Source organism: Oncorhynchus gorbuscha, linkage group LG19 (assembly GCF_021184085.1).
Source record: "Oncorhynchus gorbuscha isolate QuinsamMale2020 ecotype Even-year linkage group LG19, OgorEven_v1.0, whole genome shotgun sequence".
Taxonomy (NCBI): Eukaryota; Metazoa; Chordata; class Actinopteri; order Salmoniformes; family Salmonidae; genus Oncorhynchus; species Oncorhynchus gorbuscha.
This window is the reverse complement of record NC_060191.1, coordinates 47,018,097-47,090,185: the sequence shown is the minus strand read 5'-3', so window position 1 is coordinate 47,090,185 and position 72,089 is coordinate 47,018,097. Positions and strand designations below refer to the sequence as shown.

At 43.2% G+C, this 72,089-nt stretch overlaps 3 protein-coding genes across 8 annotated transcripts in view; all 3 read left to right on the top strand.

Annotated features, from left to right (window-relative positions):
* Window positions 1-34,044: 34,044 nt before the first annotated feature.
* On the top strand, window positions 34,045-42,900 carry LOC124006100 (arfaptin-2-like). 6 transcript variants are annotated; one of them, XM_046315875.1, is made up of 11 exons: window positions 34,045-34,273; window positions 34,738-34,836; window positions 35,018-35,050; window positions 35,655-35,763; window positions 36,229-36,324; window positions 37,480-37,581; window positions 38,114-38,229; window positions 38,508-38,729; window positions 38,986-39,143; window positions 41,174-41,348; window positions 41,428-42,900. In XM_046315875.1, the coding sequence occupies exons 2-11, from the start codon at window positions 34,744-34,746 to the stop codon at window positions 41,581-41,583; spliced, it is 1,260 nt and encodes a 419-aa protein (XP_046171831.1). In that variant the 5' UTR covers window positions 34,045-34,273; window positions 34,738-34,743; the 3' UTR covers window positions 41,584-42,900. The 6 variants fall into 6 exon arrangements, with proteins under 6 accessions (XP_046171831.1, XP_046171832.1, XP_046171833.1 ...); XM_046315876.1 differs by lacking the exon at window positions 35,018-35,050; XM_046315877.1 differs by lacking the exon at window positions 36,229-36,324.
* A 4,329-nt stretch (window positions 42,901-47,229) lies between these two features.
* Window positions 47,230-60,510, top strand: LOC124005833 (inverted formin-2-like). The gene is made up of 13 exons (XM_046315436.1): window positions 47,230-47,559; window positions 47,868-48,423; window positions 50,086-50,147; window positions 53,849-53,951; window positions 54,220-54,305; window positions 54,470-54,570; window positions 54,715-54,785; window positions 54,935-55,042; window positions 55,133-55,203; window positions 55,350-55,467; window positions 57,443-57,607; window positions 57,850-58,001; window positions 58,136-60,510. The coding sequence occupies exons 2-13, from the start codon at window positions 48,046-48,048 to the stop codon at window positions 59,541-59,543; spliced, it is 2,823 nt and encodes a 940-aa protein (XP_046171392.1). The 5' UTR covers window positions 47,230-47,559; window positions 47,868-48,045; the 3' UTR covers window positions 59,544-60,510.
* Window positions 60,511-65,153: 4,643 nt separating this feature from the next.
* LOC124006157 (tripartite motif-containing protein 3-like) overlaps window positions 65,154-72,089 on the top strand; it is a 40,797-nt gene continuing 33,861 nt past the window's right edge. Inside the window, exon 1 of the mRNA XM_046315971.1 lies at window positions 65,154-65,314. The gene's annotated coding sequence lies outside the window, so the exon portion shown is untranslated. The remainder of the gene's footprint in view (window positions 65,315-72,089) is intronic.

Below are 72,089 nucleotides of genomic sequence, written 5' to 3'. Positions count from 1 at the left end.
CCCAAACATGTTATATTGCTCTCCTAAACCACCTTTGGAAACATGTAAGTTATCCGAGGAGCAGAACACCAGACACAGAAGGAACAGAGCATCTTTGTTCGAGACATTTCTATCAAAGGATTTTGAGGAGTCTATCACCCCAGGTGGGACCTCATAGCTCAGATCTGTCTAAGGGCGGTTCTGTCTAGTTTTCAATAAATATTCCTCTGACAGTATTTCATAATGACTTTCAATCTTACAGGGAGAAGATTAAAATACAATAATAGTCAAATTAGTATTTTACCCGAAATAGGACAGCATAAAATCTACCGTTCTTATTGGGCTAAATGTATATGATTTACAGGGTGAAAATGAAACATTCATGGTTCTGTAAGACTAAGATTGTAGCACTGTGAAATAGAAATATATGGGGGATCAGAGAGGGAAAAAGCATCAGCAATAAACGTAAAGTAAGCAAACACATAAAACAACTAAAAGATCTACGTGCGTGCAAGACCCCTGTTCACAACCCTCTGTGTGCCAACCACAGGTAGCTAGCTAGAGCTAAAAAAAAACAACATTAAAAAGGGTTTTAACGCTTCAGTGAAAATGCCAACAGGCCCTTTGTGGGATTTACAACTTCTAAATTGCTCAGTGTGTTTACTGGGAACTGTGTCTGACTAGTCATAGGTCTGATGGTCTGTTGTTGCAGGTGAATTGGTGGGGTGTGGTGTATGTGTATGTGCGTGTGTGTGTGTGTGTGTGAGGGGGGGGGCAACTACTCTCCTCCTGGTTAGTGAATTCCCTGGTTGGGTTTTATAGGCATCAGGCTCTCATGGCATCCACAGGGTCAGACTGGCAGACTGACACATCAAGCAGCCTGTGAACCACAACAACACTCCTGTTAATGAGGAGGAATGGAGAGAAATAAGAAAATCATTTTTGGAGAAGGACCCTTGTGCCAGTTACTCTAGTTAGTACTCTTGAACAGAGCTCTATGTGCCATGGTCAAAACCACGGAACTATTTTTTTGTCCTACAAAGAGGATGGGTTAATAATAAAAATAAATAAAAAAGTCTTTATACCCATTCTCTGTGTTCCCACTCTCCAGTTCAGGCATTCTCTGTGTTCCCACTCTCCAGTTCAGGCATTCTCTGTGTTCCCACTCTCCAGTTCAGGCATTCTCTGTGTTCCCACTCTCCAGTTCAGGCATTCTCTGTGTTCCCACTAGTTCAGATTCTCTGGCCTGCAAAAGGCATTCTCTGTGTTCCCAAGTTCAGGCATTCTCTGTGTTCCCACTCTCCAGTTCAGGCATTCTCTGGAAGGGCAAAAGGCATTCTCTGAGTTCAGGTTCTCTGTGAAATGGAAGAGGCACTGAAGGTATCACAATACTTTGGAGAGTAAGATGTCTGCCTTTCATCCATTTGATCTGTTTTCTGATTTTCTCTCTTGTCAGGGAACTGTTCTAAAAGTGAAAACTCCCACTTCCTCTTGACAGTTTTTTTTTACAGTTCTGAGCCTACACTGAACAAAAAAGAGAGAGAGGGGGGGGGGGTAAACAGGATAAACACACTGAGTAAGCGGAGGGTCCTCAGAAAAGGAAGGGGAGGACCATCCTCCTCAGTGAAAATCCATACAAAGTATAAAAGACAGGTGTCTTTTATACTGATAACAAGTTCAAACAGGTGCCATTAATACAGGTAGCGAGTGGAGGACAGATGAGCCTCTTAAAGAAGGTCTGTGGGAGCCAGAAATCTTGCTTGTTTGTAGGTGACCAAATACTTATTTTCCACCATAATTTGCAAATGAATTAGTTAAAAATCCTACAATGTGATTTTCTGGATTTTTCTCCCTCATTTTGTCTGTCATAGTTGAAGTGTACCTCTGATGAAAATTACAGGCCTCTTTAATCTTTTTAAGTGGGAGAACTTGCACAATTGGTGGCTGACTAAATACTTTTTTACCCCACTGTAAATGCCCACATCAGAGTCAAGAGTCTGGGAAAAAAACGCATCGATCATGACGAAGGTCTGCGTATTCAAACTGTGCAACACAACGAGAAAGTAAGAAGAAACAGGGATGTTCTCTAGCGGCTTATCAACACCACTGCGTTTTGGGGCCTGAACAAATAGGCTTTTAGAGGACCCAACGAGAGGGAGAGTTCTGCTAACAAGTTCAACTACAAGGATCTTTCATCAGTAATTGCAAGTTACGATGCTTTACTTGCTGAACATATGGAACTTTCTACTGTCTTTTCTGGGATGTCGAAATCAATTCAGAATGATTTGATATCTTCCATCTCATCATTCATTCAAAGTTACATTAATGAGAGAGGTTTTCGCTGCCTCAAGTAGGCTTTCCACTTTCCTCTGGTATTTATTTAGAAAAGATGACAACACATAATCACTCCGGACAGACAAGCAAAAACTCATTACATAAATGTTGCAGCAGCCTGGGCGACACCTAAACATTAGAGATCTGACTAATTGGTAACGTTATGTATTTATAGTTAACTTGTGTGTCAGGAGAAAATGTGAATGTGATCAAATTTGGTTAATATTCAAAATTGGGCTGGCTCGACTGCCTATACGCTTTAATCCAAAATGATCAACTGGAATTAATGAATCAACATAATAGTGATGACAGATGTGAGTAAATGTTTTATAAGGCCAGCTTTATAAAGCAAGCTCAGCCATGTGAGTTCTATTGTCTATCAGTTGTTGTCTACGTGTCTGGGTAGAGGAAATCCCCCTCCATTTCTAGTCTAAATACTATTCATATGAACAAGTATAAGGTAGCTGCAGTTTGACAGAGTTTTCATTCCCCCCAGGGCCAGAAGTTTTTTCCATTTAAAAAAAAACCATGTGACCTGATTAGGAAAAACTGGTTCCATCATAGCCCTTATAAAAACTGATTAAACACTGTCATACCTTATAGGGTCCAGAGTTTTCCTGGTTAGGTTATTAACAGATAAGGAAAAACTCAAGGCCCCAAGGGGGTAAAAATTGCCCCCCAACTCTGGGACCCATGGTGGCACCAGTCTGACTACTCTGGGACCTATGGTGGCACCAGTCTGACTACTCTGGGACCTATGGTGGCACTAGTCTGACTACTCTGGGACCTATGGTGGCACCAGTCTGACTACTCTGGGACCTATGGTGGAACCAGTCTGACTACTCTGGGACCTATGGTGGCACCAGTCTGACTACTCTGGGACCTATGGTGGCACCAGTCTGACTACTCTGGGACCTATGGTGGCACCAGTCTGACTACTCTGGGACCTATGGTGGCACCAGTCTGACTACTCTGGGACCTATGGTGGAACCAGTCTGACTACTCTGGGACCTATGGTGGCACCAGTCTGACTACTCTGGGACCTATGGTGGCACCAGTCTGACTACTCTGGGACCTATGGTGGAACCAGTCTGACTACTCTGGGACCTATGGTGTTACCAGTCTGACTACTCTGGGACCTATGGTGGCACCAGTCTGACTACTCTGGGACCTATGGTGGCACCAGTCTGACTACTCTGGGACCTATGGTGGCACCAGTCTGACTACTCTGGGACCTATGGTGGCACCAGTCTGACTACTCTGGGACCTATGGTGGAACCAGTCTGCTTGCAGTTGTCAGTTATCGTCAGGTATGTGGATGATCAGGGCTTTATTCAGGAACGTTTCTTGGGATACTTTGATGTGTCAAGTGGGCGAGATGCGCAGTCTGAGTTTAACTTCATGGAAAAACTTGTTCAAACCTACGATGAAGCAGCTGCAATCAAATCAAATCAGATTTTATTGGTCACATACACATGGTTAGCAGATGTTAATGCGAGTGTAGGGAAATGCTTGTGCTTCTAGTTCTGACAGTGCAATAATATCTAACAAATAATCTACCTTATACACACAAATGTATTGGGATGAATAAGAATATGTAGATATAAATATATGGATCAGTGATGGCCATGCTGCAAAGGCAAGATTCAATAGATGGTATAGAATACAGGATATACATATGAGATGAGTAATGTAGGATATGTAGACATTATTAAAGTGGCGTTATTTAAAGTGGCTAGTGATACCTTTATTACATCGATTTATTCAATTTATTAAAGTGGTCAGAGATTTGAGTCTGTGTGTTGGCAACAGCCACTCTATGTTAGTGATGGATGTTTAACAGTCTGATGGCCTTGAGATAGAAGCTGTTTTTCAGTCTCTCGGTCCCAGCTTTGATGCACCTGTACTGACCTCGCCTTCTGGATGATAGCGGGGTGAACAGGCAATGGCTCAGGTGGTTGTTGTCCTTGATGATGTTTATGGCCTTCCTGTGACATCAAGTGCTGAAGGTGTCCTGGAGGGCAGGTAGTTTGACCCCAGTGATACGTTGTGCAGACCGCACTGCCCTCTGCAGAGCCTTGCGGTTGTGGGCGGAGCAGTTGCCGTACCAGGCGGTGATACAGCCCGACAGGATGCTCTCGATTGTTTATCTGTAAAAGTTTTTGAGTGTTTTAGGTGACAAGCCAAATTTCTTCAGCCTCCTGATGTTGAAGAGGCTCTGTTGCGCCTTCTTCACCACGCTGTCTGTGTGGGTGGACCATTTCAGTTTATCCGTGATATGTACGCTGAGGAACTTAAAACCTTCCACCTTCTCCACTACTGTCCTGTCGATGTGGATGGGGGGATGCTCTCTCTGCTGTTTCCTGAAGTCCACAATCATCTCCTTAGTTTTGTTGACGTTGAGTGTGAGGTTATTTTCCTGACACCACACTCTGAGGGCCCTCACCTCCTCCCTGTAGACCGTCTTGTTGTTGTTAGTAATCAGGCCTACCACTGTAGTGTCGGATGAAAACTTGATGATTGACTTGGAGGCGTGCATGGCCATGCAGTCATGGGTGAACAGGGAGTACAGGAGAGGGCTGAGAATGCACCCTTGGGGTCTCCAGTGTTGATGTGGGGCCCCAATGGAATGCATCTGCTATTTGTATTTACAGCTAAGTCCCCTCCTGTTCTCTGATTAAGAGGTGAGGACAGCTCCACTCCATTACCATTGTCAACTCTCTCCTGACATGAACTGAAGCCACGGCTCATGTGTCCGCTCATCCACTGGCACATTGAATGTTTCCTCTCCGAGTACCCCTATCAATTTTCTCTTATTACTGTACGTAGAGTTAATCATATACACAAACATAATCACATTATTATGCATTCCGCGTTTATACCGTGGATCTCCCATCCTCCTCAATTTTTCAAGTCACCAGCCTCCACTGGAGTAAATACGGTTTCATATCTTCTACTCTGCCAAAACACCTTTTATTGCAATCTTAAGAAACCAAATCACTAACACCAGATATTCCTTGAGGATGAGGTCTAGATTAATAAGTGCCCCACGTCTATATGCAAAGTACTAATAAGTTGGGTAAAATATGTTAAAATCTGTTCCCCTATCCAGGTTCTACTGGGGAGGATAAACGATTATGACAGATCAGAAGTATCTCCCTTCTGTTTCTGTCTTTTGTCCATATAGCTAAACTACTACCAATAGATATAGCTGATGTATTTCATTCCTAAAATGAATACTTGAGTAGTGCTGAGTACATCTGCAATCTACAACCAACATTTTACCATCTGTTAACAGCCTATTAATATCTCAACACTTTGGGATAAACATATATATTAAGCTTGATACCTTGCTCTATAATCTATATATCAACTCTACTCACTACTACTCAATCTATGCAGTGTGGTCCCATTGCTCCATTCTCAACCAGGTCAAGCTACAGGACTGTTTCGCTAGCACAGATTGGAATTTGTTCCTGGATTTATCCGATAAAATTGAGGAGTTTATCACATTGGCTTATATAATATAATAATAATATATGCCATTTAGCAGACGCTTTTATCCAAAGCGACTTACAGTCATGTGTGCATACATTCTACGTATGGGTGGTCCCGGGGATCGAACCCACTACCCTGGCGTTACAAGCGCCATGCTCTATAAATAAGTGCATTGACGATGTCATCCCAACAGTGACCGTTCTTACATAACCCGAACCGGATTACAGGCAACATCCGCTCTGAGCTAAAGGCTAGAGCTGCCGCCTTCAAGGAGTGGGACACTATTTTGGATGCTTATAAGAAATCCTTCTAAGACCTCAGACGAGCCATCAAACAGGCAAAGCATCAATACAGGACAAAGATCAAATCCCTCTATGCAGGCTCTGAAACTGGACGGATGTGTCAGGGCGTGCAAAGTATCACAGATTTCAAAGGGATATCCAGCCACGAGCAGCACAGCAACACGACCCTACCAGACGTGCTAAATGCCTTCTATGCTCGCTTCGAGGCAAACAACACTGAACCAGCAACACGACCCTACCAGACGTGCTAAATGCCTTCTATGCTCGCTTCGAGGCAAACAACACTGAACCAGCAACACGACCCTACCAGACGTGCTAAATGCCTTCTATGCTCGCTTCGAGGCAAGCACCACTGTTCCTGACAACTGTGTGGTCTCACTCATTTTAACATATTGACATTTTCATTCTGACCCGGGCTGTATTGCCAATTTTCAAGCAAACCACCATAGTCACGTGCCAAAATACCTGCCTAAATGACTATCGCTCTGTAGCACTCACATCTATAGCCATGAAATGCTTTGAAAAGCTAGTCATGGCCCACATCAACACCATCATCCCAAACACCCTGGACCCACTCCAATTTGCATACCACCTCAACAGATCCACAGATGACGCAATCTCTATTACACTCCACACTTCCCTCACCCTCCTGAACAAAATGAATACCTATGTAAGAATGCTGTTCATTGACTACAGCTCAGCATTCAAAGGCATAGTCCCCTTCAAGCTCATCACCAAGCTTGGGACTCTGGGAATAAACACCTCCTTCTGTGACTGGATCTGGGACTTCCTGAAGGGCACCCTATACGGAGGAGGTCAGAGATCTGGCAGTGTGGTGTTGGGGACAACAATCTCTCCCTTAACGTCAGCAAGACAAAGGAACTGATTGTGGACTACAGGAAACGGAGGGGTGAGCACACCCCATCCACATCAATTGGACTGTAGTGGAGTGGGGTCGAGAGCTTCAAGTTCTTCAGTGTTCACATCACTAAGGACTTAACATGGTCCACACACACCCACATAGTTGTGAAGAGGGTCCGACAGTGCCTCTTCCCCCCCAGGAGGCTGAAACAAGTTCTACAGCTGCACAATTGTAGTTTATTAGGATCCCCATTAGCTGTTGTAAAAGCAGCAGCTACTCTTCCTCGGGTCCACACATTTACATTTACATTTAAGTCATTTAGCAGACGCTCTTATCCAGAGCGACTTACAAATTGGTGCATTCACCTTATGACATCCAGTGGGACAGTCACTTAACAATAGTGCATCTAAAACTTAAGGGGGGTGAGAGGGATTACTTATCCTATCCTAGGTATTCCTTAAAGAGGTGGGGTTTCAGGTGTCTCCGGAAGGTGGTGATTGACTCCGCTGTCCTCGCGTCGTGAGGGAGTTTGTTCCACCATTGGGGGGCCAGGGCAGCGAACAGTTTTGACTGGGCTGAGCGGGAGCTGTACTTCCTCAGTGGTAGGGAGGCGAGCAGGCCAGAGGTGGATGAACGCAGTGCCCTTGTTTGGGTGTAGGGCCTGATCAGAGCCTGGAGGTACTGAGGTGCCGTTCCCCTCACAGCTCCGTAGGCAAGCACCATGGTCTTGTAGCGGATGCGAGCTTCAACTGGAAGCCAGTGGAGAGAACGGAGGAGCGGGGTGACGTGAGAGAACTTGGGAAGGTTGAACACCAGACGGGCTGCGGCGTTCTGGATGAGTTGAAGGGGTTTAATTGCACAGGCAGGGAGCCCAGCCAACAGCGAGTTGCAGTAATCCAGACGGGAGATGACAAGTGCCTGGATTAGGACCTGCGCCGCTTCCTGTGTGAGGCAGGGTCGTACTCTGCGGATGTTGTAGAGCATGAACCTACAGGAACGGGCCACCGCCTTGATGTTGGTTGAGAACGACAGGGTGTTGTCCAGGATCACGCCAAGGTTCTTGGCGCTCTGGGAGGAGGACACAATGGAGTTGTCAACCGTGATGGCGAGATCATGGAACGGGCAGTCCTTCCCCAGGAGGAAGAGCAGCTCCGTCTTGCCGAGGTTCAGCTTGAGGTGGTGATCCGTCATCCACACTGATATGTCTGCCAGACATGCAGAGATGCGATTCGCCACCTGGTCATCAGAAGGGGGAAAGGAGAAGATTAATTGTGTGTCGTCTGCATAGCAATGATAAGAGAGACCATGTGAGGTTATGACAGAGCCAAGTGACTTGGTGTATAGCGAGAATAGGAGAGGGCCAAGAACAGAGCCCTGGGGACACCAGTGGTGAGAGCGCGTGGTGAGGAGACAGATTCTCGCCACGCCACCTGGTAGGAGCGACCTGTCAGGTAGGACGCAATCCAAGCGTGGGCCGCGCCGGAGATGCCCAACTCGGAGAGGGTGGAGAGGAGGATCTGATGGTTCACAGTATCGAAGGCAGCCGATAGATCTAGAAGGATGAGAGCAGAGGAGAGAGAGTTAGCTTTAGCAGTGCGGAGCGCCTCCGTGATACAGAGGAGAGCAGTCTCAGTTGAATGACTAGTCTTGAAACCTGACTGATTTGGATCAACAAGGTCATTCAGAGAGAGATAGCGGGAGAGCTGGCCAAGGACGGCACGTTCAAGAGTTTTGGAGAGAAAAGAAAGAAGGGATACTGGTCTGTAATTGTTGACATCGGAGGGATCGAGTGTAGGTTTTTTCAGAAGGGGTGCAACTCTCGCTCTCTTGAAGACAGAAGGGACGTAGCCAGCGGTCAGGGATGAGTTGAGGTAAGGGAGAAGGTGAGGTAAGGGAGAAGGTCTCCGGAAATGGTCTGGAGAAGAGAGGAGGGGATAGGGTCAAGCGGGCAGGTTGTTGGGCGGCCGGCCGTCACAAGACGCGAGATTTCATCTGGAGAGAGAGGGGAGAAAGAGGTCAGAGCACAGGGTAGGGCAGTGTGAGCAGAACCAGCGGTGTCGTTTGACTTAGCAAACGAGGATCGGATGTCGTCGACATTCTTTTCAAAATGGTTGACGAAGTCATCTGCAGAGAGGGAGGAGGGGGGGAGGGGGAGGAGGATTCAGGAGGGAGGAGAAGGTGGCAAAGAGCTTCCTAGGGTTAGAGGCAGATGCTTGGAATTTAGCGTGGTAACAATAATCAATAGACAAGAACAGCCCAAGGACAGAACTACATACATTTTTTTTAAAGGCACACATATCAATGCATACACACAAACTATCTAGGGAAAATAAGGTTTTAAAACAGGTTTGCTGTTTATTTCAGCAATATGAAATGGAAGGAAGTTCCATGTAATTAGGGCTCTTTATACAGTTGAAGTCAGAAGTTTACATTCACTGAGCCAAATAAATTTAAACTCCGTTTTTCCCAATTCCTGACATTTAGTCCCTGTTTTAGGTCAGTTAGGATCACCACTTTATTTTAAGAATGTCACATTCTTATAGTAGAGAGAATGATTTATTTCAGGTTTTATTTCAGGTTTTATTTCTTTCATCACATTCCCAGTGGGTCAGAAGTTCACATACACTCAATTAGTATTTGGCAGCATTGCCTTTAAATTGTTTAACTTGGGTCAAACGTTTCAGGTAGTCTTCCACAGGCTTCCCACAATAAGTTGGGTGAATGTTGGCCCATTCCTCCTGACAAAGCTGGTGTAACTGAGTCAGGTTTGTAGGCCTCCTTGCTCGCACACGCTTTTTCAGTTCTGCCCACAAATTGTCGATAGGATTGAGGTCAGGGCTTTGTGATGGCCACTCCAATACCTTGACTTTGTTGTCCTCAAGCCATTTTGGCACAACTTTGGAAGTATGCTTGGGGTCATTGTTCATTTGGAAGACCCAATTGCAACCAAGCTTTAACTTCCTGACTGATGTCGTGAGATGTTGCTTCAATATATCCACTTAATTTTCCTTTCTCATGATGCCATCTATTTTGTGAAGTGCACCAGTCCCTCCTGCAGCAAAGCACCCCACAACATGATGCTGCCAAGCCCATGCTTCACAATTGGGATGGTGTTCTTCTTTCTTGCAAGTCTCCCCTCTTTTTCCTGAAGAACCACTTACAGTTCTCCAGGGTCAGCTCGATGAGTGCTGTATCTGCATGCCAGCCAGCAGAGGAGCGGACTATAGCCACAGAGGCAGATAGTGTGAGAATAGCAGCAGGCAGCAATATGGACCAAATGAAAGCAGCCCTGCCTCACTCCCACGACACCCCTCTTCCTGTGATTGTTGCCATGACTGGAACTTGAGGAATCCTGGGTAATTACCACGGAACGGAATAATAATAATAATAATATATGCCATTTAGCAGACGCTTTTATCCAAAGCGACTTACAGTCATGTGTGCATACATTCTACGTATGGGTGGTCCCGGAATGCTCTGCATCTTGTTACCACGGCAACACTCACATCTTCTGTCCAGGAGCCTGGACCTCACCTCTCACACGATTGGTCCATTAGTTCAGCCACTACCATGACCCTGAACCAGGTCAAGAATGGGTTGTGTTGCGGAACATGAGTAGGGCTCCGTTTGGTCTAACAATCAACACATAGTTTTTTTCTCGTGGGAGACCTGGATTCAGGTCCCGCCTGTGACAGTTGTGTCCTCAATGGTGCCCTATTCCCTTTATAGTGCAGTACTATAGGGAATAGGGTGCCATTTAAGATGCACACATTGTCAATGCCACTGTGGGCAATAGGTAACAAAGCATACAGGATCAAAGAAACCAAAATGTACAGACTACAGTAAGGATTTCCAGGCTAAAGTTTAAGTTTTGAAGGAGTGTTATCATTCTGTTCACGTAGCAGGTAGTGGATTCTTGAAAAGCTATGGTATTGATTCTGCATGTCACGTCTGCCTTGCTCCATCCTCCAAACTCAAACGAGCCCGTCAGCCTTCAGCAACAATTATGCTGCTATTCTTGTCTTTCCGACATCTGCTGTTTTCAAACCCTTGAGAAGAACACATTCAAGGGAAAGGCTTTGATGGATATAAATGAAAATAAAAGAGTATAAATAATTGTTATCCGTCTGGTCATTCATTCTATTCCTATCGTTGTCTTTTCAGGGGTTTTAAAGCTGGATGTCTACTACAGTCACGCAGAATACAGATCCATAATGATGATGTACTGCTCCCTCCCAGATACAACACCGCTGGGTGGAAAAACCCTTGACAGCTTGTTTGAAATGGCACATTACAGATACTATAAAAGGATAATCTCCATATGCTACATACTATAAACACTGTGCAGTGTTTGTAATTGTTTTCCAGGCAAATAATGACATAGCAGGCAAGACATCCACAGTGTGGTGTATTAACATCTCTCTCGTGCTCTGATTGCTGCAGTAGGAACACAGAGGGCTGTGTCAGGACGGGTCGCCTGCCAACATCTGGAAGCAAGCTTAATGATCATTAAAACAAGATGAACCCTTCACTAAAATGGCAGGCGGTAGGAGGACAGGGAGGGGAGGGTGGTGGTCGAGGAGGTCTCATGCTCCTCTCACACGCATGCAGGCAGCGGCTCCCTCGGCTCCGTGACTTTGGCCCTCGCCAGGGCTCCATATATGAAGTATTTAACTTTAACAAGACCTTGTTCTCTGTTAATGGCTGCCAGTAAACTCACTTTTCTCCTGTGTGTGGCTTTTTGTGTACTGGGTTAGCCTCAGAGCCACAGAGCTTGATAAAGTATTTACAATACAATCATCTAGGGAGAACATTGAGGTGTTCTGATAGTTGACTTTTACATGGAGATTGTGTTCCCACCCTGGCAATATAAGCATTAGATAAATGAAATTAATAAATCATGCTTGACATCATGGGAAAATCAAAAGAAATCAGCCAAGACCTCCACAATTCTGGTTCATACTTGGAAGCAATTTCCAAATACCTGAGGGTACATATAGCATAGTACGCATAGTATGCATGGGACCATGCAGCCGTCGTACTGCTCCTGGAAGGAGACGCGTTCTGTCTCCTAGAGATTAATGAACTTTGGTGCGAAAAGTGCAAATCAATCCCCGAACAGCAGCAAAGGACCTTGTGAAGATGCTGGAGGAAACGGGTACAAAGTATCTATATCCAAAGTAAAATGAGTCCTATATCGACATAACTTGAAAGGCCGCTCAGTAAGGAAGAAGCCACTGCTACAAAACCGCCATAAAAAGCCAGACTACGGTTTGCAACTGCACATGGGGACAAAGATCATACTTTTTGAAGAAATGTCCTCTGGTCTGATGAAACAAAAATATAACTGTTTAACCATAATGATCATCTTTATGTTTGGAGGAAAAATGCGGAGGCTTGCAAGCCGAAGAACACCTTCCGAACCGTGAAGCATGAGGGTGGCAGTATCGTGTTGTGGGGGTGCTTTGCTGCAGGAGGGACTGGTGCACTTCCAAAATAGATGGCATCATGAGAGAGGAAAATTATGTGGATATATTGAAGCAGGACACAGAGTTTGCGTCTCTCACATGGGTAGGCAGACCATTCCATAAAAATGGAGCTCCTCCAGCTGTTTGCTTAGAAATTCTAGGGACAATTAGGTGGCCTGCGTCTTGTGATCGTAGCGTACGGCAGGACCCAATCAGAGAGATAGGTAGGAGCAAGCCCATGTAATGCTTTGTAGGTTAGCAGTAAAACCTTGAAATCAGCCCTTGCCTTGACAGGAAGGGAGGCTAGCACTGGAGTAATATGATACATTTTTGGGGTTCTAGTCAGGATTCTAGCAGCGGTATTTAGCACTAACTAAAGTATTTAGTGCTTTATCTGGTTAGCTGGAAAGTAGAGCATTGCAGTAGTCTAACCTAGAAGTGACAAAAGCATGGATTCATTTTTGAACAGAAAGTTTAGGATTTTTGCAAAGTTACGTAGATGGAAAAAAACTGTCATTGAAACAGTCTTGATATGTTCATCAAAAGAGAGATCAGTGTCCAGAGTAACGCTGAGGTCCTTCACAGTTTTATTTGAGACGACTGTACAACCATTAAGATGAATTGTCAGTTTTGACAGAAGATCTCTTTGTTTCTTGGGACCTAGAACAAACATCTCTGTTTTGAGTTTAAAAGTAGAAAGTTTGCAGCCATCCACTTCCTTATGCCTGAAACACAGGCTTCTAGCGAGGGCAATTTTGGGGATTCACCAGGTTTCTTTGAAATGTACAGCTGTGTGTTATCCGAATAGCAGTGAAAGTTAACATTATGTTTTCGAATGACATCCCCAAGAGGTAAAATATATAGTGAAAACAATAATGGTCCTAAAACGGAACCTTGAGGAACACCGAAATGTACAGTTGATTTTTCAGAGGACAAGCCATTCACAGAGACAAACTGATATCTTTCCGACAGATAAGATCTAAACCAGGCCAGAACTTGTCCGTGTAGACCAATTTTTGGTTTCCAATCTCTCCAAAAGAATGTGGTGATCGATGGTATCAAAAGAAGGAGTAAGGTCTAGGAGCAGGAGGGCAGATGCAGAGCCTCGGTCTGATGCCAATAAAAAGTAAATTACCACCTTCACAAGTGCAGTCTCAGTGCTATGATGGGGTCTAAAACCAGACTGAAGCATTTCGTATACAGTGTTTGTCTTCAGGAAGGCAGTGCGCAACAGCCTTTTCTAAAAATATTGGATATAGGGCGATAGTTTTTTATATTTTCTGGGTCAAGGTTTGGCTTTTTCAAGAGAGGCTTTATTACTGCCACTTTTAGTGAGTTTGGTACACATCCGGTGGATAGAGAGCCGTTTATTATGTTCAACATAGGAGGGCCAAGCACAGGAAGCAGCTCTTTCAGTAGTTTAGTTGGAATAGTGTCCAGTATGCAGCTTGAAGGTTTAGAGGCCATAATTATTTTCATCATTGTGTCAAGAGATATAGCGCTAAAACACTTGAGTGTCTCTCTTGATCCTAGGTCCTGGCAGAGTTGTGCAGACTCAGGACAACTGAGCTTTGAAGGAATACGCAGATTTAAAGAGGAGTCCGTAATTTGCTTTATAATAATCATGATCTTTTTCTCAAAGAAGTTCATGGATTTATTACTGCTGAAGTGAAAGCCATCCTCTCTTGGGGAATGCTGCCTTTTAGTTAGCTTTGCGACAGTATCAAAAATACATTTTGGATTGTTCTTATTTTCCTCAATTAAGTTGGAAAAATAGGATGATCGAGCAGCAGTAAGGGCTCTTCGATACTGCACGGTACTGTCTTTCCAAGCTAGTCGGAAGACTTCCAGTTGGGTGTGGCGCCATTTCCGTTCCAATTTTCTGGAAGCTTGCTTCAGAGCTCGGGTATTTTCTGTATACCAGGGAGCTAGTTTCTTATGAGAATTTTTTTTTCGTTTTTAGGGGTGCAACTGCATCTAGGGTATTGCGCAAGGTTAAATTGAGTTCCTTCGTTAGGTGGTTAACTGATTTTTGTCCTCTGATGCCCTTGGGTAGGCAGAGGGAGTCTGGAAGGGCATCAAGGAATCTTTGGGTTTTCTGAGAATTTATAGCACGACTTTTGATGCTCCTTGGTGGGGGTCTGAGCAGATTATTTGTTGCAATTGCAAACGTAATCAAATGGTGGTCCGATAGTCCAGGATTATGAGGAAAAACATTAAGATCCACAACACTTATTCCATCGGACAAAACTAGGCCCAGAGTATGATTGTGCTAGTAAGTAGGTTCAGAGTCGATGATGGCTCCGAAAGCCTTTTGGAGTGGGTCTGTGGACTTTTCCATGTGAATATTAAAGTCACCAAAAATATCAATATTATCTGCTATGACTACAAGGTCCAATAGGAATTCAGGGAACTCAATATGGCCCAGGAGGCCTGTAAACAGTAGCTATAAAAAAAGTGATTGAGTAGGTTGCATAGATTTCATGATTAGAAGCTCAAAAGACGAAAACGTCATGTTTTGGGGGGTAAACACCTCCTCCTTTGTGGGATGCACGGGGGATAGGGTCACTAGTGTAATCAGGAGGTAGTAATATCTAACAAATTACACAACATATACCCAATATATATATATATATATATGGATGAGCGATGTCAGAATGGAATGGTCTAAAAACAGTATATACATATGAGATGGTAATGCAAGATATGTAAGTATTATTCAGTGAATGAGATACTGTAGAATTGTACAGAAAACTGTATATACACATGAGGTGAGTAATGCCAGATATGTAAACATTAAGTGGCTAAGATACTGTAGAATGGTATAGAATACTGTATATACATATGAGATGAGTAATGCCAGATATGTAAACATTAAGTGGCTAAGATACCGTAGAATAGTATAGAATACAGTATATACATATGAGATGAGTAATGCCAGATATGTAAACATTATTAAAGTGATTATTAGTGTTCCATTCCTTAAAGTGGCCAGTGATTCCTAGTCTATGCCTATAGGCATCAGCCTCTAATGTGCTAGTGATGGCTGTTTAACGGTCTGATGGCCTTGAGATAGAAGCTATTTTTCAGTCTCTCGGTCCCAGCTTTGATGCACCTGTACTGACTTCGCCTTCTGGATGATAGCGGGGTGAACAGGCAGAACAGGCAGGCCTTCCTGTGACATCGGGTGCTGTAGGTGTCCTGGAGGGCCAGTAGTTTGCCCCCGGTAATGTGTTGGGCAGACCGCAACACCCTCTGGAGAGCCTTGCAGGCGATGCAGTTGCTGTACCAAGCGGTGATGATTTTTGTGGGTAGTTATTTTCTGTTTAGTGTTTGCACCTTACAGGACTGTTTCGGTTACATTTATTCTCTTGTTATTTTGTATTAGTGTTCAGTTCAATAAAAAAACATGAACACTTACCACGCTGCGCTTTGGTCCGACTACTCTTCCTCATCAAAAACAGTTACAGCCTTGCCATTGTTAAATGCGGTGGTTCGGGCTTTCAGTTTTACGCGAATGGTATCATCTATCCATGGTTTCTGGTTAGGGTAGGTTTTAATAGTCACAGTGGGTACTACATCTCCTATACACTTCCTTATAAACTCAGCCACTGTATTAACATTGTTATAACAAAACACATGATCATAACAGAAAGGTACTGCATTTTGCTCTGAAGTTCTGGGTTTTACAGTGGCATACCAGTACAGCTGAGCATTTCAAGTGTCCTCTGGTCTTGTGCAACTCAAACCATGCAGGTAGCTCTTGTCCTGATTTTCATCTCTTCCGCTTGGAGAAAGTAAAACAACTGGTATATAAATTCAGAGCAGCGAGTCCATGAGCAGACGACCAGTGAGCCCCGCAAGCGCACTTCTTTGTGGCCCATGAATAATGCTTGAGGTCAAGGGTTATGGGTTAGAGGATGTTGAGTCTGTCACTCATTTCAAATGCTAAGTAAAAACATACTACATACATTTTTCACTGGCTAACATCGGCGGAACTACTGGCTCGCACGCAGCCGGACCCTCCAAACTCTTGCAAACACGCAACATGTGAAATGATTTTAACATCCAGGTTCAAAACAGCTTGAGGAATGACATTCTTTCACAGGCCTTTATTTCAGACACTCCCCTTAGTCTCCTGGGTATCTGTTTGTAGTAGCGTTGTATATACTGTAAAGGGGGTGACAAACATACGGCCCACGGGATGGATCTGGCCAGTGGCGGTTTGAGTAAAATATATATAGATATATATACTGAACAAAAATATGAATAAACGCAACATGCAACAATTTAAACAATTTTACTGAGTTACAGTTCATATAAAGATATCTGTCAATTGAAATAAATAAATTAGTCCGTAATCTATGGGCAGGGTAGCAACCATGGGTGGGCTTGGGAGAGCATAGACCCACCCACTGGGAAGCCAGGTCAGGCCAATCAGTATTCATATTGCACCACAAAATTGCTTTATTACAGACAGAAATACTCCGCAGTTTCAAATCAAATTATTCATCAGCTGTCTGGGTGGCTGGTCTCAGACGATCCCGCAGGTGAAGAAGCCAGATGTGGAGGTCCTGGGCTGGCGTGGTTACATGTGGTCTATGGTTGTGAGGCCAGATGGATGCATTTCCAAATTCTCTAAAACAATGTTGGAGGCTGCTTATGATAGAGAAATTAATTTTACATTCTCTGGCAACAGCTCTGGTGGACATTCCTGCAGTCTGTATGCCAATTTTACACTCCCTCAAAACTTGAGACATCTGTGGCATTGTGTTGTGTGACAAAACTGCACATTTTAGAGTGGCCTTTTATTGTTCCCAGCACAAGGTGCACCTGTGTAATGATCATGCTGTTTAATCAACTTCTTGATATGGATGGATTATCTTGGCAATTGAGAAATGCTCATTAACAGGGATGTAAACAAATTTGTGTAGAACATTTGAGAGAAATAAGCTTTTTGTGCATATAGAACATTTGTGGGAAATGTTATTTCAGCTCTTGAAACATGGGAACAACACTTTACATGTTGTGTTTATATTTTTGTTCAGTATTATCAGTGGCGATTTTAGAATGTAAATCTTGGTGGGGCAAACTTTTTTTTAATGCGTGCCAAGAAAGTCATTACACAACACAACACTAAACAATACATGAATTGCACTATAACAGTGACAAATGGTGTCCACAAACTGTTAGGGCCTACATAAAGCTGTTCTAACAGCAGAGCTTTCTTTTCAGCACCATGGAGTGAATCCTTACCACTGCTACATCTGGCTAACAGGGGAACCTTTTCTGGCAGCGAAACAGTTCATTCAGCCTCATTTACTGCCTTTTTAAAAAACATAGCTGATATGCCTGACTTGCTTAAACAAATGTAGTTTCTACTGACAATTGAGATGTACAAACTACGGCATAAGGGAACGAGGAGCAGATAAGAGGCAATCCGTAATTTCAATTAAGAGATTAATGAGCGAGCTAAGATGGACGTAGTCAATAGAACTATTTGTTCAGCACAGAAATGTACAGCAACAGAATTCAGAACATGGGCTGTTCTTACAGAATTCTCCCTGTACACCAAGTCAGAACCGTAGGATAAATAAAGGGGGCATATAAACAGACAATGAAAGCTCTTACAATATTTGATGATGACATTTCTCTAAAACAGGCTATAGGCACCACCAAGTCAGAACAGTAGTCTGTTATGAGGGGGAAAGGGACCAAATTATTAGGGTGAGGCACATGGGCTACTAACAGCTTACTACACAACATACACTTAGTATTACGTTATTAGCTACAGTATACATAACTCCCTGGTATGTTACATAATTTATGCAGCAGTATACAGTACAATACATTTTTGGACTCACCATTGTGCTGTGCTCACTTGAACAGGAAGGTGGCCTGCCCCTTAGATACTAATAAATATCAGAGACTCGAACAATTTGCATCCTGTGTCTGCATCTGAGTCTCGCCCTGTGCCCTCATACAGGCAGGGGAAGCAAAATAGTGATTGCTTTGCAACACTTGCAGTTAGCCACTGATTCCTTCCAAACCACTCATTGTTGAATTTGTGATTTGCAACTTGTTCTGTAATGTTTATGTCCAATGGCCGATGAGCACCAATACTTTTATCTATAATTTCTCTTCAAATGACAAGGATTGAAAAGGATTTTATGATTCATGATGATGACTGCTTATGACAGGAGATGATTGTGGACTACACGAAAAAGAGGACTGAGCACGCCCCCATTCTCATCGACAGGGCTGTAGTGGAGCAGGTTGATAGCTTCCAGTTCCTTGGCGCCCACATCACCAACAAACTAACATGGTTCAAGCACACCAAGACAGTCATGAAGAGAGCACGACAAAACCTATTCCCTCTCAGGAAACTGAAAAGATTTGGCATGGGTCCTCTGATCCTTAAAAGATTTAACAGCTGCACCATCGAGAGCATCCTGACGGGTTGCATCACTGCCTGGTATGGCAACAGCAACTGCTACAGAGGGTAGTGCATACGGCCCAGTACATCACCAGGGCCAAGCTTCCTGCCATCCAGGATCTCTTTACAAGGCGATGTCAGAGGAAGGCCCTAAAAATGGTAAAAGACTCCAGCCACCCTAATCATAGATTGTTCTCTCTGCTAGCACATGGCAAGCGTTATTATCTATGCTTAGCCACTTTAATAACTCTACCTACATGTACATAATTACCTCGACACCCCCCGCACATTGACACATTGACTCTGTACCGGTACCACCTGTATATAGCCCCACTATTGTTATTTACTGCTGCTCTTTAATGATTTGTTATTCTTATCTCCTACTTTTAGGGATTTTCTTAAAACGGCATTGTTGGTTAAGGGCTTGTGAGTAAGTATTTCACTGTAACAACTCTACACCTGTTGTATTCGGCGCATGTGACAAATAAAATTGGATTTGACATGATCAGTCCAATCAAAGCTACGGTACATATAACGTGATTTGATGTAATTTTATCTGTGGCCAATGACCTTGAGCCTTCTTGGATGGGCACTTCTAATGTAAATTTATAGCAGCACTCAAGGAGGCTTGAGCTTTCTAGCGCTCCCTGTAGAATTTGCGATGACGTAGTGTCCCCACGAGTGACAGAACACTGAGCCAATCACGGCGCAACTAGAGAAGATTACCAACCCCTACGCTTTGTATTTTCCTCTGGCTGCCCATCCACCGCAGAAGCTAAACTGCTAGACTAGACTGAAACATCTGCATTTTGGAGCTGCCTTACTCAAGAAAGCAAAAAAGAGACCATGTTTGTATATGTATTTATTAACTTAATATATATATTTTTTACATTGTTTGATTTTATCTGAGGATGAATTGTCGGAGTAGAGGACCTTGTGCATTTCAGGTAAAATAACAACCCAATGTTTATATCCCAGTACAGATTAGCTAGCAACAGCAAGCTAGCTAGCTAAATTGCCATCAAGGTTTGCTTATCAACCTGTCCCCAAATTAATATAATTGGTTCAGAGTTCGTTTTGATATTTCAAACTGCATGTCCTAATCGTGTCTGGTGTGGGGGGACAAAATCACCATGCGTGAGGTGGCACACGCAGATGCATCAGTGCGTGCGGTCTGGTCAGCATACTACCCATCCTGGAGGAGTGTTTTGGGTTGAAATAGTCCCACTAAGGGTGTCTGTAGTGACAACTCTAGCACTGAGATGCAGTGCCTTAGAGATGCTCGGGAGTCTACAGGGCTGTTATTTGAGCTGTTCTTGCCATAATATGTACTTGGTCTTTTACCAAATAGGGCTATCTTCTGTATACCACCCCTATCTTGTCACAACACAACTGATTAGCGCAAACGCATTAAGGAAAGAAATTCCACAAATGAACTTTTAACAAGGCACACCATGAAGCTGGCTGAGAGAATGAGTGTGAGTGTTCAAAGCTGTCATCAAGGCAAAGGGTGGCTGCTTTGAAGAATCTCAAACGTAAAATATATTTTGATTTGTTTCACACTTTTCTGGTTATTACCTGATTCCATATGTTATTTCATAGTTTTGATGTCTTCCCTATGTCCAAACTTTTGATTGGTACTGTATATTTATTTATATATACTTTAAAATTACTAAAACCAAATCAAAACTGTGTAGAAATTATAATGGACCTGCATTCATAGTTTATTGACTGTCCAGCTCACTAATTGTCACTAGACAGTCAGAGAGCATTGAAAATTCCAAAAACGATGGATAGATAGATGACTCTTTTTGCTTATTTTGACGGCAAGGAAATATAACACATTTTCATTGCGGCCCTCCGGACCGTCGTTGAAGACCGAATGCAGCCCCTGGGGCAAAATGAGTTTGACACCCTGCTGTAAATGCTCTACATATCTAAACACTTGATTGTTGATGAGTAGTGTATTTATTCAATGTGAAGTCTATGGCGTCTCTAGGTCCTTAGCTTATCTACTTCATGTTTTCTCCAATGATAAACATCCTGGACCTAGTATGTAGGTTTGCAATGTCTCTTGATCAGGGTCTCTGCTGGGTGTTTTCCTTGAAAGATGAGCTACACAAAGAGAGAGTATTAACAAAGGAGATATATCACATGAACAAAGGAGACCTATGCATCACAAATGGCACCCTATTCCCTTTATGGGATATTCCCCTATGGGCTCTGGTAAAAAGTAGTGCACTATATAGATCATTCAACCTCAACTCTGGACCTCAAAGCCAGTTTCACTGCATTTTTTCATTGTTTCCTCTATTCAGGGACTGATTTAGCCCTGGGACAGGTGTGTGCAATTAATTATCAGGTAGAACAGAAAACCAGCAGGCTCCGGACTACGTTGGGTAAAGAGTTGAGTACCCCTTATATAGGGAATAGGATGCTATTTGGGCTGCATCCTAAGCTTCTCTTCTCAATTAATATTAATGCATTTCAGTCCTGTGGCCTGTTGCTTTATGATGTTATAGAGATGATAGGAGGTCATGTTCCGGAGGAGGCAGGCTCCAGCACCAGCCAACTACATTCATGAACAGACTGACTCACAGTGGGAAGCATATATCCCAAATGCCACCCTATTCCCTATGTAGTGCACTTCTTTTGACCAGGGCCCATTGGGCTCTGGTAGTGCACTATGTAGGGAATAGGGTGCCATTTGAGACTGACACCCTGATAACGCTTACCGGCGTAGTAGACCTCTAGACTGGGACTGGGGTTTATTCTAGGGTCGTTGAGGTGCTCTTTCTTTGTGTACTTTTTTAGAGTCGCTCAGATTTCTCATCTGATGGATTCGTTCTCACTCATTTGCTTAAACAGAATATTATATATACAGTTGAAGTTGGAAGTTTACATACACCTTAGCCAAATACATTTAAACTCAGTTTTTCACAATTCCTGACATTTAATCCTAGTAAGAAAATTCCCTGTCTTATGTCAGTTAAGATCAACACTTTATTTTAAGAATGTGAAATGTCAGAATAATAGTAGAGAGAACTATTTATTTCAGCTTTTATTTCTTTCATCACATTCCCAGTGGGTCAAAAGTTTACATACACTCAATTAGTATTTTGTAGCATTGCCTTTAAATGGTTTAATTTGGGTCAAATGTTTTGGGTAACCTTCCACAAGCTTCCCACAATAAGTTGGGTGAATGTTGGCCCATTCCTCCTGACGGAGCTGGTGTAACTGTCAGGTTGGTAGACCTCCTTGCTCACACACGTTTTTTTGCCCACAAATTGTCTATGGGATTGAAGTCAGGGTTTTGTGATGGCCACTCCAATACCTTGACTTTGTTGTCCTTAATCCATTTTGCCACAACTTTGAAAGTATGCTTGGGGTCATTATCCATTTGGAAGAACCATTTGCGACCAAGCTTTAACCTCCTTTAACATACCTGAGCAGTATGACGGCTGTGTGGTCCCATGGTGTTTATACTTGCGTACTATCTGTACTACTTTGTACAGATGAACGTGGTACCTTCAGGCGTTTGTAAATTGCTTCCAAGGATGAACAAGACTTGTGGAGGTCTACAATTGTTTTCTGAGGGCTTGGCTTTCTTTTGATTTTCCCATGATGTCAAGCAAAGTGGCACTGAGTTTATAATCTGTCTGTAAACAATTGTTGGAAAAATGACTTGTGTCATGCACAAAGTAGATGTCCTAACTGACTTTCCAAAACTATATCTTGTTAACAAGACATTTTTGGAGTGGTTGAAAAACTTGATTTAATGACTCCAACCTTAGTGTATGTAAACTTCCTACTTCAACTGTATTATGTAAACTTCCGACCTCAACTGTCTATACATATATATAAGTTTACATACAGGATGGAGGCAACAAAAATAGTTTTTCAACCACTCCACAAATGTCTTCTTAACAAACTATAGTTTTGGTAAGTCGGTTAGGACATCTACTTTGTGCATGACACAAGTAATTTTACATACACCAGCTCTGTCAGGAGAAATGGGACAAAATTCACCCAACTTATTGTGGGAAGCTTGTGGAAGGCTACCCGACACGTTTGACATGTTAAACAATTTAAAGGAAATGCTACCATATACTAATTGAGTGTATGTAAACTTCTGACCCACTGAGAATGTGATGAAAGAATTAAAAGCTGAAATATATCATTCTCTCATCTATTATTATGACATTTCACATTCTTAAAATAAAGTGCTGATCCTAACTGACCTAAGACAAGGAATTTATACTTGGATTAAATGTCAGGAATTGTTTTTTTAAAAATGATTTGAATGTATTTGGCTAAGGTGTATGTAAACTTCTGACTTCAACTGTATCTGAAATAGATCAGCGTGTTATTCTGTATCCTCAGGCCATCACACTGTTGAGGGGGTGTATCAAAGATCTATCAAAGACAAGCGGATCTGTCCCTTGTCAGCAACTAGGCCCTTTCTCTACTATCTTTCTCTGACTACACAGCCAGTTTTTGATTTCCAGCATTAACTTCCTTCTACTCTGGTTATGTCCCAAATGGCACCCTGTTCCCTTTTGACAAGAGTGCTATGAGCCCTGGTCAAAATAAGTGCACTATATATGGAAAAGGTTGCCATTTGGGATGCGACCTTGCTCTCTGATGAAGGTACTGTTTCCCGGTTTTGACATGTTTTGAACAGCTTATCTCCTGACTCAAAGGTAGTTTTAGAGACTACAAGACGACAGATTATTCAGTCTTTTAACACCAGCAGCCATACACCCTTTTCCTGTTAGGGAAAGTTATTGGCTTTCTACTGGACTATCATTAGGTTTGCTAACCCTCAGTCTTGCATGTACAGTGCCTTGCAAAAGTATTCGGCCCTCTTGAACTTTGCGACATTTTGCCACATTTCAGGCTTCAAACGTAAAGATATAAAACTGTATTTTTTTGTGAATCAACAACAAGTGGGACACAATCATGAAGTGGAACGATATTTATTGGATATTTCAAACTTTTTTAACAAATCAAAAACTGAAAAATTGGGCGTGCAAAATTATTTCTTAGTGTAGGGCCTGCAGTGTTACAAAGCTACTGACCTGTCCAGTGTGACTTAGCTGGTAGAGCATGGCACTTACAGTGCCAATTCCCGGACTGTGAGATCAATTCTAGCTGGGGACACACTTAAGAAAATATATGCTAGTTAAACTGTAATTTGCTTTGCATAAAAAAATATTCAGATTCTTATACAGTTGCAAACTTGGTTATTCATTTTAATGTCACCTCCATGTACCTTTCCAGGTTGAGCTACAAGTAGCCAGAGGCTTCTTCAAACCTTTATGCTTCTTCTGTTCACATCTGTAAATTTCATGACCTAGAACCTCCAACAGTAGGCTATTCCAAAGATGGTTCTGTGGCTATGCTCCAATCATGTAAACCTCACATCTGTGACTGTATCAGATTTACAAATACACATGTCCACTGTATTCCCCGTGCATACAGTGACACCCTCTGGCAAAGATTGGTATCACATCACTACATTATTTATTTTTATTTTATTTAACTAGGCATGTCAGTCAAGAACAAATTGTTATTTACAATGACACCTGCCAATTGTGCGCCGCCCTACGGAACTCCCAATCACAGCCTCTAACACTGAGATGCAGTGCCTTAGACCCTGCACCACTATATATATATATATATATATATATATACATATACATATCTCTTTCAGAATGAGACATCATTGAGTTCAAGTATTGACAAGAACATAAAAGACAAACAAAACAAACACAGACACATTAGTTATGACAGCATAAGATAAGGTGACAATGACACTTATTCCAAAAATAATTTGTTATAATATTGGACTGTAGACAAGCTTGTCTTATTATTTAGTCAGACTCAATGAAAAACATAGTCTATCAAAAACACTAACGCAGAGGGTTGATTTAAAAAAAGTTTGTTTTGTGGATCTAAGATTACCAACCAACCAAAATCATGACATTAGTTATACATTTCTACGCAGACGACACCATTCTGTATACTTCCGGCCCTTCTTTGGACACTGTGTTAACAACCCTCCAGGCAAGCTTCAATGCCATACAACTCTCCTTCCGTGGCCTCCAATTGCTCTTAAATACAAGTAAAACTAAATCCATGCTCTTCAACCGATCGCTACCTGCACCTACCCGCCTGTCCAACATCACTACTCTGGACGGCTCTGACTTAGAATACGTGGACAACTACAAATACTTAGGTGTCTGGTTAGACTGTAATCTCTCCTTCCAGACCCATATCAAACATCTCCAATCCAAAGTTAAATCTAGAATTGGCTTCCTATTTCGCAACAAAGCATCCTTCACTCATGCTGCCAAACATACCCTTGTAAAACTGACCATCCTACCAATCCTCGACTTTGGCGATGTCATTTACAAAATAGCCTCCAATACCCTACTCAACAAATTGGATGCAGTCTATCACAGTGCAATCCGTTTTGTCACCAAAGCCCCATATACTACCCACCATTGCGACCTGTACGCTCTCGTTGGCTGGCCCTCGCTTCATACTCGTCGCCAAACCCACTGGCTCCATGTCATCTTCAAGACCCTGCTAGGTAAAGTCCCCCCTTATCTCAGCTCGCTGGTCACCATAGCATCTCCCACCTGTAGCACACGCTCCAGCAGGTATATCTCTCTGGTCACCCCCAAAACCAATTCTTTCTTTGGCCGCCTCTCCTTCCAGTTCTCTGCTGCCAATGACTGGAACGAACTGCAAAAATCTCTGAAACTGGAAACACTTATCTCCCTCACTAGCTTTAAGCACCAACTGTCAGAGCATCTTACAGATTACTGCACCTGTACATAGCCCACCTATAATTTAGCCCAAACAACTACCTCTTTCCCAACTGTATTTAATTAATTTATTTATTTTGCTCCTTTGCACCCCATTATTTTTATGTCTACTTTGCACATTCTTCCATTGCAAAACTACCATTCCAGTATTTTACTTGCTATATTGTATTTACTTTGCCACCATGGCCTTTTTTGCCTTTACCTCCCTTCTCACCTCATTTGCTCACATTGTATATAGACTTGTTTATACTGTATTATTGACTGTATGTTTGTTTTACTCCATGTGTAACTCTGTGTCGTTGTATCTGTCAAACTGCTTTGCTTTATCTTGGCCAGGTCGCAATTGTAAATGAGAACTTGTTCTCAACTTGCCTACCTGGTTAAATAAAGGTTAAATAAAATAAATAAATAAATAAATTCAAAGAGTTCAGAGTACTGTCAAAAAGGTTATAACATCATGATTTATCAATAGTGTGACCAGTTTTACTTAGTATGTACTCCTTCATATCTCTCCAAAATCGAATAGTATATAAACAACTGTAAAATAAACGTGTCGGCGTTCCAGGTCCATCATTGCAGAAGGTACAGAAGGTCTGTAAACCTTGTTGGAGGGGTACATACTTGAAAGAATCTTTAGGTGCACCTCTCAGATCTTATTAGAAATACAACATTTAAAGGGACAAAGCCTTTCACCATTGATAGCTGTGAATTCCAAAATGATTTCCCTCCTTGTGTGATCTTTCCTCTGCTATAAAAAATATGATCTTATGTTTATTTGTACATTTGAGACTATTGATATCAATATCATTAATAAACAGACTAGGTTCTATTCTAAGTGTATCTTGAAAACACAAATGACAATCGCAGAGTGATATTAGTTGTGTGTGACAGGAAAGGCTTTGACTCTTATAAATACTCCATAACTTAATATTTGGCCACCACTATCAAACATGTCCCCATACAAATATATTTTTCTCTATCGGAAGTTCATTAAAAAATATGTTGTTTTTAATAGTGCTATTACCGGTATTCCACAGAATAGCTTTATGAGGCAAAAAGTCATGCACAAAACATAATTCCCTTCCCAATGGCTTGGTGATAACATTTTGATAATTTAAGTGGCAGTTTGGTTATGTTGTAATTACAAGACAACAAAAATAGTAAACCCCCAATTTTCTTTAAAAATATAAAGATCCATAAAGATTATGGAGATTCTATGCATTTTTTCAACCACTTAATCAAAATCATATAACTCAAAACCAGTGGAGACTGCTTAAGGCAGGGTGGCTCATAATTTTATTTTTTTATATTTTTTAAATGCCTTCCTAACCATCTTAAATAAACATGCCCCATTCAAGAAATTTAGAAACAGGAACAGATATAGCCCTTGGTTCTCCCCAGACCTGACTGCCCTTAACCAACACAAAAACATCCTATGGCGTTCTGCATTAGCATCGAACAGCCCCCGTGATAACCAGCTGTTCAGGGAAGCTAGAAACCGTTATACACAGGCAGTTAGAAAAGCCAAGGCTAGCTTTTTCAAGCAGATATTTGCTTCCTGCAACACTAACTCAAAAAAGTTCTGGGACACTGTAAAGTCCATGGAGAATAAGAACACCTCCTCCCAGCTGCCCACTGCACTGAAGATAGGAAACACTGTCACCACTGATAAATCCACCATAATTGAGAATTTCAATAAGCATTTTTCTACGGCTGGCCATGCTTTCCACCTGGCTACTCCTACCCCGGTCAACAGCACTGCACCCCCAACAGCAACTCGCCCAAGCCTTCCCCATTTCTCCTTCTCCCAAATCCATTCAGCTGATGTTCTGAAAGAGCTGAAAAATCTGGACCCCTACAAATCAGCCGGGCTAGACAATCTGGACCTTTTCTTTCTAAAATTATCTGCCGAAATTGTTGCCACCCCTATTACTAGCCTGTTCAACCTCTCTTTCGTGTCGTCTGAGATTCCCAAAGATTGGAAAGCAGCTGCGGTCATCCCCCTCTTCAAAGGGGGGGACACTCTTGACCCAAACTGCTACAGACCTATATCTATCCTACCATGCCTTTCTAAGGTCTTCAAAAGCCAAGTCAACTGTTACGGATACAGTTATCCTGTGTGTGTGTGTATCCTGTGTGTGTGTTTCTTTTCTCTCCTTCTCCCCTCACAGGTGAAAACCATCACTCCCCAATCAGTCAACAATCAATCATCAATCAGAAGACACACCTCCTCCTATTTCCTGACCTATCACAGTTCCTTCCCCATGGTTTAAAAACCCCATCATTTGTTTGTTCTAAAGCTCAGCTCAGCTCAGCTCAATCTCTCTGTAAATGCCATGTCTGTAGGTCTCTGTGTTTCACTCTCGCTTTATGTCTTAACCTCTCTTTTGTTTAAGCACCTCATAGCACTTTGTCATCACCTGTGAGTATTGTTTTTGTTTATGGTGTTTGTTTGTTTGCTGGTGGGAAAAGGGGAAACCAAGACAAGTCGCCCATGGGCATACACTACCCGTAGGTGAACTTTGTTAAATACACTAGTTAGAACTGGGCGGACCACCCACTGTATTTTTGGTTAGCTGTTGTTAAAGTAGGCTAGTCTAGCTTAGGGGTGTTTTTGAATACTTATTGTTTCTTTCCTTGGGTCCAGCTCAGCCCCTTTTCCTGCTCCCCACATTACCGTGTGTTTATAAATAAACCTAGAGTTTGACGGTAGATTTCTGTTGTCGTGGTTATTTCGTGCACACTTTTACTTTGTCACAATAATAATTTGCATGAGTTTATGTTACGGGTCTCATTACCATCCCCCCTAGACTGTCAGGCAAAAAGGGATTCGTAACATAAGTGGGGGCTCGTCCGGGATCTGTCATAACTGACACCCATGCCGCTCATGTAGATTGTTGTAGTGGTATAGTTCAGTGTTGAGCGTCATAGCTGAAGTAGCATTAGTGTTTGCTATTTTCTTTGGCACTTGTGAAGTAGTGTAAAATGAATACTTTTGATTTGAGATCCTTTTTGGATAACCCTTCGTGGGAGGTTTTTGACAAATGTTGTAGAGTTGATTTAATAACCTTGGCTGAACATTATTCAGTATCGATTCCGCAGAGTTTAGTTAAGGCGGAGGTTAAACGGCTAGTATTAAATGTATTGTTGGAAGAGCAGGTGCTTGTGTTACCGCTGCCTGAGCCTACTACCCCTGTAGGGGATGTTGCTGCTCCTGTGAGCCCATTGGTGTCTGATAAGGAGGGAGAGGCTAAAACACCAGCTACATTGTCCCATTTTGATCCACTCTCCCCACTGTCAAATGGTGATGCCAGGAGGGATGTCTGTTTAGCACAGTTCCAACTGGAGGTGGAAGAGAGCCCAAATTAGGCGAGAGACTCTCCAGTTGGAGATGTGTAAAATAGAGGCAGAAAAAGAACTAGAACGGCATTTGGAGATGTGTAAAATTGAGGCAGACAGAGAACAAAGGCAGTTGGAGTTCAAAATGCGCCAGATGGAACTGGAGGCAGAGACAGCGAGGCTAGCCTCCGGTCCTACTGTGCCTGTTTGTGAGCCGTCCTCACCTGCTGTGTCCTCAAACACGTTTGACATTAGTAGGCAGATTGCCTTAGTACCTTTGTTCAGAGAGTCAGAGGTTGACTCCTATTTTTGTGTATTTGAGCGTATAGCCGTAGCATTGAAATGGCCTGAAGAGGTATGGTGCCTATTACTTCAGTGTAAATTAACTGGTAAAGCCCAAGAGGTTTTGTCAGCGTTACCTCTGGAGGACAGTTTGAATTACGAAATGGTCAAAGCTACTGTTCTTCGTGCCTATGAGCTTGTGCCTGAGGCATACCGACAGAGATTTAGGTCTCATAGAAAGTCTTCTAGTAAGACTTATGTGGAATTTGCTAGAGACAAGGGAAATCTGTTTGATAAATGGCATGCTGCTAGTAAGGTAACTGATTTCAACTCTCTCCGGGAGTTAATCTTGTTGGAAGAGTTTAAAAATTGCTTACCTGAACGCATTGTAGTTTACCTAAACGAACAGAAAGTATCCTCCCTGGCAGAAGCATCTGTGTTGGCAGACGAGTTTGTGTTGACGCACAAGAGTGTGTTTTCGGCTCAAACCGAGAGTAGAGCCACTGAGTTTCCTACCTTTAGCCCTAGTCGGCCAGCTGTAGTATGTCAAGCACGCCAGAAGAATGAGCGTCCATGTTTCTATTGTCATAAAGTAGGACATATGATTAATGATTGCTTCCTGCTTAAACGCAAACAAGGGATGCCTCTTTGTGCCAAGCCACCAACAGGTGTTGCTCTAATTCGTACGGTTAAGAGGTCGGCAACAAAACAGGTGCCTCAGGGTAACTGTAGTTTGAAAGACCCAGTCCCCGACCGCCGTTATGAACCATTCATTTTCGAGGGGTTTGTGTCCCTAACGAATGACGAAGCGTCTCAACGACCGGTTAAAATCCTTAGAGATACTGGTGCGGCGCAGTCGTTTATATTGTCTGATGTGTTGCCCTTATCTGACGATACATACTGTGGTTCCAGTGTGTTAGTGCAGGGTATTGAAATGGGTTTTGTCCCAGTGCCATTGCACTTTGTGAAAGTACACTCTGAGTTAATCAGTGGAATATTCAGAGTGGGGGTACGTCCTATGTTGCCAGTGAAAGGTGTGACCTTTATAATGGGTAACGATATTGCCGGAGGAAAGGTAGTACCCGTATTGGAAGTATTGGATAAAAGTGACCACTCTCTCACTAATAAACTGGCACAGAGTTATCCACATGTGTTCCCCGCTTGTGCTGTCACTCGTGCTCAGGCACGACAAGAGGGTGATGAGAGATTTGTCGAACACTGTTCTGTTCAAAGAGGTTGATCAAGAGGATGGATTGTGTGATACCTCTGAGAAGCTGATCACCTCTGACAAACAGCCCAGGAAAGAATCAAAGAACGTTGAACTTATTGCTGATGCAATACAGTTACCAGTCACTCGTGAGCAGCTGATTGCTAACCAAAAGGTTGACAACAAGCTTGCTAAATGTTTTTCTAGTGTTGTCTCATTGGAAGATGTGAAGAAGAAGAACGTGGCTTACTTCATTGATGGTAATCTCCTCATGCGTAAATGGAAATCCATTGTTGACGTGGATGGAGATTGGAATGCTGTTTACCAAATAGTGATTCCTACAGCCTTTCGACAAAATGTGTTTTCCCTTGCTCATGATCACCAGTGGTCTGGTCATTTAGGAATCACAAAAACTTATGATCGGATCCTTCGACATTTCTTTTGGCCGGGTTTAAAACAAGATGTGGCTCAGTTCTGTCGGACATGCCACACATGTCAGATAACAGGAAAACCAAATCAGGTTATTCCTCCCGCTCCTCTTTGTCCCATACCTGTCATAGGTGAACCATTCGAGCATGTGGTGGTTGATTGTGTCGGACCGTTACCGAAGACAAAATCGGGTAACCAGTTTTTGTTAAGATAATGTGTTGGCAGATGCATTGTCTCGTGTGTGAAAATGATTTCTGAATGTTTTGCAAGGTTGTTGCTTTGTTGTAAGTATTCATTGAATACTGTAGTCGCAACCCCTAGGGTTGCTCTTTTAAGGGTGGGAGTGTTACGGATACAGTTATCCTGTGTGTGTGTGTGTGTATCCTGTGTGTGTGTTTCTTTTCTCTCCTTCTCCCCTCACAGGTGAAAACCATCACTCCCCAATCAGTCAACAATCAATCATCAATCAGAAGACACACCTCCTCCTATTTCCTGACCTATTTCCTGACCTATCACAGTTCCTTCCCCATGGTTTAAAAACCCCATCATTTGTTTGTTCTAAAGCTCAGCTCAGCTCAGCTCAATCTCTCTGTAAATGCCATGTCTGTAGGTCTCTGTGTTTCACTCTCGCTTTATGTCTTAACCTCTCTTTTGTTTAAGCACCTCATAGCACTTTGTCATCACCTGTGAGTATTGTTTTTGTTTATGGTGTTTGTTTGTTTGCTGGTGGGAAAAGGGGAAACCAAGACAAGTCGCCCATGGGCATACACTACCCGTAGGTGAACTTTGTTAAATACACTAGTTAGAACTGGGCGGACCACCCACTGTATTTTTGGTTAGTTAGTTAGCTGTTGTTAAAGTAGGCTAGTCTAGCTTAGGGGTGTTTTTGAATACTTATTGTTTCTTTCCTTGGGTCCAGCTCAGCCCCTTTTCCTGCTCCCCACATTAATGTGTGTTTATAAATAAACCTAGAGTTTGACGGTAGATTTCTGTTGTCGTGGTTATTTCGTGCACACTTTTACTTTGTCACAATAATAATTTGCATGAGTTTATGTTACGGGTCTCATTACCATCCCCCCTAGACTGTCGGGCCAAAAGGGATTCGTAACATCAACAAACAGATTACCGACCATTTCGAATCTCACCATACCTTCTCTGCTATGCAATCTGATTTCAGAGCTGGTCATGGGTGCACCTCCGCCACGCTCAAGGTCCTAAACGATATCTTAACCGCCATCAATAAGAAACATTACTGTGCAGCCGTATTCATTGATCTGGCCAAGGCTTTCGACTCTGTCAACCACCACATCCTCATCGGCAGACTCTACAGCCTTGGTTTCTCAAATGATTGCCTCGCCTGGTTCACCAACTACTTCTCTGATAGAGTTCAGTGTGTCAAATCGGAGGGTCTGCTGTCCAGACCTCTGGCAGTCTCTATGGGGGTGCCACAGGGTTCAATTCTTGGACCGACTCTCTTCTCTGTATACATCAATGAGGTCGCTCTTGCTGCTGGTGAGTCCCTGATCCACCTCTACGCAGACGACACCATTCTGTATACTTCCGGCCCTTCTTTGGACACTGTGTTAACAACCCTCCAGGCAAGCTTCAATGCCATACAACTCTCCTTCCGTGGCCTCCAATTGCTCTTAAATACAAGTAAAACTAAATGCATGCTCTTCAACCGATCGCTACCTGCACCTACCCGCCTGTCCAACATCACTACTCTGGACGGCTCTGACTTAGAATACGTGGACAACTACAAATACTTAGGTGTCTGGTTAGACTGTAATCTCTCCTTCCAGACCCATATCAAACATCTCCAATCCAAAGTTAAATCTAGAATTGGCTTCCTATTTCGCAACAAAGCATCCTTCACTCATGCTGCCAAACATACCCTTGTAAAACTGACTATCCTACCAATCCTCGACTTTGGCGATGTCATTTACAAAATAGCCTCCAATACCCTACTCAACAAATTGGATGCAGTCTATCACAGTACAATCCGTTTTGTCACCAAAGCCCCATATACTACCCACCATTGTGACCTGTACGCTCTCGTTGGCTGGCCCTCGCTTCATACTCGTCGCCAAACCCACTGGCTCCATGTCATCTACAAGACCCTGCTAGGTAAAGTCCCCCCTTATCTCAGCTCGCTGGTCACCATAGCTGGTCACCACATGCTCCAGCAGGTATATCTCTCTAGTCATCCCCAAAACCAATTCTTTCTTTGGCCGCCTCTCCTTCCAGTTCTCTGCTGCCAATGACTGGAACGAACACAAAAATCTCAAACTGGAAACACTTATCTCCCTCACTAGCTTTAAGCACCAACTGTCAGAGCATCTTACAGATTACTGCACCTGTGCATAGACCACCTATAATTTAGCCCAAACAACTACCTCTTTCCCAACTGTATTTAATTTATTTATTTTGCTCCTTTGCACCCCATTATTTTTATTTCTACTTTGCACATTCTTCCATTGCAAAACTACCATTCCAGTGTTTTACTTGCTATATTGTATTTACTCTGCCACCATGGCCTTTTTTTGCCTTTACCTCCCTTCTCACCTCATTTGCTCACATTGTATATAGACTTGTTTATACTGTATTATTGACTGTATGTTTGTTTTACTTCATGTGTAACTCTGTGTCGTTGTATCTGTCGAACTGCTTTATCTTGGCCAGATCGCAATTGTAAATGAGAACTTGTTCTCAACTTGCCTACCTGGTTAAATAAAGGTGAAATGAAAAAAAAAAGAAAAATAATAATAATAATAATAAATACTGGACGGCGCAAATGAAAGGGCATCAAACACATAGAAACCATGTGTTTGATACCATTCCACTGATTGCGTCCAGCCATTACCACGAGCCCGTCCTCCCCACAATTAAGTTGCCACCAACGTCATGTGCTCAAAACCTCCTTCTGCCCTAGTTGCAGAGACCACTTCCTTTTAAAGTGGCGATGTTTGTTTGGTTTGTGTGGAAAAAACTATCCAAATCACTAAATGGTGGAGGGAAGGAGGGGTTGATGTCGTCAACTGTTCGACGTGGCGACTTGACGTAACATTACGTGTAGGGCCAGAGGAGGGAGGGACTGGGCTTTAGGGATTTTATCTGCATACTGTGCTCGGTTCTACCCGGGGATGCTAACGGAATCACGACTACAATCATGCGTTCATCAACAGACGAAAAATAAACATTGTAACGGTGTTATTCCGTTTATAATAGTAATATTTTATGAAATACCGTGCAGAATAAGCAGCAACATTTGATATTTTGGGAGACTGGACCTACTCAGCAGGTAACGTGAGCTAGCTAGCAGATCACGCTAACTCACTGAGATCATCATTTTCTGCAGCACCACCAGTTTAGCCAGCTGGCTAGGGCTACTAGGTTGGAGCTAGTTAGCTAGGTGTCGTGTTGCTGGGACTAGCAAAATAACTAGATACAACACGAATAATGATCACGAATAGCTAGCTATTTTGAAATGTGTTGTATTGTGAAATGTGATGGCTTGTTGAGAGAGAGCAGGTTATCGCTGCATTAAGCTCTGTAACGTTACCGGTGGACACTGCAATTGTACATGTCACAGCTGGCTAGGCTTGATATTATACTGAATTAGGCATGTTCTACCCGTATTTACATTGCAAACATTCCTATCATTAATGTGAAAAGCTCAGTGTGTGTGAGATGATCGTGCTCTCTCACCACCATCTCTCTCTCCATCTCCCATTTCTCGGTCTCTCCCAACGCACTCTCCTGCAGACCACCATGGCAGACAGTTTTATGGGCAAGGCAGCTACCATGGAGATTCCTATCAACAGCAATGGAGAGACCCTGGCCGAGGATGACAGTTTGGAGCAGGTGGGTCTATACAGTGCACTACTTTTGACCATGTCCCATTGGGCTATGGGAATAGGGTGCCATTTGGGATGAAGTCACGACGTACAGTATTTATCTCTATACTGTGTGTGGTGACCTCTCATTACGTCAACTATTTGTTTGTGTATTTTATTGTACTGTATTATGTCTCACTTCTGTGCAGGCTGCAAAGATTCAGTGGACCTTAGATGAGAAGGTAGGGATATGCAGTAGAAGGGATGAGAGAGAGTGTGTCACGTCATTGTAGGAGAACTCTAGATGTAGATGTAGTGTACACGTTAACATAGAAGACTTTCAGACTAACCACAATGAACCTTTATCAACCATTTTCATGTGTGTGAGTGTCTGTGTACAACAAAGATTAGGCCCATATGGAAGGTCTTCGTCAGGTTGACAATAAACTCTACAGGATCATTATGCATTAGTCAGTCCCTTCAGGATTCAGACATTTTTTTGGGGTGCAAAATCATAAATTCCCAACATATTATGCAGGGCTTGCAAATTTGACCAATCACTGCACTATTTCAGCATAAAACAGTAACTTCAACGCATTCTCGTATAAAGCTGACCCATCATTGCAGTACAAAAAGAGTGCTTGTAATTTCAACCAATCACTGCACATTTACCACATAATATGGTTCAATCAAGCCACGCGTCAACAAACGTTTTCCTTGCCAAGCGCAATTTTGCAAAACAGAATCATTGCACATTGTCAGAATTGGAATCTCTGCTAAATCCGTGAGGGACTGATTAGAGTCAGTCTATATATATTCCATTGATGTGTTGTTGCTTCACCTTAGGACTTGCAGCAGGTGATGGTGTCTGGTCCCAACCTGAATGAGACCAGCGTCGTGTCTGGAGGCTACGGAGGACCTGCAGGGGGCATCATACCCACCTCCTCCATCAAAGGTACACACAGCTCTACTGCTCTCACTTGTTCACTAGCTCCATTAAAGGTACAGACAGCTTTCTCTAGCGCTGCCAACTGCTGTCACTGCAGTGGAACGTCCTCTTATTTATTACGTGAACGTCCACTTAATTATGTCCACTTAGTGCCTATTGAATCAATGAATAGCCTAGTCCCTTTAGCAAGGCCTGCTTGGTTTGTTAGCATTAAGAATGGTGAAGACTACATCTTCAACTGCCCCAATGGGGTTTGTCCTGGTGGAATTAAATGATGATGATTATTTTTAAATCAGGGCCTTGCCAGAAGCATGCTGTTCTGCATCAGTGACTATTTTGACCTAACCTTCTTTCTGTTATTTCAGGAGTCTATGAGTAGCAAACAGAGGCTCTACTGTATTGGCTATTTTGATTTTGAGATCTACATCCTACTCTAGTTGACTGACTATCTTAACCAACCCTATCCACCAGGCCCTGCTATCCGCTTCAACCCTCAGTATGTGGACAGGAGAAGCCCCCCTGCCCCTAACTGTGCCCCTGTCCCAGGAGCCGAATCTCAGCCCACAGGTGGCTTTGCACCTCTCAGCCACCTTCCACATAACTGTATACTTCCCTCTTTAAAGGTAGACTCAGCGAAAATGATGTTGCCACGAGCTACACCACGGATATCGAGATGAGCAAGATGCAAGACTTCGCTCTCACACAGTCATTACTGATCAATTCATTTCTACATTTATAATTAGTAGGTTTTATCTATTTTAACAAACCTTTCTTATTTTTGTTCTCATGTATTGTATATTGTTTTTCATTCAAGCCCTTGGGCTTCCAACCACACCTGCACACAAATGATTTGTTTTATCTGTAATGTTGTCTATCACTTTTTGATTTATTAAAAAAAAAAAATCACAGTGTGGTAACCTGGGCACAAAGAACACCGGCGAAGTTGAGCCTCGAAATTGACCCACTATATTGTTTACATCTACATCATATTGCTGAGTCTACCTTGAACAGTTTTTTTGGCCCCCCTCTTATTTTCTTCACCTGTTTACACTCAAGTGTTTCCATTAGTTACTCTTTAATTCTGTGTGAGAATGAGCCTTGCCTCTAGCCTGGGTTGCTGTTCAACCCCAGACACAGTTGATGTCCCTCTCTTCGCCAATGCTGTGTACCTCTACAGATGTCACGGGAAAGAAGGGCTGCTCTACTGTCCAATGCCTACTGAATGCATGTCGGTGGATGTTCACAAAACAGCTGGCTATGTTAACTAACCTGACTGACTTCATTGCAGAGCTGTTTGATTTACTATGTTGTGTTTGTGTGAATGTTTCTAATGATGACAACTTAATCCCAAATGGCACCATATTCCCTACGTAGTGCACTACTTTTCACCAGAGCCTTGTGGCTCCCCCATAGGGAATAGTGTGCCATTTTGGACGTATCCTATGTATGCAAATGTAACATGAAGCGGTTAACTTATGGAATGTTGAGGTTCATTAACTCACCACATGACATGTGCATCATTTCATACATTGCTACTACATATGTTGTGAATATTTTCATATAGTTTTCCGTCTGTTTTCATTTTAGTTTTTTTCGACATGGAAAACCTGCATGGCTCACTTTCACCATCCTCTCACCCTTTTAACATGTTCACCAACCTCCATCTACTCTCATATAGCACATATCCTCACATGTCCCCATCCTCCCCCATGTCCATTCCAGACCTGCGAATGAAGTCCAGGGGACAGGGTGTAGGTCTGGTCTCCAGCCAGTCAGCAGCCAGAATGATAACCAACCAGAACCAGACCGGCCAGACATTCACAGGTACCACTGGAATAGGGTTGAAAAATTCCAGGTTTCCCAGAAATCCTGGTCAGAAGATTTCCGGAATTGGAAGCTAATTCCAGAATTACTGTAAGCAGTAAATCCAGAATTCTGAAACCAGGGTTTCTGGGAATCGTGGGCATTTTATCTGGCAATTATACTGGAACTTTGCAGCCCTACACTGGACCCATACAGCACAACTGTCCTTTACCCCACTTCACTCTGTTCACTCATTCATTTCATTCGCTGTCCTCTCAACCGATCACTCAATCACTGTCATACTATTTGCCTCAAAGACAAGGGGGAATATTTCAGGTGTTCGGTTTGAGGAGTAGTGATGAGGAGAGTGCCCAACTAAGCACTGATCAGCCTCTGTGTAATCTGTGAATCAAAGCGCTACTGAATGAAGCCGGTTTTGTGACAAGAGTTCATAGTAAATGAGATGGACAGACTTTATCAACTAGGTCTCAGCAACTAACCACTTTAAGGAATCCTCTTGAGAGTGAGCAGGTTATTTATTATCCTTTGTCAGGATCGGGGATGCACCACAGTAACAGCAACCAGAACATGTCAGTGGAGGAGGCTAACCGTGGTGTGGCTGTGGAGAAACTAGACAGCGTTAAGAAGTGGGGCATCAACACCTACAAGGTACAGAACGGAACCCGTCTCCTGGGGAAAATGTGTTGAAACCATACTTCACTGAATCTTCACTGTGTTCTATGGGTCGACTGCAACTGCACTGGTATGATCATTTGTCTTCATACAAGACTGGGAATAATTTCCTCCTTGGAAAACAAGTAACTATTCGGTTCTATTCTGAACACATCTCTCCATGTCATCTTTATCCCAGTGTGCCAATCATATATTCTCATCTCCTCTTCTGTTATCTCCTTTGTCCTAATCACATCTCTCCCTCTCTACCCAAGTGTACCAAGCAGATGTTCTCTGAGCGGTTCGGCCGTGGTTCTCGGACGGTGGACCTGGAGCTGGAGGCCCAGATAGATGTGCTCAGGGACACCAAGAGGAAGTACGAGTCTGTCCTGAGACTGACCAGCGCCCTGACCAGCCACTTCTACAACATGGTCCAGACCCAGCAGGCCTTGGGGGACACCTTCGCAGACCTCAGCCAAAAATCACCTGAACTTCGGGTAACTTATAACCCCTGAATTTGAACCCTTAACCCGTAGACCTCAGCCCAGCCAGAAATCAGCTACAGGTGGCACACTGTGTGAAATTGGCCCCCAAAAATGTTGCCTGAAAATCCAGGGTGTAATTATTGGTTCGATACCAAGCCTATCAGTTTCAGTTTGGAATCCAGGCTACCTTACTGAATTGTAATCAATCCATAAATACCTCATGTGGAGGAAAAGTCAGTATATAAAACACAAGTGTTTGTGTCCACAGGATGAGTTTGGCTACAATGCAGAGACCCAGAAGTTGTTGTGTAGGAATGGGGAGGCTCTGCTTGGTGCCATCAACTTCTTTGTGTCCAGCATCAATACACTGGTCAACAAGACCATGGAGGACACACTGATGACCATCAAACTGTACGAGGCTGCAAGGTAATAATAAAGATGGGAGGGTTAGAAAGGGCAGGGCCTGGAGATACTATAGTAGTTACCTTTTTATAACGCAATAGTTTCAAATTATAATGCGGTTTAGAGTCTATATCTATGATTGCCAGAGACATAAAATAGAGTATGTTTGTCTACATGCCATTGTTATGTGTGTCAGGCTGGAGTTTGTTCCAGTCAGACCTGGCAGAGGTGAACCTGTGTTTGAGGGTTCAAGGGTGTTATAAGGGTGTTTTATTGACTTGGGTGGTATACCGGGATATTTGGAAAAAGCCACAGGAGGGTTTTTCAGTACTGTCAACTATTTCTTTGAAGTTTTTCAATAGATTTGAATATTTCAAGCTACATTTTAGGTTAATACCTGCAGTCAACTTGTGCAATATGTTAGGAGATGAAGCAGATTGTGTTCTTCATTTTACCTTTCAACTTATTTTACATTACTTATTTTATTATTATATGTTTTTCACCTTTATTTGATTTTTTACCCCCTTTTTCTCCCCAATTTCGTAGTATCCAATTGTTAGTAGCTACTATCTTGACTCATCGCTACAACTCCCGTACGGGCTCGGGAGAGACGAGTTACACAACCCTCCGATACACAACCCAACCAAGCCGCACTGCTTCTTAACACAGCACCATCCAAACGGGAAGCCAGCCGCACCAATGTGTCGGAGGAAACACCGTGCACCTGGCAACCTTGGTTAGCGTGCACTGCACCCGGCCTACCACAGGAGTCGCTGGTGAGCGATGAGACGAGGATATTCCTACCGGCCAAACCCTCCCTAACCCGGACAATGCTAGGCCAATTGTGCGTCGCCCCACGGACCTCCCGGTTGCGACAGAGCCTGGGCGTGAACCCAGAGTCTCTGGTGGCACAGCCCTTAACCACTACGCCACCCGGGAGGCCCTATTTCACCTTTATTTAACCAGGGAGGCCAGTTGAGAACAAGTTCTCATTTACAACTGTGACCTGGCCAAGATGAAGCAAAGCAGTGTGACAAAAACAGCAGCGGTGTTACACATGGGATAAACAAACGTACAGTCAATAATACAATAGAAAAATCTGTATACAGTGTGTGCAAATGAAGTAAGGAGGTAAGGCAATAAATAGGCCATAGTGGCGAAGTAATTACAATTTAGCAATTAACACGAGTGATAGATGTGCAGATGAGGATGTGAGATACTGGTGTGCAAAAGAGCAGAAAAACAAATATGGGGATGAGGTAGGTAGTTGGTTGGATGGGCTATTTACAGATGGGCTGTGTACAGCTGCAGCGATCGGTACTTCTGTAGTTCCCCAGAACAGTTCATTCAGTCACGTGTTTGTCTGTAAATAGCACAATGGAAGACAGCGGGGGCTGGGGAGTTCATAGAGTTCTATATCTAACAGGGAGTCTCTGTTGTGCGGTGCACAGGAGGTGATGAAGTTGTATGCAATTCACTACTAAATGTTTGCCATCAGATATCTTATATCTGCTTTCTGCCGTATTTGAGAAGACAATTCATCCAGAGCTCTTTATCCGTACACCTGTTCCCTGTGCTTCCTACTAGCGTTTTTTTTTTCTCCTCTGTTCTTCTCCCCTCTGATTTGTGTACACTTGCTGCTCTTCCTTGAGTAAAGCATGCATTACTTTGTTTAGTTGCACAATTTCTCTCGTTCACTTTTGCTTGTAAATATCCACACTCACTGAAAATGACATTTGGTAGCTACTAGCTATGCTTGCATAATTTTATTTGCTGGATTTTCCAGTCTTTGCAATTGAGTTTGTTTATTCTCGCTCGTTATCATTTAGCTAACAGTGTCTATGATTGTTATTACGTGTGCTAATTTTGTTAGCATTCTGGTACTATACCCCCAATTGGCTTTATTTGCGTTTTTTGCGCCACCTTGTGTGCTATACCGGTAAACCATAAATCCCGGGATAGCAGTGGAACGAACAGTATGACGTATGAAAATCTGGATACCTCCCAAGCCTATTTTTTTTTTTATGCTGCCTCTGCTCCCCTCTCTCTTCCAGGCTGGAGTTTGATGCGTACAGGGCCGACCTGGAGGAGTTGAGTCTGGGTCCTCGTGATGCTGCCACCATGGTGCGTATAGAGGTGTCCCAGCAGCAGTACCAGGTGCAGAGAGACAAGTACGAACGGCTGCGCTCAGATGTCACCATCAAACTCAAGTTCCTGGAAGAGAACAAGGTGGGTTAGTTAGATATTTGGAAAGTTTTGTGGTTAGTTAATTGACAATAATGCTACATCTCTCTGTGTGTGTGTGTAGGTGAAGGTGATGCACAAGCAGCTGCTGCTCTTCCATAATGCTATCTCAGCCTACTTCGCTGGGAACCAGCAGCAGTTGGAACAGACACTGAGACAGTTCAACGTCAAGTTAAAGCCCCCAGGGTCAGACAAGCCCTCCTGGCTGGAGGAGAGCTAGAGTGATTAGCTCCCAGTCCTCTGGGCCTGTATCAAGCATCTCCGAGTATGAATACTGATCCAAGAACAGTTTTTCCTTTTAGATCATAATGAATCAGATTATATGGACAGGCAGGACTTGATCTTAGATCAGCACTCCTACTCTGAGATGCTTGAAACGTACGGCCCCAGGTCTCAGTCAGGTCTCTGGTATATATGGGACACACAGATGGAGAGATACACTGGGCTTTCAAGAAACAAGAGGACTGGATGAACAGATATATGAAATCTACACGAACTGTATATAAAAACCAGAGATGGGACAAGTAGAGACTAGTGATGATGATACTAAGGGGAAAAGAACGCTTATCTAGTTTAATTTAGTTTTGACAATTTGTTTGAACGTCTATTTTATGTCAATTTGTTGTGTTATTTATTCACAACAGAGCCTCATGATATTGTTGCTGTGTAGCGTAACTTTGAATTCATCTTACTTTGAGAAATTATTCCAAGCTTATACTTTGCACATAAATGTAATCATTCTTTTCAAACTGTTTTCACTCTTTTGTAAAGTGTTATGTAGTAAAGCTTCCAGAGGTCGTCATTTGAAAGGTCAGTAAACTGTTTACATATGTAGAGGATATTAAGAATCTGGACCGGTTACATTGTTTGCACCAGATGAAGATTAGAGTTAGATTTATGAAAGCGAAGGGAGAAACCTACAGTCTGGGATACTATTGATGACAGAAATGATGGGTTAAAGGGGCAATCCTGGATTTGTAAAACAAGCAGTCAAGTATCAATGGCTATATATCATGAATTTAAAGTCATTGATTTGTACCAATTCCAGATTGCCCCATTTTCTATTAATGATTTTGAGTACAGGAAGTACGACTTTTTCATATACAATAGATAATCTCCCTCTGATTAATCCTACAGATAATGTTATTACACATGTTTATTATGTTATGTCTTTATAACATATAATCAAATAGAGTTAATATATGTTTATAAAAATACCTCTACTAATTCCATTCAGATGTATATGTTCTTCTTCAGTTTTTTTCTCCCATTTCTACATCAATGTTGTCTTCATTTTAAAACATATGGACCTGGTGTACAGTATATGAAATGATGGTGGTTTATAGTATATGGTTTGATGTTTCCATACAGACTAGATATTTCCCCACAAAAGCTGTACAGTAATAACACTCGTCCATCTGCTGTCCACTTGAGTATATTGTAGTCATCACCTGTATAAGTACTGTACCATATTGTGTTCACACATTTACATGGCAATACAATCCAAAACATGTCTGAAAAATGACTGGTACTTCCATCTGTGATTGTCTTCTTTACTGTTAATCAGGAAACTCCTCTGCGTCCCAAATGGTCCCTTTCTATCTGTTTGAGTTGTGCACTATATTGGGAATAGGCCGTTTGTGACTCAACCCTGCTATCGGGGTTAAGTCTAGAAGTTGAGTTTTATCTGATTTGTATCTGGTGAAGTCAGTGGTAGCTATCTGGTCTATTAAAAAGCGTGTGAAGTTATAGGATGTCTTTCATTGGCCTGTTGACAAACCTATTGTATCTATTCCACCAGGTAATAGGCAATATTTGAGACAAACAAAAAAATACACAATCTGTGTCTGATTGAAACTGACCTTTTTTCTTGAGATAAATCAAGATTCAAAATGTAAATTACTTTTTCATTGCTAGGATCACACCATTTTACAGCTATTAATTTAAAAATGTGTAGTTCGTTCATTATAATCCTGCTCAATGTAAATGGGGTGGCAGGTAGCCTAGTGGTTAGTGTTGGACTAGTAACTGGAAGGTTGCAAGATCGAATCCCCGAGCTGACAAGGTAAAAATCTATTGATCTGCCCCTGAACAAGGCAGTTAACCTACTGTTCTTAGGTCGTCATTGTTCTCCACTGATTAGCCTAGTTAAATAAATGTGATTCAGGAATATTTTCATTAGGGAACAAAAGTTTGGAGTTAGTTCAATTCTTTTTCTGCTTGAACCGTGCTATATCTTTATCTCTGACCTATCAGTTTGACAGTGGATCGAGGGGTCTCAATGGTTTATTCCAAATGGCGCCATATTCCCTACATAGAGCACTACTTTTGACCAGTAAAAAGTAGTACACTAACAGGGAATAGGGTGCAATTTGGGATGTGCGCCATGTTTAATCACAGGGTATTGCTATTTAATCATGCCATACATGTCAACAACATGATCAGTGATGTGATGAATTCCAGTTTCCTGATGTTTAAATGTTTCATCTAAAAAGTCTAGGGCATCTGAAATGTAATATCCCAAAAGATGGTCAGGCCTTGAACCGCTGAATGTGTTTAGTTGAAGATACAGAAAGTGTCATATAAAACAAAGTAACAAATATATATATATATTTACTCTGCAAAAATGGAAATGAGGTTTTTGTCAGACAACGATGATGTGGTAATGTAGCATAATCGATCGAATATGTTTTTACGATCTCAAAATATTTTTGTTGGAACATTCTGAAAGTTCAGTGGCAGTTGTTCCACCATTGAAATGAATGAGGACAACAAGGTTTATACAGTAGTTTATGAAATAGCCTATGAATGGTAGCATAACAGCTGTGTTGAAGCAATCTAAATTGAGTCAGACTGCACATGTCAACGTTGGTTTGGTGTTTGTAGCATAAACAGTTGAAGAGCTGTGGCGCATCCAACATCGAAGGTTGAATGACTGTATAGGAATTTGTGGTGGTGGTCAGGGGTCTGTTAGCGGGACTACAAAGCTTTGTTTAGGGTGTTTGAAGCTTTTGGAGGTAGAAATAAATGATATACTGTGATGCTTAGTTGGATACGGTGAAGACCGGTTCAGCAGCTCAGGTAGATTGTATGGACAAAAACAAATGTGTGTATTTGCATTACCAATTTCACAGCTCCAGGCAAGAACACACTCTAGCCAAGGTATGGAAATCGCATTAGCCAGGTTCCTCAACTCCACGATGTACAAGTACAATGGAGTTGAGTGGCTGGCGATGACAGTGGGAGGACTGCATCTCCAACTGCATCGAGTTGCTGTCAATTGATACCTGTAAAAATGTCCATTCTTCAATGCCAAGGGAGCCATTATTTGTTAACGGAGAAGGAGCAGCCTGTCATTGCACAGCAGATGTTTTGGTTTTGGCAGGGGACGCATAGTATGACATTTTTTATAAAAAACAATCGATTCCATATCCAACTGACAACTCTATAACAACCAGGACAAGTACAGGTAGACAGTAAGCGTTAAAGAATGGATATTTATTAAAGTATCAAGTGGTCAAGTGGCTGCTAAGTCTTACCTCCCACCTGGACAAGAAGGGAAATAACTATCTAAGAATGCTATTCATAGATTACAGCTCAGTGTTCAACACCATAGTCCCCTCCAAACTCATCACCAAGCACGGGACCCTGGTACTGAACAACTCCCTCTGCAACTGGATCCTGGACTTCTTGATGAGCCTGCCCCAGGTGGTGAGAGTAGGCAACAACACCGCCGCCATGCTGACCCTCAACACATGGGCCCCTCAGGGGTCTGTGCTTAGTGTCCTCCTGTACTCCCTGTTCACCCACGACTATGTGGACACACACGACTCCAACACCATCGTCAAGTTTGCTGACCGACGGCAATGAGACTTGGCAGTGTGGTGCCAGGACAAAAACCTCTCCCTCAACGTCAGTATGTCCAAGGAGCTGATTGTGGACTATAGGAGACAGAGGGGAGAGCACGACCCCATCCACATTGACAGGGCTGTAGTGGAGCAGGCCGAGAGCTTCAAGTTTCCTTGGGGTCCACATGTTGTGAAGAGTTCCCGACAGCATCTCTTCCCCCTCAGGATGCTGGAAAGATTTGGCATGGGCCCTCAGATACTCAAAATGTTCTACAGCTGCACCATCGAGAGCATCTTGTCTGGCTGTATCACCCTCTGAATGGCACACATACACAATGCACACCTCAATTGTCTAAAGTCGTAAAAATCCTTCTTTAACCTGTCTCCTCCCCTTCATCTACACTGATAGAAGTGGATTTTAACAGGTGGCATCAATAAGGGATCATAGCTTTCACCTGGATTCACCTCGTCAGTTTATGTCATGGAAAGAGCAGGTGTTCCTAATGTTTTGTACACTCAGTAGCTTCATTCTTGTGTATTTTATTCCTCATGTTACTATTTGTTTGTATTTTTAACTCTGAATTGTTGGGAAGGGCTTGTCAGCAAGCATTTTAAAGTCTACACCGTTGTATTTGGCGCATGTGACAAATACAAAATTATTTGATTTGAACTTCCTACACCATAGAAAAACAGTGGATTACGAGGCACATTACTAGTTTGACAGACATCGCATAAAATTAGACTATTATAAAAAAAAACTACAGATTTCAGAACCCAAAGAAAAAATGATATTTACACAGGACAAACATAGGTACAAGGAAAGCATTAACAAATTGACCGTTTTATATGTATCAACTGACAATGACTCAATTTGGTCAGTGATGCAGCCCACACTGGTCTTCACTCAACCCCATTTTAGCCTTGTTGTACATCGCATATGATCAGTTTCACACTGTTTACATTTTACTGGATTATATCAAGTACAATTTTGTGATAATTCAGTAGGAACACTAGGCCTACTGTAAACTGACACATTTGAGCGGACAGACACAGTCCAAATTTTACTGTACTTCTGTCAGAATGGAATATGGCACGGGCAGTTAGGGGGTTAACAGGGCATGGAGCTCAGTCAATCATTTATATATACACTAGATGATTTATAGGAGCACTGTGTTGAAGCCACCGTGCCTCCATCTTGGCACTCCAATATTTTGGAAGGTATAGAAATGCATTTATTAATATCTAAATTTGTTTTTGCCACATGTATTCTATTATAGACACCTTAATGCATACTTTTAAATTATATTATGTGAGCTAAACATAAGACAAATATATATATATACAGTATATACAGTACCAGTCAAAAGTTTGGACACACCTACTAATTCAATGTTTTTTCTTAATTTTTATGAATGCCAAGAGCGTGCAAGCTGTCATCAAGGCAAAGAGTGGCTACTTTGAAGAATCTCAAATATAAAATATATTTTGATTTGTTAAAACACTTTTTGCATTTCTACCTGATTTCTACCACAGGTTCAATGTCTTCACTATTATTCTACAATGTAGAAGATAGTAAAAATAAAGAAAATCCCTTGAATAAGCAGGTGTCCAAACCTCTGACTGGTACTGTTCATATATATAAAAACATTTTCCATAAAGTATAATTTTTTGAGATGACTAATGTCACTTTTTCCACTACAATAAAAAATACTTATATACATGTCATTCTGTCCTTGAAAAATGTAATTGAAGTACTATAAAATTCCAATCATTCCTATGGAGGACTGATCTACCAGGGAGTGCCAATATGGCCGACAGGTGGCTTCAAACCCTCTCAATCGCAATACATATTTTCATAATCAAGGGTTTATATACATCGTTACATCGTTAGACTCAGTCCGTACGCAGGTAAAGTTGCGACATGCTTTTACTTCTCTGACACTGCGGTCGTCCCTAGTTAGCACAGCCACAAAGTCGTAATTATGGCTAAACCCCGCCCATTTCTACAATTGATCTTCTTAAAATCTGATTTTAAACCTAACCTTAACCTTAACCCTGACCTTAACCACACTGCTAACCTTATGCCTAACCCTACATTTAAATTAACAACAAAATTATTATTATTATTTGGCCAATTTTAACTATGTAGCTGTGGCACTTGACTTTGTGTATGTATTATCTAGTGGAAACCTGACAGCGCTGGTAGCGGTCCAGTGGTAGTAGTCAACTCAACTCACACCTCTGATGTTGAAGTTTGAAGAGGGAGGTGTCGGACTAACTACTGGATTGAATTGTAGTTTTTGGTTTTTCGAAATAGTTTTTACTCTTGGACGTTGGATATCGAGCAGGTAAGGTCCGATACAGAATCCTCTTCCCTCATTTATCACACATTAGTAGACTAAAGATAAAACCTGATCAAAAGAAGTAGCCTACTGTATTCCGTTTTTCTGGTGGATGCTTTTGATTTGTAAATTCATACACGTATTTTATAATTATACTGCTTTCAATGTCTTTTCAATTCAGCATTTGTCTCATTTGAGCACTTCAGCCACACGATACTTGTTCTGTGCTGGGCAATACAGTACAGGGACGTAATTTATGCTGCATGCCTAACATTCTGTGTTAAAGGTTTACCGGCACCATTGTTTCTTTACAGGGGTGTTCAATCAAGGAAAAGGATTATATCACCCTCTTCCATAACTGGTATTCAACACTAATTGAATAACATTTATGTGACACTTTACGTGTACAAAATGGAGGTGATGATGAAGCCATAATGATGATACCATGATCTGTTCCTGATCCTTGGTCCATCTAATTTCTTTAAACTTAAGATGGAATCAGCAATCGCTCCACCACCTCCTCCGCCTCCTCCTCCTCCACCACCACCTCCCCTTGCACCCCCACCACCTCCCCCCTGCCCCCCTCCCCCAGGCCCCCCTCCTCCCCCTGGCATAGGCTTCGGGCCATCCACAGGCCGCCAGCTTAACGTCTCCAAGATGCGTAACTTCAACTGGGATGCGATCCCCAAACACGTGGTGGTGGGCAAACACAACATCTGGACGGAAGAGAAGACCCTGGGAGAGTATGAGCTGGACACTAGGAGGATTGAGGAGCTGTTCAGTCATAGCCAGCAGCAGGGACAGGGACAAAAGGCTCTGAACAGACAGAGTATCAGAGGCAAGCCAACCAACAGCCAGGGCACAGAAGTGGTGAGTTGACCTAACCTTCTGTACCAGGAGTCACTTCTCTAGCTTGATACTGGCAGCTGGAGAGAAGTGTGTCAGTTGTAGCTGAGTACAAGTCAAGAGGTACCACATCAGCTACTTTGCTCCTCGATCAGATACTGTATAAGTCTGTGAGGCGTACATATCCTATCTGGTCCAAGCCAAGGCCTCTCCAATGTCATGCATAATTCTGTCATTCTTCTCTTGCTCTTGATTTCTCACCTGAGAGTTTGTATTGAGCATCTATACTTTCTGGGAGTAGACGAGAGACCGAAACAGCATATTGAATATGAATACTTGTTCTGTTTACGACCAAAGATGTTGGATATGTTGACATGTGTTCTTTAGACCCTGATTGATTTTCTCAGGGAGTGTGTGTTGTGGAGTTCGCGTGTACATCACAGTATCACAGGGTGATGTGTTGTTTTCCTACAGCCGTTCTGTTGTAACAGGCTCGGTCATGTCGTCATAGTGGCCAGGGTTAGGGTTACGGTTAAGGTGGCTAGGTGGAGGTTGGGAAATACGTCAATTCCATCAGCCCATGGTTCCATGATGGTGCTTTTTTTTGGTTTTTGGCTTTTTTTGGCACCATGATGGTGCTTCACTTGGATCAAACTCAAGTGCATCAGGAAGCAATAATGTATTAGCGAGGGTGTTCCAAACAAGCCAGTCAGCGTGAGCGAAGCTTGGATGCGATTCTACCCTGATGTCTTTTTATATGATTCATTAACATGCTGTAACTGGAAGGCCGTCTTTCTGTCCACACACCTATCAAGCCTTTACCATCATTTGAATGCCAACTGATAGAGTGCTTGATTTGACTACACTCTCAGAGTATATAGGTTGATTATAAATATTTGCACTCTTCAAGCAGCATGAGTTCATCAGCAGAGGTTATCTAATCTAGTTTAAACTAACGGGTGGGCAGAGTCAATTATAGCCTGACTAATCTTCATCAATTTGCCCAGGGAGAGTAAATGAACCACTAATATGTGCTAATTGTTGCCATACAGTTGATACTTGTATGTATTGTAAACCAGCATTCATTGCTACCCCGATAACAATGAACAGGGCTGTGGGTTCAATTAAGATACAGTACTTCCCTTCCTGTGAGTGATGGTTCTTGATTTTACTGTTGTGAATCATTGTCCTGGGATACAATGCTATTGTCATATTAACAAACCTATTTTTGATCCTCTACTTTTGTCTCTTGTTGTTTGCTAGTGAAACCACCCTGCTGTCACATTTAGGCTACCTTGGCAGTTCAATAATGGTCAAATGTGGAGCTATTGAAACTGGCCGTTAGTCTCTTACCTGTCCCTGTTTCTAACTCAGTACAGATGAGCATGACGTAGGAATGTCAGTATGTTGACAGCTGTTGCAATAGCTTATCATGGGCTCTCAAAAACAAGTCAATCAAACCAGTAAAACCTTTGCAATCCGTTGTTTGTTTGTGAAGGAGGATGTATTTGGGATAAAGGAGAAGACTGTTTAAGCTAAATGCTGAGCTCCTGATAGACTCAACGCCTGTTATTGACCTACTGATGTCATGTGTGTGTGTCTGTGTGCGTATGTGTGTTCTGGTATGACAAACATTATTTATTGACTAACTGATGACTTCATGCCTATGTGTCCCACCACCCCCAGGTCTCCATTCTGAACTCCAAGAGGAGCATGAATATTGGGATCTTCCTGAAACAGTTCAAGAGGTATGTCAGAGAGAGGCAAATATAGAATGCATTCCAAATGGCACACTATTCCCTATATAGTGCTTTACTTTTGACCAGAGTCTGATCTAAAGTAGTGCACTATATAGGGAATAGGGTGCCATTTGGGACTCAGACATAAACTGGGAGTGTGCTGAAGGTGTGGAGGGTTTGTCAGATCCACATGTGTCAAGTTAAAGAAGACACCGTGGTTGCATCTCAAGTAGCACCCTATTCCCTACAGTGGACTACTTTTTACCCCCATAGGGCACTGCTCAAAAATAGTCCATTATATAGGGAATAGGGGGTCATTTGGGACAGCAAGGCCAAGTAGTCCTGAGGCTAGGCTGCTTGACATTCCCAGCTCTGTGTGTCTGAGGTACAGCAGCTTGTCCCAACAGGTCGGCTCCACATGATAACACTAATGCAGGAACAGAAAACTCAGGTCATTCCACAGATGAACTATTGAAAAATGGCATTAATGTGTTACTAAACTATTTTCTCTGTAGGCCCACAATATGACTGTGTTATGTGTTACAATATTACTACATGCCATTGGCTACAGTACCTAATTTTCTGAAGATTGAACAGTTCTCGCAGACAGACAACTCAAAAAGACATAAAAGCTTTATCATCTCAATGTTTTATTATTACATTTATCTGTAATGTCCATTTCTGGATGCAGTTTTCTGTTTTCTGTGTCAGCGTTTTTATTCTTGTGCTTCTGAGGAAAGAAAACATTGTTCCAGTTCAGCTGTAGGTGTATATGTATAGCAGGTAAGAGCTTGTCTGTGGTTGGTTAAAGTGGTTCCAGTTCAGCTGTAGGTGTATATTTATAGCAGGTAAGAGCTTGTCTGTGGTTGGTTAAAGTGGTTCCAGTTCAGCTGTAGGTGTATATGTATAGCAGCTAAGAGCTTGTCTGTGGTTGGTTAAAGTGGTTCCAGTTCAGCTGTAGGTGTATATGTATAGCAGGTAAGAGCTTGTCTGTGGTTGGTTAAAGTGGAAAAATGCACTAAGAGAGTGTTCAACCCATGGGGAAAGAAGGAACCTTGCTTACCAGGCTTAATGAAACCTGGCACATAGGAAATGAGCAACACATTTAGAGACCCAACCCTAGAGCATGAGTAATTCAGAAAAATAATCACTTTGTGTAGTTGGAGATTAATGAATCACAGCACTTCTCCTTGACTAGGCTCCTAGGAGAACCTAGTGGATGAATCAGTCGATGAAGTTTCCAAACCGGTGGCAATTTTAGCATGTAAATCTTGGTGGGGTAAAATATATATATATAAAAATTATGCATGCCAGCAAAGCCACGATACAACACTAAACAATAGATTAATTGCACTATAACGGTGCCCACAAACTGTGGCGGACTGCAATAGCATTGAATAGTCCCCACGATATGAAACTGTTCAGGGGAGTCAGGAACCAATACACGCAGTCAGTCAGGAAAGCAAAGGCTAGCTTTTTCAAGTAGAAATTTGCATCCTGTAGCTCCAACTCCAAAACGTTTTGGGACACTGTAAAGTCCATGGAGAACAAGAGCACCTCCTTCCAGCTGTCCATTGCACTGAGGCTAGGTAACACGGTCACCACTGATAAATCCATGATAATCGAAAATTTCAATAAGCAATTCTCAACGGCTGGCCATGCCTTCCTCCTGGCTACTCCAACCCCGGCCAACGGCTCCGCCCCCCCCGCAACTACTCGCCCAAGCCTTCCCAGCTTCTCCTTCACCCAAATCCAGACAGCAGATGTTCTGAAAGAGCTGCAAAACCTGGACCCGTACAAATCAGCTGGGCTTGACAATCTGGACCCTCTCTTTATAAAACTATCCGCCGCCATTGTTGCAAACCCTATTACCAGCCTGTTCAACCTCTCTTTCGTATCGTCCGAGATCCCTAAAGATTGGAAAGCTGCCGCGGTCATCCCCCTCTTCAAAGGGGGTGACACCCTATACCCAAACTGTTACAGACCTATATGCATCCTGCCCTGCCTATCTAAAGTCTTCGAAAGCCAAGTTAATAAACAGATCACTGACCATTTCGAATCCCACCATACCTTCTCCGCTGTGCAATCTGGCTTCCGAGCCGGTCACGGGTGCACCTCAGCCACGCTCAAGGTACTAAACGATATCATAACCGCCATCGATAAAAGACAGTACTGTGCAGCCGTCTTCATCGACCTGGCCAAGGCTTTCGACTCTGTCAATCACCGTATTCTTATCGGCAGACTCAATAGCCTTGGTTTTTCTAATGACTGCTTTGCCTTGTTGTCCGGACCTCTGGCAGTCTCTATGGGGGTGCCACAGGGTACAATTCTCGGGCCGACTCTTTTCTCTGTATATATCAATGATGTCGCTCTTGCTGCGGGCAATTCCCTGATCCACCTCTACACAGACGAAACCATTCTGTATACTTCTGGCCCTTGGACACTGTGCTAACTAACCTCCAAATGAGATTCAATGCCATGCAACACTCCTTCCATGGCCTCCAACTGCTCTTAAATGCTAGTAAAACCAAATGCAAGCTCTTCAACCGTTCGCTGCCCGCACCCGCCCGACCGACTAACATTACCATCCTGGACGGTTCCGACCTAGAATATGTGGACAACTATAAATACCTAGGTGTCTGGCTAGACTGTAAACTCTCCTTCCAGACTCGCAGTTTGCAGTTGCAAATGAGAACTTGTTCTCAACTAGCCTACCTGGTTAAATAAAGGTGAAATAAAAAAATAAAAAGGGCCTACATAAACCTGTCCCAACAGCAGTCCCAACACTTTACCACTGCTACATCTGGCTATCGCAGAGCCTTGTCTGGCAGCGAAACAGTTAATTCAGCAATTTACTGCCTTTACATATTAGATATGGCTGACTTGTTTAAACAAATTTGGTTTCTACTGACACTTGAGATGTACAAACTATGGTATAAGAGAACGACGAGCGGATAAGAGGCAATCCGTAAATTTCGATTAAGACATTAATGATCAAGCAAGGACGGACATTATCACTATTGCTATTTGTTCAGCACTTTTGAACTGTACAGCAACAGAATTCAGAACATGGGCCGTTCTTACAGTATTCTACCTGTACCCTAAGTCAGAACCGTATGATAAATAAAGGGGGCATATAAGAAGACAATGAAAGCTCTTACAATATTCAATGATTGCATTTCTCTAGAACAGGCTATAGGCTACATGTGCACCACGAAGTCAGAACAGTAGGCAAAATTAAGAGGGGAAAAGGGACCAAATTATTAGCATCAGGCACATGGGCTACTAACAGTTTACTACACTACACAGAACACTGAGCCAATCACGGCGTAACTCTCCATATTTTCTGCTGGCTTGCCCCACCACCACAGAAAGCACTGAGCTTGGCTGAAACACCTGCAATTTGGAGCTGCCTTACTCAAGAAAACAAAAAATAGACCATGTTTGTATGCGACTTTATTAACTCAATTATATATATATATTTTTTGTTGTTGTTTGCAAACTGATATGTGACAAATATTAATGCCAAAATAACATGCAAAACAGGCAAGCCCCCCTCCCCTCAAATGTGTTTTTATTTCTTTGTAAAACATGTGGGGCTCAAAAAAGGTAGGTCTCTGCCGCAACTGCCCTGAATGATGGGTCGCCCCTGTTCCAAAGTTATGTTGGTTATAATACAGTCACTGATCAGTGTCTGTGTCTCTCCCCAGGCCAGTAGGGGACATGATCAAGGACATCAGTTCAGGAAACGGATTGAAATTTGGGACAGGTAAACTGAAGGAGCTGTGTAAGCTGCTGCCAGAGAAAGAAGAGGTACAGTACTTCACACAGCCTTTCCCAGTAGACAAGCATTGATCAGGCCGCTGTCGCTTTGGCACCCTTGTCCCACATAGGGCAAACTCCAGTTCGACCACCATTGTGGGAGCTGAGGTTTGCCGTCAGCTTGCCGCCATTGTTGATGCTAACTACCACAGTGAACTGATCATATTTAGCTTGAGAGACAGTTATAACAGTGTTCTCCCAAGTTACAACCCTTACCGTAATTGTCTTACTAAGATGAATACGTGTTGTGTGTGTGCAGGTGAAGCAGCTAGTTGGGTTTAAAGGGGACCAGTCAGCTCTTCCTGAAGCAGACCTGTTTATGATGCTACTTATCAAGGTTCCCAGGTGAGTGAGTGAGTGAGTGAGTGAGTGAGTGAGTGAGTGAGTGAGTGAGTGTTGAACCGTCTACAAACATCTAATTCACCGTTTTGAACAGTTTTGTGTTTTCTATGTCTTGAATGCCTGTTGTGTTATAGAATATTAATCATTATTCGTACCCTTTCTTTTAGTTATGAGGAGCGCCTCAACAGTTTAGTTCTCAAAGAAGAGTTTTTTCCACTCATGGATGAAATGAAACAATCCATCGCCACCATGATCACAGCTGGAAAAGGTACAGTTTGCGTCTGCATGTGATCTGGATCTTAATAAGGCCAGTGTGTATCTGTACTAAACTCAACTGTCTCGTCTGTCTCGTCTGTCTCGTCTGTCTCGTCTGTCTGTCTGTCTTTCTGTCTGTCTGTCTCTCTCCCTCCAGAACTGTTAGAGAGTGACGATCTGCACTCTGTGATCCGCCTGGTTCTGAAGACTGGAAACTACATGAACGCTGTGAGTGGAAAACAATGATATCATCGATTATATAACATACTGTATACCTTTATATATGTTATAAACTCATTCTACAAGCTTTGAGTAATCCTCAGGTTAATTTGTCAGCCTTACTGACTGTCTCTCACTTGTCCTCTGTGTGTCCATAGGGTGGCTATGCCGGCAGTGCCATTGGCTTCAGGGTGGCATCGCTACTGAAACTAGTGGACACAAGGGCCAACAAACCAGGCATGAACCTCATGCACTATGTAGTCATGGTAAGGAGAACCCTTATTTAAAACGTATTCTTTATCTAGAATATTGTTTGTCTCTGATGCAACAGTTGTTAATGTTTATGTCGATTGTAGCAAGCTCAGAAGGTTGATGTGGCCCTGCTGAAATTCCCGGACAAACTCACACACATCGCTGATGCAGCAAGGTACAGATACAGAGTGTCTTACACACTTCAACAATATCTTTAACATTGCTGTTTGCCCCACAGTAAGGCATTCTATAATGATTGTGCTTTTCTGTTTGTCTATATTGAATGATTGATATTTGTGTTCTGCCCCCCCCCCCCTGTAGGATCCATAAGGAGGACATAGAGAGTGAGTTTCAGAGAGAATTGAAGAAAGTAAAGGAGGCGAAGGAGGAGGCGCAGAAACAGGAGGAGCTACGGGCTCAGATGGAGAACTTTCTCAAGGTGAGGTAGCCTGCCTGTGTATTCTCCATTCCTTTCAGATCTTGTATCGCTACTTTCCCCAATACTGTATACCTATATAATGTTTCCAGGGCCACAAGTTTTACCTGGCCACATAACCTGACCAGGAAAAACTCTGGGCCCTTAGCCTTAATAACCTCTGGTGGTGATTCTACAACTCTAGGACCAGTGATGAGGTTATTGATGTTTGTGGTCCCCTGTAGGTTCAGAAATGTACATTGCGACCCTAATGGCACCCTTTTCCCTTTGTATAGTGCACTACTTTTGACCAGGACCCATAGGGGTCTATTCAACACTACTGCACTACAGTGGGGCAAAAAAAGTATTTAGTCAGCCAACAATTGTGCAAGTTCTCCCACTTAAAAAGATGAGAGAGGCCTCCATCATAGTTACACTTCAGCTATGACAGACAAAATGAGAAAAAAAATCCAGAAAATCACATTGTAGGATTTTTTAATTAATTTATTAGCAAATTATGGTGGAAAATAAGTATTTGGTCACCTACAAACAAGCAAGATGTCTGGCTCTCACAGACCTGTAACTTCTTCTTTAAGGGGCTCCTCTGTTCTCCACTCGTTACCTGTATTAATGGCACTTGTTTGAACTTGTTATCAGTATAAAAGACACCTGTCCACAACCTCAAACAGTCACACTCCAAACTCCACTATGACCAAGCCCAAAGAGCTGTCAAAGGACACCAGAAACAAAATTGTAGACCTGCAACAGGCTGGGAAGACTGAATCTGCAATAGGTAAGCAGCTTGGTTTGAAGAAATCAACTGTGGGAGCAATTATTAGGACATGGAAGACATACAAGACCACTGATAATCTCCCCACGCAAGATCTCACCCCGTGGGCTCAATATGATCACAAGAACTGTGAGCAAAAATCACAGAACCACACGGGGGGACCTAGTGAATGACCTGCAGAGAGCTGGGACCAAAGTAACAAAGCCTACCATCATTAACACACTACGCCGCCAGGGACTCAAATCCTGCAGTGCCAGACGTGTCCCCCTGCTTAAGCCAGTACATGTCCAGGCCCGTCTGAAGTTTGCTAGAGAGCATTTGGATGATCCAGAAGAAGATTGGGAGAATGTCATATGGTCAGATGAAACCAAAATATAACTTTTTGGTAAAAACTCAACTTGTCGTGTTTGGAGGACAAAGAATGCTGAGTTGCATCCAAAGAACACCATACCTACTGTGAAGCATGGGGGTGGAAACATCATGCTTTGGCGCTGTTTTTCTGCAAAGGGACCAGGACGACTGATCCATGTAAAGGAAAGAATGAATGGGGCCATGTATAGTGAGATTTTGAGTGAAAACCTCCTTCCATCAGCAAGGGCATTGAAGATGAAACGTGGCTGGGTCTTTCAGCATGACAATGATCCCAAACACACCGCCCGGGCAACGAAGGACTGGCTTCGTAAGAAGCATTTCAAGGTCCCGGAGTGGCCTAGCCAGTCTCCAGATCTGAACCCCATAGAAAATCTTTGGAGTTAGTTGAAAGTCCGTGTTGCCCAGCAACAGCCCCAAAACATCACTGCTCTAGAGGAGATCTGGAGGAATGGGCCAAAATACCAGCAACAGTGTGTGAAAACCTTGTGAAGACTTACAGAAAACATTTGACCTCTGTCATTGCCAACAAAGGGTATATAACAAAGTTTTGAGATAAACTTTTGTTATTGACCAAATACTTATTTTCCAACATAATTTGCAAATAAATTAATTAAAAATCCTACAATGTGATTTTTTGGATTTTTTCTCTCATTTTGTCTGTCATAGTTGAAGTGTACCTATGATGAAAATTACAGGCCTCTCTCATCTTTTTAAGTGGGAGAACTTGCACAATTGGTGGCTGACTAAATCATTTTTTGCCCCCCCTGTATATGGGGAACAGGGTGCCATTTGGGACACAGCCTTTGTTATTTCTGTTCTGTGTGTGGTCCCTTGTAGGAAGCAGAGTGTCGTCTGGCTGAGACTGAGCTCTCTCTGCAGTCGCTGGGTTCAGTCAGTGACTCAGTGGCTGAGTACTTCTGTGAAGACCCCAGCAAGTTCAGACTGAATGAATGCTGCTCCATCTTCAACTCTTTCTGTGAGAAATTCCTGAAGGCCATCCAGGTAAAAAATAGTGTACATACTCCTTTTGCATACTATTATTTTATGCTCTCTGATTTACTGAGTGCCATCTTGGCCTCCTTGGGAACATAGATCTCCATCGCACTCTTTTCTGTGTGAGGATTTTGGCTGGATTTTGTCTTCAATGACTATCTCTGTAGTTTCTCTTTTCTCTTTAACCTTCCCTGATTTCTTTGTAGATTCCAGTGTTCATTGCCTCTATGTGTTATTGTATCTGTGTGTAGGAGAACCGTGATCGTGAGGTGGCGGAGGTGAAGAGGAGATCCAGAGACAGACTGCTGAGTGATGCTAATGCTGCTAAACGCCGTTCCACCGCCACCTGCTCCATACGGGACAAGGCCGTGGAGGGTGTGGCCCTGGAGTCCGTACTACGGAAGTTGGTCATACTTTCTTTTGAAATATAATCTGTTATTTTTTCTGGTTTTCTTTTTTAAACGTGTTTTTCTTTTTTTCTGTAAAAGTGTGTTGTGACATTCATATGAACTTTGAATAAAGTTTGATTTGATTTAGGGTCCTGACCAGTCGTGTGTCCCAAAGGAGAAAAGGCTCGGGCATGCCCTCCCCCACCATTAGCAGACTGTCAGAGGTTCCCATTCAAGCAAACCTTCCCTCGGCAGAACGGGGAAATCGAGGTTGTGTCAAGGCCACGGAGGTGTGTAAGGAGAATGAGTGGAACTCAGCCAGAGATTTGGCTGGGACCTCTCAGAGTGACCAGAAGGACCAGTCCCACAGCAAAAGGAACCTGAAGGAGAATGTGGTTCCACATCCTGAGGAAACACAGCAGAACCCTAAGAAACCACATGGTTCTACACAGCCAACCAGGAGAACCGGTAGCAGCAGCTCCTCCTCCTGCACCTCCACAGGTAGACCCATCTCAGTGACGATGAAGGACAAGGAGGAAAAGGAGGAGGAGGAGGGAAATGAGGAAGAAGCCCAGAAGTTGCGTGAAGTGGCCAGGAAGGTTTTGAGGTATCAGAGCAGCCGTGGTAGTCTTTCGTCTGGGGAGTACGGCCTGGAGCAGCAGAAGTCTCCTAATGCCACCAATAATACTAACACCTCCACAAGATCACCTAACGCTACGTCCACTAATGCTACATCCTCCACCATCTCCACCATCACCTCCACCTCCCCTCACCAGAGGACCTTCCAAGAGGACAGACAGCGGCTGCTGGGAGATGCATGTAGAGGCAGCGAGAGCCTGGCTAGATACCTCCTCAACCCTCACCTCTCCCCCAAGGAAATACTCAACCGCAGACACACCTTCACCCTCACCCCTAAAGCCCCTCCTACTGAGGAAGAGGAAGAGGATGATCTGTTTACTTTTCCTGCTACACCATCTCCTACTCTGGGGGTCACAGGGAGGATGAAGTCAGAAGACACTGATCTGAAGTCCCTGAAACACAGAGCCTCTGGAGGGCCTAACCGTACCAACCTCCCTGGCCACTCTGAGAAGCCTTGTGTCCGAGGCCTGGTGTCTAAGAGCTCCATGTCAAAACACAAAGACTTGACAACAAGTCTCAACATCCCCAGGGACTCTGAAAACAGAGGCTTGGAGGAGGTCACCATCCCTCACCACTCTGAGACATCTGGTGCCCAGCAGGAGAAGGTGTCCAACAGCTTGTCAGCAGCAGAGAGACCTACACACGTAGAGCTAGGAGAGCTGATCCAAGGCAAAAAGAGCTCCTCTATAGTCAAGACAAAACCTCCCTCCTTACACCTAGAACTGAACCAGAACCAGGATGAGGAGATAAAGGAGTTTTCTCCCGCTCCTCTCCATATACTCGTCTCCCAGAAACCCAAACAGGCTGACCCTCCTCAGAGCCCCAAACACAATATGGCTAACCCTTCTAAGAGCCCGAAGGGCAACGGATTCATGTCTTTCTTTAAACGCCTGGGAGAGTGGAGCAAGCCAATGTGAGGAATCTGGTGTCCAAGACCTGATGTTCAAGACCTGGTGTTCAAGACCTGGTGTTCAAGACCTGATGTTCAAGACCTGATGTTCAAGACCTGGTGTTCAAGACCTGGTGTTCAAGACCTGGTGTTCAAGACTTGGTGTACAAGAGTGTGAGCATAGAGACCTACACAAACTTTGTCCAGGACACTTTGTCCAGGACAAAGGAGTCTGTCCTAGACAAGCCCTGAGCCCGAAGCCCAAACCAGACGCTATGGATTGATGTCCTTCTTTGAACGCCTGGGGAAGAAGAGCAAGCCTTGCTAACAACAAGGATATAGACTCTAGAGGTGCTCTAGTCTCCTGATTCATCTATTAATTCAGATTCAGACTACTAAGGCACATGTTTCATTGTTCTATGGATCTGGCCCTATGGACTATTAAATATATTTATTTCAGCCATTAATTTTATAAAGGTTTAATTCAAAGAGATTGTTGAAGTGGATTTGAAGTGGAAAATGTATGATATGTTGGGACTGGGAGAATTTGTCCAAAAGTGCAGTGTGAACTTTATTCCACCAGGTGGCAGAGTGAGATAACAACGCCACATGTAGTGTGCCTGTAGGCCAGTGGTTCGCAACTAGGGGTACTAGGACTCCTAGGGGTGCTTGGCCTATCGACAAAGGGTACTTGAGAAGACTAATACGACCATAGGCCTACTGGTAAAATACACAAGAGGGGGTACTTCAGGGGTACTCCAGGCAGAGTTAAATTCAGTTGGTGGTACAGTAACCAAAAACAGTTGGAAACCACCGCTGTAGGCCACCAACAAATGACTGTTTATTTATTCTACCACCACATATTCCCACAAAGAGGAGCATGACACTTACCCTAATTTGTTACAAATGTTTTTAATAATAGTGATATTCTTACATCAGTATTCTTCTCACTGAATATGCACAGCAAAATAAAACCACTGTTGAGTAGGAGGAGCCAATGTGATCTTTGTCTTGGAAAATACTGGAACTATCTTTGCCATTTACAGTAGTATTAAATTATATTGCCGGAGGATATATTTACAGAGCTGTAGAAATGACATTCAATTAATTTCGAGCGACGAGGGCCTGTAAAGAGAAGTAAACAGTATTAAGAGAAAAACTATTTCATGGACAGACTGTTAAAGAATAAAAGTGTTTTGTATTACATTTATCACGTAATTTCTTATTTTTATAAAAGTGTTCCTCTTCTCTTGCTGTTTTAAAAAGAACACAACCGTGGTGAATATTTCTCGTATGCTCTTAGTAGTCTTATACAAACAACAAAACACTATTGCTCTTATTGGGGTCAGTGTTACAAAGACAGCCAGTGTCTTAGCCAGGCACAGCCAGCTGAATGGCAGGCAGCTCCATGGTGGGGAGGACGGCACTAATCCCAAACCAAGTTGTTGAGGTCTCAGTTTTCAGAATTGGAGAGAGCCAGGCCATGGGCCCTTGTCAAAGGTAGTGCACTATATAGGGAATAGGGTGCCATTTGGGGTGCAACCCAAGTTACCAGCACCTGGTGGCATAGCACAACGGTGGGAGAGGGACCCAGCAAGTACTCCCCAAACTGCTTCAGTATGTGGCCCCCAGCACCCCAGCCTCCACCTGCCTCCCCAAGGATGTACCCCCCTGTACCCCAGCTAGCCTGCTGCTCTGCCAGGACCAAGGATCCCCTGCCTCTCTTGGCAGCCAGGGCCTCAGCATGAAGCCCCAGAATGTACCCTTTGCATCCTGCTCTGCACCATGTATCCCACTCTGCCATCCTACCAGGTGTAGGGACACCTAGCTAGGCCAGGCAAGCAGGCCTAACCCCTGCGGGGGGGTGAGGGATTACCTTGTTGTGTTGTCGAGATCTCTGGGAGAGAGGAGTGAATGTGGGTTAAACCTATTGAACTTGAGGGCTCTCCAGGCAACGGACATCAGAGTGTGGCACTGTTTGTGACTTGAGTCGTGATTATTAAAACATTTTTTTAACTAGGAAAGTCAGTTAAGAACAAATTCTTATTTACAATGACGGCCTACCAAAAGGCAGAAGGCCTCCTGCAGGGACGGGGGCTGGAATTAAAAATAAAAGTAAATTATATAAAAATATAGAACAACACTACATAAAGAGAGACCTAAGAAAACAACATAGCATGGCAGGAACACATGACAACACAGCATGGTAGCAAAACAACATGAAAACAATATGGTAGCAACACAACATGGCAGCAGCACAACATGGTAGCAGCACAAAGCAGAGTGCGAACATTATTGGGCACAGACAACAAAACAAAGGGCAAGAAGGTAAAGACAACAATACATCGTGCAAAGCAGCCACAACTGTCAGTAAGCGTGTCCATGATTGAGTCTTTGAATGAAGAGATTGAGATAAAACTATCCAGTTTTACCTTTCACCTTGTCGCAGCTTGTTTCAGTCGCTAGTTTCAGCGAACTGAAAAGACGAGCGACCCAGGGATGGTTGTGCTTTGGGGACCTTTAACAGAATGTGACTGGCAGAACGGGTGTTGTATGTGGAGGATGAGGGCTGCAGTAGATATCTCATATATGGGGGAGTGAGGCCTAAGAGGGTTTCATAAATAAGCATCAACCAGTGGGTCTTGTGACGGGTATACAGAGATGACCAGTTTACAGAGGAGTATAGAGTGGAGTGATGTGTCCTATAAAGAGCGTTGGTGGCCAATCTGATGGCCGAATGGTGAAGAACATCTAGCCGCTCGAGAGCACCCTTACCTGCTGGTCTATAAATTAGGACTCCGTAATCTAGCATGGTGATCTGAATCAGGGTTAGTTTGGCAGCTGGGGTGAAACTGGAGCAATTACGATAGAGGAAACCAATTCTAGATTAACTTTAGCCTGCAGCTTTGATATGTGCTGAGAGAAGGACAGTGTACCATCTAGCCATACTCCTAAGTACTTGAATGAGGTGACTACCTCAAGCTCTAAACCCTCAGAGGTAGTAATCACACCTGTTTTTATTTATTTTACCTTTATTTTACTAGGCAAGTCAGTTAAGAACAAATTCTTATTTTCAATGACGGCCTAGGAACAGTGGGTTAACTGCCTGTTCAGGGGCAGAACGACAGATTTGTACCTTGTCAGCTCGAGGATTTAAACTTGCAACCTTTCGGTTACTAGTCCAACGCTCTAACCACTAGGCTACCCTGCCGCCCCCCTGTGGGGAGAGGGGCAATCTTCTTACCAAACCACATGACCTTTGTTTTGGAGGTGTTCAGAGCAAGGTTAAGGGCAGAGAAAGCTTGTTGGACACAAAGAAAGCTTTGTTGTAGAGCATTTAACACAAAAAACCCGGGGAGGGGCCAGTTGAGTATGAGACTGTATCATCTGCATATAAATGGATGAGAGAGCTTCTTACTGCCTGAGCTGTGTTGTTGATGTAAGTTGAGAAGAGCGTAGCTGAATTTTGTGGAAATATTAAATTAATGTAGGAGAATATAATCCATTAGATCTGGTGAAAGATAATACAAAGAAAAGGTGTGTTTTTTGTACATCTTTGAAATGCAAGAGAAAGGCCGTAATGTCTTATGCCAGCCCAGGCGCAATTTAGATTTTGGCCACTAGATGGCAGCAGTGTATGTGCAAAGTGTTCGACTGATCCAGTGAACCATTGCATTTCTGTTCAAAATGTTGTATCAAGACTGCCCAAATATGACTAATTGGTTTATTAATACATTTTCAAGTTCATAACTGTGCACTCTCCTCAAACAATAGCATGGTATTATTTCACTGTAATAGCTACTGCAAATTGGACAGTGCAGTGAAATTAACAAGAATTTAAGCTTTCTTCCAATATCAGATATGTCTATGTCCTGGGAAATGTTCTTGTTTCTTACAACCTCATGCTAATCACATTAGCCTACGTTAGCTCAACCGTCCCGCAGGGGACCCACCGATCTTGTAGAGGTTATTAACTAGGCAATTCAGTTAAGAATAGATTTGCATTTACAGTGACGGCCTACCCCGGCCAAACCCGGAGAACACTGGGCCAATCATGCGCCGCCCTATGGGACCCCCAATCCAGATGTGATACAGCTTTCAAAACCAGGGACTATAGTGACGCCTCTTGCACCGAGTTGCAGTGCCTTAGACCGCTTCGCCACTAGGGAGCCCAAGTATATATTTTACTACTTTCGACAAGAGGTAGGACACTTATCTAAGAAATATTATGCCATTTGGGACATAGACGTTAAGTACATGTACAGGAGGAGCAGCTAGTCTGGTTTCTGGTATCTACTGTATAGTCTGGTTTCTGGTATCTACTGTACAGTCTGGTTTCTGGTATCTACTGTACAGTCTGGTTTCTGGTATCTACTGTACAGTCTGGTTTCTGTGGCTGCTGCTGAGTCTGCCTGTCTGTCTGGCTGCCATTTGGGCTGGATGCAGTCTCCATAGCAACCCCATCTCTTACAATGCAACCCTGAGACGGCCGTCTATGCCCGCCCCCGCACCTCCTCCACCCCTCCTCCCCCTCTTTACCCCCTCCACACCTGTGTCAGCATAAACACATCACCTCCTATTGCCACCATGTATCGCCCTCCTCTCTCTCTCCTTTGACTCCCTCACTCTTTCTATCTCCTCCACCTAGATGCACCAGTTTTCTAAACCCCTTAATGAAGTACTTTATGGCTCTGGAAGAGAACAAAATAATCGTGAAGATCAAAAGCCTTTGTTGTTGAAACACCAGAGATGCTCCTGGACTGCGTTCCAAATGGCACTATTTCCCTAAATAGAGCATCACTATATAATGCACTATTTACCCCATGGGCCCTGGTCAGAAGTAGTGTACCATAAAGGGAACAGGGAGCCATTTGGGATGCCTCCTCTGGCCTTATTGGGTGTGGATTGGGGTATTTTTAGACATCTCTTCTGAAAGCATCGCCTTGCATGCTCCACTGCACCCAACATGTACCCCCTATCCATACCCCCCAACCCCGTAGCACCACCCCACCCTCTTGTCTTTCACCCTTCAGGATACAGAGTTCTAGCTGGTCTGTTCTACTGTTTTCACATCCCTTAATCCCTCCCTCCCTCTCTCACTCCCTCCACTTCTCATCCATAAAGATAAGCCATTTCTACTGTGGGTCTATCCAACCGCTAGATCCGTTATTTGGAATCTTGTTTGGAATCCTAGTTCATCCCCACCCCCCTTCCCTCAGTTGCTCAATGGGTAGGCATCTAAGTGATCTGTATAAAAGTCTAGCTAGACCATTAGGCTATATTTATTCATGGTAAATACAGTCATTAGGGCTTGGCCATTGTCTTCTGTACAGCTTCTCTGTGTGTTCCTTATATCTTAAATAGCAGCCTGATTACGACACCAGAGAAGGCAGTGAAAAGCATCCTTTGTCCTTTTATGGGCAGGGGGTGGGGTTAAAACAAGTTACACCCTATTGCAGCAGACAGTCTTATCCCTCCATCACATTCTGAAGATGCTCCACCTCATTTACATCTCATTTACATGCCGTATATCCCATTGGACAGCCAAACACCTCCCACTGCTCTCTAGCCAATCAATAACAGTATTTGTACGGATCCGCCCCTCCCTCCCTTCCTTTCTCTTCTCCTTCCCTCCCAGTCTCTCGCTCCTTTTCTTCCCAAACACAGCAGACACCCTGCCCTTTATTCCTGTCTCACCGTTCTCTCTGTGTATTCTGTTATAACACAGGAGGACTCTGACAATGGACAGCTGTGGACTTGGATGCTGACACTTCTCTCTAAGGTTGCCTGGAAATTCATGTGAGTACAATCCTCCCATTCCGCCTCTCTCTGTCTGTCTCGCTGTTTTCTCGGTGCTTTCTCCCCAAGCCAGCGGTAGTGCAGTGCAGTGCTATGTCCAGGGTTTCTCGCTACATATGGATGCAAAGAAGAGTTTGAATAATTTATTACAGTATCTCGTCTGGTGTCTGTGCCTCAGTTCGGTGAATCTCAGAACAGGAACAAGCAGTGATTATTGACCACTTGGCATCTACGGCTCTGAGCTGTTGCTGTAGCTTTTCTATTCATAAGAGGTGAAATGGCATTGTATGTGAGTGGGAAATGGCACATGCACACACACCTCTCCATTTTAGCTCCTGACTGCTTGCTCTGCTCATTAGCAGGTGGGCATCAATGCTGCAGTCTATGGGTAGGGCTCATGGCTGGGTGAGGTTACTGTATTTTGGAGAATTTATCATATGTTTATCTATATTTATGTTGTTTCAATGTTATATTCTGAAATTGCGATGTTATGTTTCAATGTTACACTCTTAGAAAATAAATGTGCTAAAATGCTTCTCCAGCTGTCCCCAAAGTAGAACCCTTTGAATAATCCCTTTTGGTTCCAGGTAGAAGCCATTTGGCTTCCATGAAGAGATTTCTACATGGAACCCAAAAGGGTCTAAGAAGGGTCCTCCAATGGGGACAGCTGAAAAACACTTTTGGAACCTTTTTCCCCCCTAAGACTGTATGTTAGGACATGATGTTGTGTTTCAGTGTTATGTTAGTAATATAATAATAATATATGCCATTTAGCAGACACTTTTATCCAAAGCGACTTACAGTCATGTGTGCATACATTCTACGTATGGGTGGTCCATGATGTTGTGTTTCAGTGTTATGTTAGGACATGATGTTGTGTTTCAGTGTTATGTTAGGACATGATGTTGTGTTTCAGTGTTATGTTAGGACATGATGTTGTGTTTCAGTGTTATGTTAGATAATGATCTTATGTTTCAGTGTTATGTTAGGTAATGATCTTGTGTTTCAGTGTTATGTTAGGTAATGATCTTATGTTTCAGTGTTATGTTAGGTAATGATCTTATGTTTCAGTGTTATGTTAGGTAATGATGTTGTGTTTCAGTGTTATGTTAGGACATGATGTTGTGTTTCAGAGATATGTTAGATAATGATGTTGTGTTTCAGTGTTATGTTAGATAATGATCTTATGTTTCAGTGTTATGTTAGGTAATGATCTTGTGTTTCAGTGTTATGTTAGGTAATGATCTTATGTTTCAGTGTTATGTTAGGTAATGATCTTATGTTTCAGTGTTAGGTAATGATCTTATGTTTCAGTGTTATGTTAGGTAATGGTACAGTAAGCTCATGTGAATCAGCTGATTAGGTCAATGTTCAAGTCATTCTATGGCTCTTCATTTGGCATTGTATTGCCACTGGGTGGGTTGTCTAGCTACCTCTCCTATCCTGCATCAAACATTATAGATGTCCAGGAGTGCTTTAGTCTGTTGCAGTGCTGGGTTATGTTGGGTTGTTGCAGTCAGGTCTGATTAATGGTGGGAGCTGACTACAGCTAACAGATGTTCCCAGATCTGTTAGTATATTACATTGTGCACTATTCGGGGAGCTGGCCACAGCCCTGGTCTTGCTCAGAGCAGGCAGCCCTGCATGCGTGAGATCAGACATCAGCAGTGATGACACAGGCCACAGTCTACCAGAGGATGGTCTGAACCTAGGACTGGTCTGAATGGTTACACAATGCTGTCACTATTACTGTTGTGTTATGTGTACTAATACAGTATTGTGCTGTATTAATGATGTCATGAAATAAGTCTTTGCTTGTAATTCCATGCTGCTTTAGGGGAGATTAATAGACAATAGTGCATTGTGACTGTGTGGAGAGGGAGAGAGGGAGACCACCAGTAGTTTAGTTCATGAAAGACAGTCAGTGAACATCTATATGTTCCTTGGGGTCACCAGCAGCCAGTTGTCATCAGAGATGTATCAGCTGTCACTGATGTAATTTTACCACTACAGGTGGTTGGAACTGGGAAGAATATCATTCTTCACCTGGTCTCCTATCAGTTTTTTAGCCACAAGGACAGCTAGGTTAAGAGACCTATACTTCACCTCTTCACTGTGTGAGTTAGTGTCCTCCAGGAATATGCATAGTCTGTGTTCATTTTACTGTGAAGTAAATTGATTGGTTTAAAATACACTAAAACATTTGACTTGATGTGATTTGTTGGAACGTTATTAGAGTGATAGTGTTTTAAGCCTCAGGGCAGCCAGCAGGAGATTCATTCTTAACTGTATTTGACCCTTACTGCTATTAGTATCAAATAGAGGTCGGCCGATTAATCGGAATGGCCGATTAATTAGGGCCGATTTCAAGTTTTCATAACAATCGTAAATCGGTATTTTTGGGTGCCGATATATATTTTTTTATACCTTTATTTAACTAGGCAAGTCAGTTAAGAACAAATTCTTATTTTCAATGACGGCCTAGGAACGGTGGGTTAACTGCCTTGTTCAGGGGCAGAACAACAGATGTTCACCTTGTCAGCTCAGGGGATCCAATCTTGCAACTGTACAGTTAACTAGTCCAACGCTACAACCATTGCACTAAATGAGGAGCCTGCCTGTACGCGAATGCAGTAGGAGGCAAGATAAATTGCTAGCTAGCATTAAACTTATCTTATAAAAAAAATCAATCAATCATAATCACTAGTTATAACTACTAATCCAGTTTAGCAGGCAATAATAACCAGGTGAAATTGTGTCATTTCACTTGCGTTCATTGCATGCAGAGTCAGGGTATATGCAACAGTTTGGGCTGCCTGGCTAATTGCGAACTAATTTGCCAGAACTTTACGTAATTATGACATAACATTGAAGGTTGTGCAATGTAACAAGAATATTTAGACTTAGGGATGCCACCCATTAGATAAAATACAGAACGGTTCTGTATTTCACTGAAATAATAAACGTTTTGTTTTTTCGAAATTATATTAATGACCAAAGGCTTGTATTTCTGTGTGTTATGTTATAATTAAGTCTGATTTGATCGAGCAGTTTGACTGAGCAGCAGCAGGCCCGTAATCATTCATTCAAACAGCACTTTCATGTGTTTTGTCAGCAGCTCTTTGCAAACACAGCGCTGTTTATGACTTCAAGCCTATCAGCCTAATGGCTGGTGTAACCGATGTGAAATGGCTAGCTAGTTAGCTGGGTGTGCGCTAATACCGTTTCAAACGTCACTCGCTTTTAGATTTGGAGTAGTTATTCCCTTTGCGCGGCAAGGGCCGCAGCTTTTGTGGAGCGATGGGTAACGCTGCTTCGAGTGTGGCTGTTGTCGATGTGTTCCTGGTTCGAGCCCAGGTCGGGGCGAGGAGGGGGACGGAAGCTATACTGTTACACTGGCAATACTAAAGTGCCTATAAGAACATCCAATAGTCAAAGGTATATGAAATACAAATGGTATAGAGAGAAATAGTCCTATAAATACTATATTAACTACAACCTAAAACTTCTTACCTGGGAATATTGAAGTCTCATGTTAAAAGGAACCACCAACTTTCATATGTTCTTCTGTTCTGAGCAAGGAATTTAAACGGTAGCTTTTTTACATGGCACACATTTTTACATGGCACATACATGGCACATACATGGCACATATTGCATATGGGCACATATTACTTTCTTCTCCAACACTTTGTTTTTGCATTATTTAAACCATATTGAACATGTTTCATTATTTATTTGAGGCTAAATAGATTTGATTGATGAATTATATTAGGTTAAAATAAGTGTTCATTCAGTATTGTTGTAATTGTCATTATTAGAAATAAAATAAATAAATAAATCTGCCAATTTAATCGGTATAGGCTTTATTGGTCCTCCAATAATCGGTATCGGCGTTGAAGAATCATAATCGGCCGACCTCTAGTATCAACATCACAGATCTCTTTCTCCACGCATCACATCACAGTCCTCTTTCTCTAGTCTCCAAGCAGGAAGGGACAGTCATAACATTCCTATTAATGAGATCTAATACTAGATTTCAGATGTAGGGTCGTGATCATCCACAATAGAATAGTCCTGTAATGCATAACAGTATTAATGACAGTTTTCGGAGTCACTATCTACAGTGGTTCAGCATTAGTCTGATTTGGGGAGTGAAAAGCAGCATTTAACCTCGTCATCTGACCACCTTGGAGCGATTTTGCGCCTATTTTGGCCATGCATTCAGCAGTGGTCTAGTGGTCAGTACCCCCCTCCCAAGGTGCGGACTCCGGCCGCAAAACCTGAACCTATAGGGGAGGGTCTGGGTGGGCATCTGTCCACGGTGGCGGCGCTGGACGTGGACCCCACTCCACCATAGTCTTAGTCCGCCTCTGTGGTCTCCTAGGAACGGCGATCCTTGCCGCCGACTCTGACCTGGGAACCCTAAACAACAGGCCCACCTCTGGACTGAAGGGACACCTCTGGACTGAGGGGCTGGCAGCTCCTGGCTGGCGGACGGCTCTGTCAGCTCCTGACTGACGGGTGGCTCAGATGGCGCTGGGCAGTTGGGCGGCTCAGGCGGCGCTGGGCAGACTGGCGGCGCTGGGCAGACGGGCGGCTCAGGCGGCGCTGGACTGAGGGGCTCTGCCGGCTATGGACAGGCGGGAGACTCCGACAGCGCTGGAGAGGAGGAAGGCTCTGGCGCCTCTGGACTGAGGGGCTCTGGCGCCTCTGGACTGAGGGGCTCTGGCGCCTCTGGACTGAGGGGCTCTGGCGCCTCTGGACTGAGGGGCTGAAACTCTGGTAGCGCCGGACAGGCGGGAGCACCTGTATTGATGGGACGGAGATGCAGCCTAGTGCGGGGTTCCGGCACTGGTGGTACCGGGCTAGGGACACGCACCTCAGGGCGAACGCCTTGCATACTACGCTAAATCAACAGCTCTCTCTCTTCACTCTCCTCCAATTCTATTAACACCTCCTCGAGTGTCTCCTCATCTCCCATCCGTTCACTCTCCTCCAATCTGTCCAATAATTCCTCGACCCTCTCAGACTCAGCCCTCAGCTTCGCCGACAGCTCTGATTCCATCCATGGCTCCTTACGGTAAACAGGAGTTGGCTCAGGTCTGACTCCTGACTCTGCCACACTCCCTGTGCCCCCCCCAATGAATTTTTGGGGCTGTCTCTCGGGCTTCCTACCGCGCCGCCGTGCTCGTTTCGCCAACCTCATTCTCCTGTAGCCCTCCTCACACTGCTTCAGCGAATCCCAGGCGGGCTCCGGCACTCTCCCTGGGTCGACCGCCCACCTGTCTATCTCTTCTCAAGTTGTATAGTCCAGATAATGCTGCCTCTGCTGCTGCTGCTGTTGCCTCTCCTGCTGCTGCCTTTGCTGCTGCTGTCTGTTACCACGCCGCTTGGTCCTTGGTTGGTGGGTGATTCTGTAATGGTTTTCCTCCTCTTCGTCTGAAGAGGAGAGGCGAGAAGGATCAGAGGACCAATATGCGGCGTGGTAAGTGTCCATGGTTGTTTATTTAAACAAATAAACTGAACACTCCATACAAAACAATAAACGTAACGTGAATAACCGAAACCAGTACCGTGTGGTGTAAAACACAGACATGGAAACAATCACCCACAAACAAACAGTGAAACCCAGGCTACCTAAGTATGATTCTCAATCAGAGACAACTAACGACACCTGCCTCTGATTGAGAACCATACTAGGCCGAACACAGAAAAACAACCTAGACACACAAAACAGAATGCCCACCCAACTCACGTCCTGACCAACTAAAACAAACAATTAACACAATAACTAGGGTCAGAACGTGACACCTTCTGAATTCCAAGACACTGACCACCAGGTTCACTATCTATGTGTCTATGACTGTGCCTGTGCTGTATATAGTCTTGTACACCACTATGTTTCTTTGTGTTTGGAGTGGAGAGGTGAGCTCTTTTCCATTTCAATGTGTTTAGGCTGACTGCATCTAGCCTCATTTATCCCACATGAATCAATAAACTCAAGTCAGGACTACAGTATGGGCTATTTCAAATGGCACCCTATTCACTATGTATTGAACTACCTGTGGCCAGAGCTACTAATTTCAGACAAAGTGGGCCTCCTATGGGCCCTGGTCAATAGTGCACTATATAGGGAATAGGGTGCCATTTGGGATGCAGACAGAGGCTCTGTGAGCGAAAGTAGTTAGCAGCAGATTGCAGTCTGGCTTGACAGGAGTCTGGGCAGTGGCCCATGGCTGAGTGTGAGTGTGTCGACCTTTCTGAGATCTGCAGTGTGTGTGTGTGTGTGTGTGTGTGTGCTGGCGGTAGCCTCTGAAAAATGCCGCATACATGGGTGTGTGTATCCTAATGAGCTGCTGTTATGCCGAGGACTGTGTCCAGGTGCCGAGGACTGTGTCCAGGTGCCGAGGACTGTGACAGAGACCGGCTTCTCCTGATGTGTCCATGTCCTCTGTCTTTCCCTCAGTAACATTAGTCAATCCACAGTCCTGCAGTGATAAGCTCTCTGACCTAAATGGTACCCAGGGCCCTGGCCAAACGTAGTGCATAGGGTGCCATTTGGGGTGCTATCAGTGTATCGTTTCCTGTCCGTGTGCATCCAGAAACCATATATTGGAATTGTACCCATCTTCCACAATAGGAAGATCAAACAAGACAGAGCATAATAGAGCTTTAAAAAAGTATCTCTGATCTATTATTGACTTGTTCTGAAGAGTGTGTATTCAAGCCCTTAAAGAGACCATCCAGTATCTCTTTCTGATCAAATTATCTT

Excerpts from the sequence above, each read along its gene's own strand:
- LOC124006100 (XM_046315875.1), top strand. The coding sequence starts at position 34,744 with ATGGCAGACAGTTTTATGGGCAAGGCAGCTACCATGGAGATTCCTATC. Across the intron at positions 34,837-35,017 it reads AGGATGACAGTTTGGAGCAG|GCTGCAAAGATTCAGTGGAC; the intron begins GTGGGTCTATAC and ends ACTTCTGTGCAG. Across the intron at positions 36,325-37,479 it reads AGCCGAATCTCAGCCCACAG|ACCTGCGAATGAAGTCCAGG; the intron begins GTGGCTTTGCAC and ends TGTCCATTCCAG.
- LOC124005833 (XM_046315436.1), top strand. The coding sequence starts at position 48,046 with ATGGAATCAGCAATCGCTCCACCACCTCCTCCGCCTCCTCCTCCTCCA. Across the intron at positions 54,571-54,714 it reads CATGATCACAGCTGGAAAAG|AACTGTTAGAGAGTGACGAT; the intron begins GTACAGTTTGCG and ends CTCTCCCTCCAG. Across the intron at positions 54,786-54,934 it reads CTGGAAACTACATGAACGCT|GGTGGCTATGCCGGCAGTGC; the intron begins GTGAGTGGAAAA and ends GTGTGTCCATAG.